The sequence below is a fragment of the Chroicocephalus ridibundus genome, chromosome 17, assembly GCF_963924245.1.
Source record: "Chroicocephalus ridibundus chromosome 17, bChrRid1.1, whole genome shotgun sequence".
In the NCBI taxonomy this organism is placed as follows: Eukaryota; Metazoa; Chordata; class Aves; order Charadriiformes; family Laridae; genus Chroicocephalus; species Chroicocephalus ridibundus.
The window spans coordinates 1,433,267-1,501,181 of NC_086300.1; the positions used below are offsets into that span (position 1 = coordinate 1,433,267).

Consider the following 67,915-nt stretch of genomic DNA (forward strand, 5'->3'; position numbering starts at 1 on the left):
TCTATTGGAGACGGGGGTCTCAAAGCGCAATCGGGTTTGACGCGCGGGTCCCAGCGCTGCCGGTCTCAGCAGACAGCCGTGCCCAGGCTGGGTCTTCGTGTTTATTCCCCGTTTGTCCGCATGGGAGGTGTGGGGCCGGTCGCATCGCCGCTCCCTCTGCGCATGCTGTTCTTGGCAGCAGATCCACGGCTAGGCAGCTGCCAAGAAAAAATTGGGCCAGTACCTTGTTTTCAAAGGTTTACTGGGTGTTGCAAGCATGCTGTAATGTCACATCTTGTGGTCAAAGAGTTTTAAGCAATTTTAAGCCCTGCTTCCACCTGTTTTCCAAGCTTCATTCCCAAAATAGAAATTAAAAAAATAAAATCATGAGAATGCCAAGCTCACCCTTTTGCTCATAAAAATGTAAATGGGAAGTTGTGTCTTCTGAGACCTGTTTAGGCTCTTTTGGTGCTCTGGGGATGAAACAGCCCTCTTCCAACCAGATGAAGAGGGATGTTTTTCCCAAATTCGGTTCCATCCCTAGACACAAACAACCCCGTGTAAGAGAAACAGACCTCAAAATGAGCCGTTCTCACAAAATAGTAGCTGTGGGGAGATTTCTTCCATCAGCACCTATTAACCCCGTGTTTGTGCCTGTTGTCTCAGATCAGCCGTAGAGAGAGAGTCCTATTGGAGCCCAACTGTCATTTATTTCTGTAGGGCTTTTCGTAGAGAATAATTTTATAAGAAACCGAAAGAAATAATCTGGCACATCCTTTGTGTCCCAAGACAAGATTTATTTTTAAATTGGGTTCAGACCTCCTTACTGGCATTAGCTGGCGGGTTATAATCTGTAAAGCAAAAATAGGTGGATCTTCTGCGGCTTATTTGCTGTAGCTTGAGACGTTGGGAGGACGCGGGTTAACACACAGGCGCCGTGTTTTGCAACTGATTTCCTTGTGTGTGTTGCCACTTCAGAGCTTGCTTCTGTTTATTTTCAATACACCAGGAGAGATCGGGCAAAATCTGTAGATAAAATTCAGCCGGTTTTCGGGGAGAGGGAGAGGAGAGGTGGGGAGAAACCACCGAAGAGCTTTTGCCGCTTATCGTTGATAAGTGTTTGATAGGATTGATAGCTGCTCAGAAATCCTTTCACTTCTGTCCATTTTTTTAAAGTCCTGCTATAAAAGGTAATTAAAGTATACTAATTGAATTAAGATCCCATCTGTCGGAGTTCAGCAAGCCAACGAGTCCCTTAATTAAGATATCATGTTTGCTATAACAGAGGCTGCAAACACAGAGCTGGCCACCGAGGGTGTAAGCAAATATCTGCCTGCCCATGACGGAGCGCCAGAGCATCCAGTGGGCTGAGGAGATCGAAACAGAGTCTGCAAGGTAAGACGCGCCCGCTCGTGGGATGACAATAAAGGCAAGAATAGTTCTGCTTCCTCTGGTAGCTGAGAAAAAGGCCAATTTGAGGCGGGTGCAAACATTTTTAAGGACTCGGAGGTAGACAGCAGCAGTAATAACTGAAAGACTCTGGATTGGGCCTCTCAGCATCCGATCGCCGTCTCGGTGGGACGAGGTCTAATATTGGAGGCAAGAACAGAGAACATCGTAGTTAAAATTGGCGTCTTCAGGCTACAGTTGCCAAAGGTTTATAAAGCGCCAGCGTATCCTCAAACTGATTTGCAGGCACAGGGGGCTCCTGGGCTGCTCCACCGCGGGCTGTCTTCGCTCCGTTATTTAACCATCAGTCCCACATGCGTGCGTAGAGTCCATGGAGGAATCTCCGTTTAGATGCCGTGTCTTCGCTGGTTTTGTTGTTCGATTGTAGTTTTATGAACAACTCGTAAAACGTAAGAGCCCCTGTGCCTGAAGTTAAGGATTTCCCTTTAATTTGGGCTGCTGTGCCCGTGGCACTGAACAGGCTCCTTCCCAGGGGACGGTTTCAGCCAAGGAACCTGCTGAAATTCTCGTTTAGTTTATAATTGTCTTTCTGTGTTTCTGCCAGTAGCTTCACTCTCATGAAGCTGCGTTGGGATGCTTTAAAATTCTGGAGGAAAAACCTGCGCATGGGTGTAGGTGCCTCTTTGCAACCGGGGCACGAGTCTGTGTCCGCAGTGATGAGAGCGTGTCCCCGGGGCGCGTGGTCGGGACGGAGCCGTGACACGGCGGTGGGCAGAGGCAGTAGGTGACTGCGGAGGGTGACGGCAGCGACGGAGCCAGCTGCATCCCACCCGTGGCAACTTGCTCCTGGGCATCCGTTGCCCCCTGGTCTGCTTTGGAGCAAGACGACTGGATTTTTTGCTGCTTGTCAAGGAGTTTTCCTTGACGTAGGGCTTGGGAGGTAGTGTAGGAGGTCGTGTGTGTCCCTGTTGAGTGCATGGGGAGATTTCAGGAGGAGCACATGCCATCGGGGACCACCCCATGGTCTTCCCGGTGCTGTGGGGGGGACCAGAGCAGGCGTGAGGCCGGGGGTCTTCCAGAAGGATTGGGAGAAGGGGGGGGAGTGGGAGAGCCACCGATTTTGGATAAAGTCCTAGAGACATGTGCCAAAGATGGAGGCGTGCGTCCTTGACAGCGCGCTGCTTTGAGTTAGATGGCAGCAGATAATTTTTTTCCCCCCTTATGGGAAAATTTCCCAATGAGGAGGCTAGATGAAAGCGGGCGCTTCTTGATGCAGTTTGAAAGCGGAGAGACATCTGCCACAGATCAGAAAAGCCTGGCAGGTGGAAAAACACACCAGCCCTCCCTTCTCCCTGCCTTTATCCTGTACGTGGCACAGCTCTATTCCCCGTGTGTCGCAGCCGCCGCGCTGACACGGGCTCCGCACCGCGAAGAGCAGCGGCACCAGAAGCCAGAGCTCTGCCGTCCCAGAGCCTGGGGGGAGCATGGGCCGACCTCCCCCCCTCCATCCCGGCCGCCTTCTGCCTTCCCCCTAAAATACCGCACGAAGCTACAGGAGCCGGGAGGATTCTGCAGCTCGAGAGCAACACGAGTGAAAACTGAATTATTTAGCATATTTTTTAGTGCAAGCAGGTGTGGGGTTTGAAGCGGTTTGAGTTGGGAATTCTCTGCAGAGGAGTTAGGGTCTGGTGGGATTTGAAAGAGCTGGACAAGTTTTCCATTCCTGTCCTCCCCTTGCTGCCTCTTGACAGCCTTGCCTTGGTTTTTTTTTCAGGTCTGAATTCTCGTTCTCTTTTGCGTTTTCCATCCCCCGTGACTTCCCCCTCGCCTTTTATTTCGCCGCTTCACCTGCTGAAGCGCCCGTGGATGCCGCCGTAACAATCTGTCGCGCGCTGACAGCGTGCTTGATGCCACGGACCGGCGCGCCAGGCGAGGTGGCCGCTGGTCCCGGGGGACGTGGCCACCTCCCGCAGACACAGGCAGAGCCGCGCGGGCCGTCACAGAGCAGCCAGATGCCGGTTCAGCTGGAGCCGGAGCCGCCGAGGCTCGCTGAAAGGCTTGGCAGGAGGCGAGGGCTGGCCTTGGAGGCGGTTTTGTTAGGGTTCGCTTTGTGCCTGGGTGGGTTTTGGTGTGTTTGTTCAGTTTATTTTAATATTTTTATTTATTTATTTATTCATTTATCTATTTAGAAAGCAGGTGGTTCACAAAGCCGCGTGAGCGCTGCAGCGGCGTGCCCTTCGTCCTGAAGGGAGAGGACGGGGATGGACACACAGAGGTGGCTCAAGCAGCTCCACTGTGAACCGCGTCCGAGTGGGTTTGGACCAACGTTCCCCTAAAATCTCTTCCTCCCCCCGTCCGCTTTGTTCAGGTCTTTGGGGCCGTCTGTGCGTGAGCATCAGACAGACGCTGTTCTCCCCCACGACCTGCTCGGCTCCGTCTTGCCCGGATCTTCCCCGCAGCCTTCGGTGCTGGTTCATCCCCGACTCTGCTGGCGGGGAGGGCTCAGGGCTGTGACACCAACCGGCCCAGCTCCGCCCGTCCCCGGGGGCACGGGGAAGGGCCCTTTGGGGCAAAAAAATGCGAATTCAACCCTGCTCCTGTGCACACACACGCAGCGAGAGCTGCGACTGCAGACACCCTCGCACCCCAACACTCTTGGATAATTTTGTGCAACCCAAGTAAGCCTGAATTATCCGTACAGCACTTAAATGGGAATATTTCTGCTTAAAAAACAAAAAAAAAAATCACTGTTCTTGTGCTCTGCTCTTTGTTTGCAATCTAACAAGAGACGAGGGGAAACCCTCAGCGCCGTCTGGATGGTGACAGAGATGCTCCGGCACGGCAAAGAGCAAACCACGCCGTGAGCGGTGGCCTCCGGGGGGACTGGAGGAGAAGGGGTTACTGCAACACGTCTCCCTCCTCCTCTTTGGGCACAAGCCTTTAGGGAAACAAGACATTTGGGCAACAGATGGGTGCTCTGGTAGGTCTGGAAACCTCTCAGGCAAAAGTAAATCCTTCCTTCCCACCAGGAGGTTCAGGCCTTGTTCTGCAGAACAGCGTGTACGAGCCCAGCTCCCCGAAGGGAGCAGATTGCCCTATTCCTCCGGCGCTTGGCTGGCTGCCCTCCTGCCACGGGTGCGAGGCAGCCCGAGTGCTCAACCCTCGAGCCCCGTCCCTCCGGCCGCACCGGGGCCGGATGCTCTCAGGTAGGTGAGGATTTAGGTGGGGGGGATGCCAAGGGGCGTTTTTCTCACCCACCCCCTCGTCACCGCTCCCTCTCGGGCGAGAAGAAGCCGCCGATGGGCGAGCGGTTGTCGTGTTGCGATGTGCGACGTTGCAGCTTCTTTCTGGGAGAGCAGTGCACTCTGCCATTAATTGGAGGGAAAACAATCAGAGACCTGCTGCTTTTGGAGTTTGTTGAAAGCGCAGGAAGATGGGGAAACGGTGGTGTTTATGAAACGGCAGCTGGTGCTAAGCTCTGGCAGGGGAGCGGGAGGAGGAGGAGGGAAGCGGTTGTATTTGGGTTCTGGGTCTAATTGGCAAAACTGTAATAATTCTTAGATCAAATACATGATGCGTTCAGCCCACTTGCATTTTTAGTCTACTGCGTGTAATAACAAGTCATAACACTGGGGATTTCATGAATAATCATTTCTGCTTGCCTCCCCTTTCAGCGGAGGATTTCCAGAGCGCTTGAGGATGGTGCAGTCTCACGCCATCCCCAGAAGGCAAATGAGTATAATCTTTATAAGGGAGATAAGGCAGACTAGACAAAGGCCTGGAATAACTTGGTTAAGTTTATCAGAAAAAGCCAATAGCACGACCAGGATTTATGCCCGGGAATTAAGACTCTCAAACCCGCTTGGAGAAGCGCGATGTCTGTCCTTAGCACAGCTTGCGTTGGCACCACCGGACGTGCTCTGCGAAGGGGAGCGACTCTTCCCTTAGCGAAGGAAAGAAGATGCAGAGAGAGACTTCAAGAGGACTCGAAAGGCGCAGAATTTAAGTCTGACACCCCCGGGGATGCGGGGGGCTGGAGGGGGACCCCAGGCACCTATGCCGCCCCCGCTCTGCCGCCGGACCCCCTGAGACCCCGGGCACGAGCTGCCTCTCTGTGCTCAGCATGACGCTGGCCTGGCACCAGCCACAGCAACAAAATCTGATCCAAAGTTGCTTTTACGCACCCGGAGGAGCAGGAGAACCGGCAACGTTAATGCATCCAGGAGCTACCTATGGCTATTGAAATGGGGGGACTACAAGCATAAAGGCTTGGCTGACTCACTGGACCTCATTAAAGTCTAATAATCTCTGTAAAGATGCAGCATTGCGCGTACACGGCGGCCCTCGCAAGGGCTCTATTAGCCGTTTGATAGTTTGGGCATGAAACCGTAAAACGTGTTTCTTTGTGTTGGGAAGGCACGTAGGGCAGGGTTCCCTCCGCGGGGCTGAACCTCGGCACTTTGGTTTAGGAACAAAAGGGCCGGGCGCGTCCCGATAAGGGATGTTACGGGAGCCCCGACGTCGCCGGAGCCCCGGGGAGCCGCGCTCGAGCACGGGGGGGGGCACAAAAACCGGGAGCGACAGAAATGTAGTTGCTTTGAGCTCCCAATGCCCTCCAAGCAGCGCGTTATACACTCACCCGCCTGCAGGAACTTTGGTATCGCCAGCCTAAAAACTTGGTAAAGTAAAACCTGAGCTGGACCATAAAGCGAGCTTGGTGTAGGAATCATGAAATCTAGCACAAAGTGAGGTTTCCGTTAGTATTGTGACATCTGAGCCTCTAGAAATCCCCTTTCCTTGGTTTTGGTTGGTTTGTTTGTTTTTTGTGATGAAGCCAATTGTTTTTCTGGAAGCTGAAGTTCTTGAGTCACCAAGTGGCTCTAAGAGACACCGCTCTGGGAACTCCTCCAAATATTGCCAAATTCTGGTGAAAATCTCAAAGCCTGGCAGCTCCGCAGTGTTAAGAAGTTCTCACGTCAAGTAGGGCTCTTGGGACAATAACCTTTTGTTGCTCATGAGTTTGTACTGAAGCTTTTCACGAGCAAACTTCCTTCTTGATCGAGATCTTGGCATCTGGTTGGAACCCGCTAAAAATGTTTATGTTTGGAAAAAAAAAACCCTGCCTGATCCCTGAGTTGAGGAAAATTGATGCCTTGAAGCTGTCGTAGCGGTGAGAAGGGTCCGGTCGTGCCATCCTGGCGTTCAGTCGTACCTTCCTGTGAGACTTGTACCTTCCCGAAGCCCTGGCGTAATGCATTAGCACATTTTGGAGGTGATAGCTGGCCATCAGAGTCTCATTTGAATCTGCGGCCACTGCTGGGTTTTTGGGTATGGTAAATAGGAAACGGTAGAAAAACAGCGTCTGATTGGCTGGAAGATGACGAAGGGAGAAGAAGTCCCAGAGCCCCACAGAGAGACGGATTTAGGTTTATTTGAGGTTGATTAATCTGAGTTATTTTTTTACGCTCTAGGGCAAAATTAACAGAGTTAAGACTTACTCAAATCTGAAACAGCATTTTAAAGAAGAAGGTGGAAGTCTCATCCGTGGCTCCTTACAGCCGGAGGAGGCAGAAGCGACGGGAGCCACCACCCCGGGATGGAGAGCGGGGTCGGGGCTGGGGGGAGCCGGGGCGGTTGTGTCCCTGCAGCAGATCCATCCTGGGTTGGCTTTTTTCTGACGCGTCCCAGTGCTGGGGAACGGGGATCGACTGGTCCCCACCAGCTCTAATGAGTGCAATTAGTGGCCGGGGGCTGCGGACTGACTTTGGTGGGAGGGCGGAGCCTTCTGGAAGCCAGTTCCTAAATGTGCAGAAGTGCAGGTTAGCTGGGCTGGGAGACTCATGAAATTTAAATTAGGAGAATTTTGTGGGGAAGAGGAAAAAGTATTAACAAACTAAAGAGAGCTAATTACTGGAGATGGAGAAGGTTCACTCTGTAGTTGTAGATGACAGCGGTAAGTAGTTCCCATCAGGGCTTTTCCTGCTTTGGAGACAAAGAGATCGGCCGTCCACCCAGTTATCGGAGATGATAAGGGGCTGCATTTTATAAATGGAGATAGGCTCTAATTGCAGAAATGCCTGCGAACACTTCTGTGGCACTTCGCTGAACCCTGGTGTCGCGGTGGATTTTTGAAGTCTGCTTTCCGCAGTCATTACGCGCCGCTTCATTTGTAATGAAGTTTGCGACCCGTGGAATTTCATTTGGATAAATTTCAGCTCCCCCCACCCCCAAATCTGTTTTATGTCCATCTACTAATGGGGAAAGGAATTAAACCTCGTTTCCCTGTGTAATATTGCAGCGGAGGCAGTCGCAGGGATTGAACTCCTCCGCTCAAGAAGCAGAAACGGCTCCAGCTCCGTGGGCAACCTCCACCACCCAACACAGCGCGAGCAACACCCCACAGAGCGAATGTTCGGGAGCTGTAGACCAAACCCGTCCAAGTACACCTTGACTCGGTCTCTAACGAGGGAAATTTTCCCGATGGAGCCCGTGCGAAGGCTCCCCCTTGCACCTCATGCCAGCGGGGGTGCCGGGGGCGGGGGTTAAGGGCAGGAGGATTCAGGGTGTGGGCATTTCTTTTCTCTTGTATTGTTTGCCCTCCAGCTCAGCAAAATCCTCCCTTTTTTTTCTGAGCGCAGGTTGTGACTCCGCTAGCAGGAATCCTCTTCTCCCGAGCCCGAATAATGGCCCGTCCTGGTCTCCTAGTAACTGCGGCTGCCACATCACTTTTGACAATGGTGCATCCTTTGAGCCTGGTTCCCTGCGCCCGCTGTCTGCTCTGTTTCTTCCAATGGCAATTGTCTGAAATTTCTCCAAATGAGCAACTTTTGTGTGCGGGGGTTTTGTTTGGTTTGTCAGCGCCGGCAGAGTCTTTTTGTGCTCTTCCCTTAAAGCAAGCGTGAACCCTTGGGGAGCGAACGTTTGTGAGAGAGCTCGTGGTAGGATTCCCCCCCCTCCCCCCCCAAATATCAAATATTGCTCCTGTTATTTTCTGCAACCGGGCTCTCAAAGCATTTTAAACTTTCTGTTCTGGGAGTAAAAGTCTTCTCATTGATTATTGCGCTAAAAGGCTTTCTTTGCTCGATGTGTTTTGGAACTGGCCTCTGTCTAGATGTAAAAGTGCACGTAATGAAACTTCGCCAGCAGCCGGCAAAACCTCCCCCCAGGCTGCAGGGAAGGAATTTGGCTTGTGGAAGCGGAAGCACAAAACCCGCTCTGGTGGCAACACCCGCCTGGTAACGCTGCCGGGGGGTGGTGGTGTGAGGGGGCTTTTGGAGCTGCCCTGGTGCTCTGGATACGGGGAATTTTGGGGCAAAATGGAGGGCTGGGGGTGGAAAGCTGGGGTTTGGGGGTTTTCTTTAGGAGGGAATGTGTTGGCATAAGCGGGAGCTTAAAGTTTGGATGCGTGGGGAAGGGGAGGAGGTTGGGAATACCCCTCGGTGGTGCAGAATGAGCCCATCAATGGAGCTGGTGAGGGGTCTGGAGCAGGAGTCTTGTGAGGAGCGGCTGAGGGAGCTGGGGGGGTTCAGCCTGGAGGAGGCTGAGGGGAGACCTTCTCGCTCTCTACAGAGGAGGGGGCAGCCAGGGGGGGTCGGGCTCTTCTCCCAAGGAACAGGCGATGGGACAAGAGGAAACGGCCTCAAGTTGCCCCAGGGGAGGTTTAGGATGGGTATGAGGAAAAAATTTTACACTGAAAGGGTCAGCAAGCATTGGAAGAGGCTGCCAGGGCAGTGGTGGAGGCACCATCCCTGGAGGGATTTAAAAGCCGGGCAGACACGGTACTGAGGGACGTGGTTAGTGATGGCTTTTGCCAGAGTTGGGTCGATGGTTGGACTCGATGATCGGAAAGGTCCCCTCCAACCCAAGCAATTCTGTGGTTCTGTGACTCTAATAGCAACTGCGTGTCTGGGCGAAAGTCCGAGTCCCGGCAGACCCCAAACCTGGACCCCCCACCCGCTTATTAGAAGGTTCAAGTTCGGATGCGTCTGAACGGAGCCAAATTCGGGCCCGGGGCGAGGCGGTGCCCTGTGCCTCATCCACGACCAGTTTGTTTCCCTTCTCCCCCGAGGAGACTGAGCGTGTTCCCAGTAAAAACACTTGACCTGCCCCAGTGCCACCGTGAGAACTTTTATTCTCTCTCCCAAGGACAGCATTGTTGTGGTTTTGGTTTGGTTTTAGGTTTGCTTGGGTTTTTTTCCCTTCAAAGTAAATTGAATGCTACAGTCAGAGCTGCACTTCACACACATGTACGGACATGGGCACGCACCTTTGCACCGAGGAACGGCAGCGCTCGGAGCTGAATGCGGCTGGGGGGGGCGGGCGCCGGGGAGCCGGCAGTGCGACGAAGCACGGAGGAGATGGAGGGGAAACGCATGAATCACAGCGTGTCAGGGGAAACACATGAATCATATATTGTGTCAGCAGATTGGACAGATTCCACCAGGATTTCTCTACCTGCGGATCCACAGTTTCAAGTCCCCAAAACCCCCCGTGCCCGGTGTGAGCCGTGGTGGGGTGACTACCCCGGGAAGGTCCCTCCCACCCATCCCGGCTCCCCCTTTCCGTCCCGGTAGCCCTTTGCTTCCCGAAGTGGGAAAACCCAGCTCCAGCTCCCACCGCTGCAGAACTTGGACGCGGGGGAGGCGATGTGGCTGCCCATGGACTCTTATGCCCATGGAGGGCATCAGGTGCCTTTTTCCGCCCACCCCGTGGTCTTCCCCGGGCTCCAGGCTGTGTAATCCTGCTTCTGGAGCCCTCTTTGCCGGGTCACCAACCTTTTTGGACCATGTGGCCCAGATCCAGGCAAAGCCATTATTGCGCTGAGAAACCCCAGTCCTGGTTGTGGCTTTGTGTCCTGTTTTCTGGATCCCAGATTCAGACCCTGCCTCCTCGTACCAGTCTCCAAAGACCACGGATCCAGGCCAGGTTTAGCGATGCTGGTACCCCATAGCCTACAATTCCTCCTCTTGACATCGGAGCTTTTGGGGAAAATGGAATAATCCTCCTCTTCCTTCCTTGCTTCTGGTTTCTAGGGACCGCCGCGCTCCCGCCCCCGCTTACAAAACCGTCCCCGTCCCTCCCCCCCGCCCCCCCAGCACCCGCTCGTCACCGGGGCATCCTGCGATGGGCAGAGCTCGTCATCCCGAGGGGTAGTAGGGTACGTCGCTGTGGTAGTTGTAGTCAGGACACACTTTCTGCACCAGCCTGTAGTCTATGCTGTAGAAGGTGATGTAGATGCAGATGACTTTGAAGGGCTTCGAGCAGACCCAGGAGACGTGACTTTGGGTGTGCTCGTGGTAGCAGGTCTTAGAGGGATCATAAGTGCAGAGCGTGGTCTTCTTGGCACGATCCACTTTCTCGTACTCCACGCGGCAGTTGAAGATTTTGGATTCTTTGGCCTCGATGAAGATCTGTTGCTCCAGGTCGAACTCCACTGCCTTGGTGGGGGGGACGAGGCTGACGGAGATGTTCCCTTGCCCAGTTGAGTTGTGTCGGAAGAAGACGTTGACTGTGCCGTTGCCGTGATCAACCACCTTCCCGGTGATCAGGAGGTTCAACTTCACTGTCTTGATGTTGGAATAGAAATCTCCCCAGCCAAAAATTTTTTTAAGCTTGCCTGAAGGTGGCCCCAAATCCCTCTGTCCTCTGGGGTGTGGAGCGTGGTCCTGCTCGGACAGGTTGTCCAGGATATCCCATAACTCCTGCGAGCTGCTCACCAGCTCCAGGAGGGTCATGTTCTGCAGTAAGGTTGGAGTTAACAGGGACTTTGGAGAGAGCAGCCCTCTCGTCTTCTGCACTTGAGCTCTCTCCTGGGTCTTGGGTTCACGTTGCTCTGCGCCTGTCCCTGGTTCTTCTTGGCCACAGATCACCTGAACACAGCGATAGTGGAGGGTGAGAGATGGGTGATGGGTGCCCTCCCTTGCCCAGTCTCACTCTCCAGAGTCACCCCACTTCTCCAGACATGACCCAGCCATCCTCTTTCCCACCCTTGCTTTCCTTATTTCCCTTTTCTCTTGCCGTTCCTTGCTACTTCTCTCTGTATTCCGCGTTTCCCTTCTGACAAGCAATTTTTCCCTGCTCTTGTTCTCATGGCTGCTCAGGGAATGGGTGGAAGGAGCCGGGACGGGTGCGTTTTGCTCACTGACGGTGCAGCTTGGCATCGGCACCTCTCAGGGCAGAGCACTTGCACCCAGGGCATCTCTGCAGATGCTGGGGAGAGGGTGCTATGGGGGGGATGCCCACCTCCCGGCCTTCGCATGGGTTTCGCTGCTGACAGCACGGCCCACGGACCCCTCTTCTGACCTCCAAACTGTGTCGGGTGGCGAGAGGGAGCTGGGAGCAGCGGGGCAGCACGAGGGACAGCAGAGCACAGAGGTGAGATCTGACCCCTGGGAGATGCCCTTTGGCAGCCACGGACGGGCTCCGCTGCAAACTCTCCTCCTGCCGGCACACGGGCTCTGCCTGCAACCAGCCCCGGACCCCAAAGTAACCGCAGAGGCGGGCTGTGGACCCCAAAATAAGCACCGATGGGGGCTGGGGGGGCTGCCTGGCAGCCAGGCTGTGGGCACCCAGCGGGCTGGGAGGGTGCCCGGGCGGGAGGCGGATGCTGCAGCCCCGTCGCCCTCGGTGCTGGGCTGCCGGGTCCCCGGGGTGCCGGGGGCTCACCTGGCGGGGAGGGGAGCCGAGGCGGGGGTCGGCCTGCGGGGCTGTGCCGGGGCTCTGCCCCAGCCGGGGGTGCGGGGGAGCTGCCCCCAGCAGCGCTGCCAGGACTCTCCTGCCGGGGAGGGGGGGCTGCAGATTTTTAGGGTACCTTTAGCACCAGCCCTGCCTGCGAGCCCCCGCTGCCCACTGCAAAATAACAGAAGTTTTGGGACGCTTGTTTTTCCGCGGGGGGGTGGGGAAGGATTTGGGGGGGGGGGGTAAATTGGTGGGGGAAACGGTCCTGGCCGTCAGCCCCCACTGTCCCTTTGGCTACGCGACCCCCCAGCCCGCCCTTCCCCATCCCCGGCGCTCACCAGCAGAGAGATGCTCCCCTGGATGAGGAGGACGACGCAGCTCCGAGGGAGATGCATTTTCCAGCCGGTGCCGCCCGCCTTCGCCGTGCCGGGGATTCGGAGAGGGTTTGGGTGGGCTTTGCCTTGCCTTTTTTTTTTTCTTCCCTTTCCCTCCCGTCTTTTTAAGCGAGGGACGTCAGCGAAGGGAAGGGGGTGTCCCCCTTTATAAGCCGGTTCCTAGGGCTCCCCCCCGGCCCATGGTGGCTCCGGTAGCTCCCACCCGGCTGTGCCGGACCAGGAGGCGGCTTCACCTGCTGCCTGCTCCCTGCCTGCTCCCTGCCTGCTCCCTGCCTGCTCCCCCTGCCTGCTCCCTGCCTGCTCCCCCTGCCTGCTCCCCGCCTGCTCCCCCTGCCTGCTCCCCCTGCCTGCTCCCCCTGCCTGCTCCCCGCCTGCTCCCCCTGCCTGCTCCCCCTGCCTGCTCCCCCTGCCTGCTCCCCCTGCCTGCTCCCTGCCTGCTCCTCGCTGCCGTGTTGGAGACTCGATGAAACTCCGCTCCATCCCTCCTCGCTCCCTCCCCTGCCAGGTGCTGGGGGCCGAGCGGCACCGCCGGCTGTAACCCTTTGCTGCCCGCAGCCCAGGAAAACCGGCCCGCGGGGTGAGGGGGGGTTCCCCGGGGATGGGGGGACCCTGGGGGGCTCAGCGGGCTCTGGCAGGGGGTGTGGGGGCACCCAAGGAGGGGGGTGGGGAGCCGTCGTGCAAAGGCGTCCCCATCGCTCCCCGGAGAGGAGCATCCCGGGATGGTGCCGGAGAACGGGCACAAGGGGAGCCAGCTGGGGAGGGGACAGGCGGGGGGACACACCGGGGTCACTGCCCCTGTCCTCGGAAACCGCTTTATCCCGCAGCAGGGGAACAGGCAGGACTGGGGCATTACCCTCTGCCCCGGCGCTCGGCTCTTCCCCACCCGGTTCCCCCCAGTCCCACCAGCAGGAAAAGGCAAAAGGCTGCTTCTGCCACCAGCTCCCCCCCATGAAGGCTGTGGGTATGGGGAAGGGGGGCATCCTACGGGGCCGAGCGGCTCTGCCCGTCGGGAGGTGGTGGACAAGGCGAGGGGAGACTCTTTGGGCCTGGATTTATCGGGCAGGTTTTGGTTTTGTTTCTCCAATACCGGCTGCTGCAGCGCCGATTCCTCCCCCACCGCGCGGCCGTGCAGTCTCCTTTCCCCCCCACCTTAAAATCGTGCAAAATAGAATTGTAATTGTGTCTTTTGGTTTTGGGGTCTGTGTGTGGCCCCTTCTACCTCCTCAAAATGGATGTGGAGCATTTCCCTCCTCCCTGGAGGGTCCGGCGTCTCCTTTGCAAGAGGTACAGGCTGGGCAGGGAGTTTATTTTGAATTTATTTGTGATTTTGTGTTTATGGACATGCGCGTGTTAGTCTGGGCAATGGTGTTCTCCCCTTCCCTCTGCATGGCAGAGCCGGGGGGTGGCGAATGGGAGCCGTGTCGGGGCTCTGCCCCTCCTCGACTTGGGAAATGGTAAAAGGAACAAGGAAATGCGGATCCTGTTCCCCCAAGCCAGGCAGTTTGATTTTTATACGAGCCCAGAAGTAAAGCGACGGCAGGCAGCACTGCGCTTAGAAAGGGATCAGAAGCCACTGGTTTGCTGTTACGGAAAGACAGATTTGCTTGTGGTGGGTTTTGTCCCACTGAAGGCAACAGTTGTCCTTTCCCATCTCGCAGTACCGAGAATTAACCTGCCAGGGACAGGACTAGAATTAAACCCGGTATTTTCTCAACCCCTGGGTGACGATTCCTCTTCTTTCATCACTTCACCTTCCTCCCTGTATCCTTTTTTGTGTTCCCTCTTTTCCTGAGCTGCTTTGGAAAGCCAGGTCTTGCAGCGATGCTAAAGATGAGCAAACTACGGGGGAAAGGGCGCGTTGTGAGACGCAGGATGCGCTCGCCGAACGCCCTGCTAGCACTCCCATCTGCACAGCAAACGGCTCCAGCTTTTGACTGCGGTGGCGGTGCTGGGATCTGGACGGGGAGGCTTCTCTTGCGGTTTCGGGGAGGGGGGGAAGGTGGGTGACAAACGGGGGGGGGGGGGGGGGGAGGGCTGCTGCCCGCTGCCTGCGTCCAAGGTGCTGCCTGTTGCCTCCTGGGTTTGCTGGCAATCTGAATCAGGTTGGAAACACCATCCCGGACAGATGCCACGGGAGTTAAGTGGGGGTTGAATCGCTTTTTACTCGCTGTTGAGCCACCTGCTCGGTGTTGATGGCATTTGCTCCTCTGGAGAGGTGGCATTTTGGGGCACAGGAAGACAAGACACCTCTTAATGCCAATGGAGGGCAAGGAGCCCGGTTGCCCCGGCCGAGCTGTGCCAAAGGGAGCAAAGGGGTGATGAATCCCTCAAAAAAATCTTCCTGGTAGCCAGGGCTATTAAACTCCAGAATATTAATCCAAGAGTGGTGCAGGAAGGACCCTGGGGCCTCCTAAAACCAGGAGGAACACAGTGTTGGAGGATATACGGCGGCACTAATGCTGTCCTGGCCCCAGCGGCATGCTGGGTACCTTTAATAGGCTGCACGTCTCTAACTACTGTGATTTCGATAAAAGATCTTCATAAAACTTCCAAATGCATGTGCCATCACCTGCTTTTCAATCACTCCGAGCATTGCATCCCTTGCACAGCCTTCCCGGGGTGTGGGCTCGGGTCCACGCCGCCCCCCTGGCCATCCTGGATGCATCCCACCTATTCCCATGCTGGCTCTGGGTGGTGAGATGCTTTTGGGAGCAGCTCGGCGGCTCCAATTGGGCTCCTTGCAACTCAGGGAGGCTGAGCTGAGGTCAGGGTGGCTCAGGATGAGGAGGAAGAATAAGGGATAAAAATGATTTAATGTGACTTTCTGGGTTTCCTGGTGTTTGGAGGGAGCTGGGGACTGGAGTGGCATAAAGAAGGACTGATTTAGGAGCTGCTCTGGCTCATCTTGTGCTGCGATGGCTCCCCCCGGAGCTACTTAAATAGCCCGTGCGTGGTGAGCATGGGGCTGCGCTTCCACCTTCCCGGGGCGGCGGTGGGGATGTGACCCCCAGCCCAGCCCGAGGACATGTCCCAGTCCACAGGGTCCACCTGAGGGGCCCGTTCAGGGAAAGGGGGCTCCTGCACCTCCCCTGCGGAAACGGGGCCTCGACGGCAGAAATCAAACCATCCAGGTGAGTCCTGAGCCAGCATTCAGGGACAGGTTTCCTTTTAAACACTGGCAAATACGTTCCCGGTGCTGTAAAATTGGATGGGATTGGGGTGGGAGGAGGTAATGGAAAGGCTGGGTGCTGCCTTCAGTGTATCTAAAGAAAATCCTTGTCCCTGCTGCTTTTTCCGCAGGGGGGTCCCAGGCCAGGATGGTGGCAGGGTTGGCAGGGACGTCCCGGCCTCAGGGTGAGTTGGTGCCGGGGTTTTGGCTCCGGCTTTGCTCGGCTGCTCCGAAGCCGCAGCTCCAGCTGGTGGGTGCCAAAGTGAATTTTGCAAGTTTATTCTGCGTGGTTTTGCCAATAGAGGAATATCTGGTGCCCAGAATTGCTGCTCCTTCATTGTCCTGTGGGGGTGACGCTCCTGGGGTGGAATTACAGAGGGGTGACGGGGCTTTTCCATCTTCCTTTGTGCAGCTCCCAGCACGATGATCCAGCCACCCCAGTTGCTGTAAAAATACACTCTCAGATTGTGCAAATTAAAAAAAAAAATTAAAAAAAAAAAATCAAATGTTACCCACCTGTCCTATTTCTAGAGCTTTGGAAAACCTCTTTTTTTGACCACGTCCAGGGGATCCGGCTCTCTGGGGGGGATGTTCTTGCCGTGGCGGCGAGCGGGGGCTGAGTTTGGGGGCAGGAGGACGCAGCCCCTCGCCCGCTGCTCATCCCGCCCGGGGGCAGCTGAGGTTTTTTCTTCAGGTGTGATTTATCTGCCAGATGAAGGGGTGAAGCCTCGGCGGCGCTGCCAGGCCCCTTCTCCTGCGCTGCTCAGCCCGGATCCGCGTTTTTCCTGGGATTCTGTTGCCCTCTAGCGGGACCCCGCGCCGGGAAGGTGGGCTCAGCCCGGGGTGCCGGGGAACCACGGGATGCGGAGCGCCGGGAGGGGGGGCAACGGGGCGGGGAGAGGCTCTGGCGGGCACCCGCCGCCCGCCAAGGCAGCTTTCTGTTAACGCGTTTTATTTTGGGGAGCTTTTAATTCTTTTTTTTTTTTTTTTACAAGGCGTTATCGACCTCAGCAGAATGAAGGCTAGGAGGAGACCAGAAAGACAAAAAAAAAGCCTGGAAAGGGGAATATATTTTTAAGCAGAAAGGTCGCGGTGACCTGAGGTGCAGGTGTGTGATGGAGGGGGGCGAGGGCTGGCTGTTGGCAGCATCGCCGGCAGCAGCAGCGAGGAAGGGGGCTCTGCAGCGAGCCGTGGCCCTGGTGCCACGCCACAAGCGTCCACGCATGCAGGAGGCACATGCCGTGGGGGCCCGGGGGCTTTTGCAGGGTGCCAGGCAGGTGTCTTGGAGGCTCGTCGCCAAAGGGAAAGGGCTCGGTCCTCTCCTGCCGTGGAGGAGGAGGAGGGAGGCGGCGTGACAGCACTGCCCGGAGGGTCCCGTGCCCCCATAAACTCCCGACATTGCTCTCGCAAAGCTGGAGCGGCCGCGTGTCAAGCAGCGCTGTCAGGAATGTGAGCGCCCAAGACCGAAAAAAACCCGGCCCTGAGATTCAAGATGCTCTGGGAGAGACAGCAGCGAGCGGGAGGTCAGGGAGAGCGGCTTACGCAGAGACTCGAGAGAAGCAGGAGAGCACAGAGAGGGTGGGAAGCCAAGCCTTCAAACACCTGACAGCTGTAAGGGGAGGGAGATCATTAATTCAGGTGTTGATTAGGAGGGATACAGAGCCTAAGATGCTGCTATCCCCGGTGCAGCCTTTTCCCCTTCCAGTTACTCTGGGAAAGAAGCTGCCACCCTCGGTTTTATTTTGCAGCCCGACACCCCAAGGTTACTTGGCCGCGGCGGTGAGATTTCAGCTCGGCTCCACCGAGCCACGGTTCAGTGCTCCGTCTCCCGCTGGATGCGCTCTGCCTTCCTCGGCTGGGCTGATGCCGAGGGATGTGCTCGCACAGGAGCAGGTGGGTGCTGTTGGCACCCAGAAATATGTGAAACGTGGTTAATTCATTCTTTCCTCTCACAGAGTCTTTCATTAGCAGGTAGCAAAAGATTGCTCCAGGCTGGTAGATACAGTTATTCCAGATTGACTGGAATTTAGGGCCCCAGTGGCAAAGCTGGGGGGAGAAGGCAGGTTCCTGGGTGCCAGTCGGCTGCATCTTGCTTCATCCTCTGCTGCGTGCACAAGACAAGCAGATTCCCCCCCCAAATTATCACTCTGTGTGCATGCATCTGCTGGTGTTCATGGGTGTTCACGTCCATAATGCAGGTCCATTTTTTTTTTTTAGTAATAAATGTATGTGAAAGAGATGTTCGTGCTCTGGGGCCCCAGCACTGTCCTGGGACAAGTTCTCCCAAACCCCTCATCCAAATCCAGCTGCCAGATGGGAGGTTTGGAGCTGATGGCACCATCCCTGGATATCCTCAGCCCTTCTCCAGATCCAGCTGGACCCTCCCAGCCAGGTAGGATCCGTCGTGTCGGGGCTTGTAAACTGGGTACCTCCAGAGTGCGGTTTGGTTTTGCCTTTGGAACACATCAGGCTACTTTGTTGGATGCTAAAATATAAAATAATGTTGCTCCTGGGAAAATTAAATCCCGCTTCTTGCGCTGCCCCAGCTCTCCGCCCTGTTCCCAGCCATGCACACAGATATTTCCCCTCCCTTTTCCAGTAACAAAGAATAATAATTTCTAAAAGGTGACACCTAATCGCAGCATGTTCTCCAAGTGCCGAGACCTCTTGGCTTAGGCTGCGGGAGCCTGTTTGGATTTTTAAGTGGGAAAACAAATTAAAAGGTTCCTCCCCGCTTCCGTTTTCTCCCGTGGACACCTGCAGGCAGCGGGGCTTTTCCTAAGGAACTGGGGGAAATGGTTTGGCAAGGCAAACCTGGGGGGTCAGGTCAAGCTGGAGCCCCATATCTCGTGGGGCGGACGCTCTCGGGGGTGCAGGGCCGCAGTGGGGGCTGTGAGGTGGGGTGCACCCCGGTGGGGAGCAGGAGGGTGGGCTGGGGAAGGGCTGGGGGGAAATCCTGCCCTTGCGGGGGGCGGGCGGAGGCGGCCGCAGCCGAGGGAGCCCTTCTGCCCTGCGACTGCAGAGGGTGGCGGGAGCCGCTCTGGGCATCGCCGGCTTTCCTGGGTGCCCCCACCGCTGCCGGGGGCTGCCAACCCCAAAACCTCCTGCCCCAAACCACCTTCCGCATCCCGGCGTTGTTTATGGCAGCTGAAAACCAAGCGGCTTCAGAAACCCTGAAAACACCGCTCTGCAAGCAAAAGTCATGTTCACCCTGGGAGAGCTGGGGACCTGGCAGGGACGAGCGTGTCCCGTTTTGCCGCACTCTGGAGGGTTTGGATGATTTTTCATCCCTGGCTCCTCGGGGTTTTTCTGCGTTGGCTCATTTGATTTTCTCAGGCCGAATGGGAGAGAAAAGAAATGTCTTGCTTCTGCTCGGGGGGGTTTGGCAGGAGGGTCCCCGTTGGCCTGGGGGTGCTGGGAGAGGGGGGTTGTGGCTGCTGCCCCCGAGGATGCTCAGCCCCAGCCCGAGGGGCCTGGCGGGTCCCCCCCGGCCGGGGACGGGTGGCTCCGGTTTCCCTTCCCACCCTCCGAGGCTGAATATCATTTCATAAAAATAACCCAAGAGGCAACTGGAGTCTCTGTGGGAAAAGAAACAATCCTGGGGAAAACAGGGCTGTGCCAGAGGAGTGTTTGTGCAGAGCCGAGGCTCGGAGCCGTCGGCAGCCCTTCCCTGCGCTTTGGGTGTCGAGTGCAGGATCTGTCCCAAAGCAAGGCTTTAATTTTACCTGCAAATCCTCCCGTAGGACAGCAGAGTGTGTGCAAGCAGCCGGTACAACCCCGGTGCCTTGAAACCACAAACCTCAGGGGGAAAAAAAAAGTCATTTATCCTGCCCGTTGAGGCGGCGCGGGGCGTTCCGCGGGATGGATCGCTGGTGGAGGTGACGGTTCACATCTCACGCCGCGTCTCCTTCCTCCGGAGCGGGATGGAGATAAACGGCGCGTTTCTGCTGGGCTCAGCAAACAGCAATGCCAGTGGCTTTCCAGGGCTGATCTGAAATGATAAATTGGAGATGAAAAGGGTTCACGTCCCAGTAACGTTTCACCGGGTCGTGTCCCACATTTACGTGGTGGTCCTATCCCTGGGAAAAGGCAATATAAACACAGCTATTGGCACAAAAAGCTGCATGGCTTGCAGCCGGCAGGGTTTCTTGCCCCGGCTCTCGGTGTGGGGCAGCGTTGAATGAAATTAAAATGATCAGTAAAAATGCTGCGATGCCTCTGGCTGGGACTGAGTTGTTTGCATGCCTTTGAAAGGATGGGGGGTGGGGGAAAGATGCTGGCGTGCAAAATGCCCTCTGTGCTATTTTAGTCTGGAGACAGAAGAGGCCGAAATCTTTGCAGTTTGCTGCTCGAGCTGCGAGGAGAGGAAAAACCTCTTAGCAGCAAATCTCGGAGGCTCAAAGCTCAGCTTTGGCCCCAAAAGAGCGGCTGTCTGCGGCCCTGCTGCGCTAGGACGGGCTGCTTTGCCCCCCCCTCGCCTCTCGTAGCTGCTGGAGTCAAGGGATTTATGCCGGGATCTCGCCTCGCGTCCTGTCTGTGCTGTAAGCACCTGGCGTTGGCCGGGAGAGGTTTGGGAGGAGGGCTGGTGCGTACCCGACAGCGGAGGAAGGAGATGCCCCCGCCAGGCCCCTTGAATGAACACAGCTTTGCTAGAAAAATCTTAATTTCTCAGGCACGTTTTGGAGGGAGGTGGTTGAACTTCTCAAGTACCCCTTCCCAAGCCCGTGCAGGTGGGGATTCTCATTTTTCTCACCTCCTAAAACTCAGTTTCCCCCCCCAAGCTCATCTCTAGACAAGAGCTGCTTCAGCCAAACCTTGCCCCTCGGCCCCGGCCCCCTCCGCCTCTTCCCGTGGTTGTGCGTTCCTGCCCCTGCTTCCCTGGGCTGGCTGCGGAGGGGGGATAAGCCCAGGCTGGGAGCCACGGAATAATACTAATGATTAATATTTCTTAATGCTAGCGCGGGCTGGACAAGTGGTGGGGTTTTTCCCCCATTGAAAATTTTGCCTTATTGTCGTAAAAAAGGGGATAAGGAAGCAGGGAGGGTGTTTTGGGATGAGAACTGGTGGAAAGGTGGGGAAAAAGGGGTTGTTGTTTGTTTTTTTTTCCTGAAAAATTTGAGGGAGGGGGGGAAAAACCTGCTCTTTTTCTTCTTGCCTTTTTTTTTCTTTCTTTTCTTTTTTTTCCTTCTTTTAAAGAAGAATCCTACCTTGCCCATCGCTGCCATGGCGGGGGGGGGGGTGGGTATCCCACCCGGGGCTGTCGGCTCTGCCGGCATCACGGGGGTGCACGGAGCCGAGCCACCCTCCCCGTTCCCCCCCCGGGGCTCCCCGCTGCTGTTCCGCACCCACCGCCCTCTTTCCCGGGCACTCGCTGGGGCTTCAAATGACTTTGCGGAGCTGATTCCACGGAAATGCAGCCGTAGGGGCTGACGGTCCTGGGGGTGGCTGGGCACTCTCGCGGGCTGGGCTAATGCCACCCTGGCAGGGTTTGAGGAGCCCACGACGATTTCTTGTCATTTAGACAATTATTCTATCGCCCGGTGACCCAAAGGGGAAGGGGAATTGAGAAAAATTCCGAGGGTTGAAATGTAAACAGATTTAACGGAATAGGACTAAATGATTAACATTAATAATACGAAAGGACCGATATTGACCCTGACACCAACATAAAAATACAAGCCCATGTGAAAATACAGCGCCCAGCCCATCCTACCGTAGGAAGCCGTGCGCTCCCCGCGGGGACAGCAAATGTGGGATGAGGAAGGGAAGGGCTCAGGGCTCCGGCACTGGGGCAAGGAGTTCTCAGGATCACAGCCGTTACAGGAGAGAGAAAACTCCTCAGCAAACCTTCTAATTGATGTCGAATGTGCCGTTCGTGGTGTGAAATAACCCTGTTGGCAGCTTGGGCCGAGTGCCCGGCTCTCGCTCCTCCTCGTCCCCACACCTGGGGAGCTTGAAAACACCGAGACCTTGAAACCAGCACCCCAGAGCTGGCTGTAAAGTGAATATTTTCACAAATTCGGACACTAGAGCCTTCTAAAAATGCAGTTCTCCCAAGCGTTAGAAGAGACCTTACCGAAAAGTAAAATTACTGAACGTCGCTCGAACCAGGACACGCCCCAAAATTTCCTCATAATAATTGAAAATGTGGGTTTTTTCACAAGCCCGTGCGGCGGGAGGGGGGCGAAGGGCCAGCAGGCGAGGGGGAGGGCAGGCGCTCGGCCGTGCGTCTCCAGCGCTTGCACTCCATCCGCCGCCTGGGCCGGGGCCAAGCGGGGGCGGCCGGTGCTGGCCGAGCGCAGCCCCCCCGTCCCGGCCGGCTGGGAACCGAGCCCCTTTCCGTCCCGGGGATCGGGTTGCCCGGAGCAAGGCGCCTGGGCCAGGTGCTTCGGGCTTATTTTGGGGCAGATGCGGGGGATATTTGGCCGTTGAGCGGGATGTGGGCTGGGGGGGACGTGCCGGAGGAGGGGGGTAAATGGGGCAGGTGCCTTCACAAAAGGAGGTGAGCGTGCATCGCGTTGCTCGTGTGTTTTTAAGCGACGTCTCTGTGCGCTGTGGGGCTGGAGCAGCATCAGCCCCACTCCTGCCCTCACCTCTGTGTTTGGGGGGGGTCCCCGTGGGGCGATGTGCGTCTGAGACCCGGCGTTTTCCCGGGGGCTTTGCCTTCTCAGCTCCTTCTTTCCATCCTGGCACCGATCTTCGTGCCCCGTCCATCTCAGCGGTGACGGCAAGGCTGATCTGAGCCTCTCCAGCCCTTTGCCATCGCTGAGCTGTGACCTGGCTTTGGCGGGGGGGGGCTCATAATTACTGGGGGGCTCAGCCCAGAGCCAAAGCGTTTGGAGTCCCAAGGCAGGGTCCTGCAGGCGCACCGGGCTGAGAGCAGCCAACGGGTCCGTGCCTTCAACCCAGACCCCCGAGCTGAGGCGTAGCCCAGGGCTGCGCTTGGCTTCTCCCCTGAAATAAGGAACTGGGGAAAAAAAATAAATAATGTGGAACCCCAAGTGAAAATACCGCGTGCGCCCCATCGCCCCCCGGCTCCGCTCACCCCTTGACCCTCCAGCTGCCTTCTCCCCGCCGAAAAGCGACAAATCCAGACAAAAAGCTGCAAATCTGCCCCTCGACACCTGCACTTCCAGCCCAGCCTTGTCCCCGAGGAGGGGACGGGGTCGCACGGGCAGCAGGTCCCGGCTCCCGGGGGGGCACGGGGAGGGACGGGGCTGTGATTGATGAGCGTTCTTCCCTGCCCTCCGGGGCCGCTTCACTTGTTCAACGGCTTTGGGGGAATTTCTGCCTTTCTTTAGGCTCTGCTTTTCAGTTCACTGGGTTTTAAGCATTCCCGCTTTGCTTGAGAAGGCTGGAGGGTCAGTGGGGGGATAAAGCAGCTTTTAACCAGCGAAAAGGCTGCAACACTCTTCTCAGCGTTGCTTTTTCGGTGTGACAGCCCCATTTCACTCCTCAATTGGCCCGTTTGCTCTCTCCGAACCCTTTCCCACAGCCAGAGCCGGTGCTCGCCGTCGCAGGAGGGAGCGGAGCGCGGCGCATTGTGCGAGCTCGTGTTGACAAGCTCGGGCTCTGCAGGGAATAACCCAGCTGGATTTGCTCTTGGAAAACCGTGCTTCGGATAATGATGCGGCTTTCCTAATTACTCCGATGGCCGGATCCCAGACAGCGTAGAGCAGCTCGTGGATCAGGGCCAGTTTGGAACAGCTGAGGCTCGGGGTCCATTGATGCCCGAATTCCCGGGACGGAGCGGCGAGCGGGCTCTGTCCCATCGCCTCGAGCTCTAGCGGCAGCAAAGGGAGCGATTCATGGGAGCCGGGGAGGGAGGAAGGGGGATTTATTAGATCAGAAAGTCTCCCACTGAATGCAAGATTGTTTTTTTCCCTCCCAACAAGGCGAAGCCGAGCCTCAGTGGGTGTTGGGGGATGCTTCCTTAGGGGTGACGTCCCAGACTAGCAAGAGCCTTGGGAGAAGCACCCAGAAGTGGCGCGTGCAAAGGCCGGGGGGACTCTGTGGGGCTCCTTATGGTTCTTCTCTGGGCTGGGGGAGACCACGTCCCCGTCCTCCTTCCTGCTGGGGGAGGATTCACACGTGTCCTCCGTCCGTAAGCGAGTGGCCAAGGTCAGGGCACAGGTCCCCGCTGGTGACCACCGCTCACCGAGAGCCGCGGTGGGAGCCCGTGCCTCCCCGGGAGAGGGAGCCCGAGGCTTCTTCCCTCTGCCAGCGCCTGTTTATGCATTTTATCCAATTACCGCTTAATGCAAAATGCATAAGGAGCCCTTGGAGCGGGGACAGAAACCCATGGCTTGGCTTTGCCGTCCCCGGCAGCAGAGCCCACCCTTTAGGACAATTTCCAGCCTCGGTTGAATGACTTCATGAGAAGATTTCTCTATCCCTTTTTTTTTTTTTTATTTATTTAGTTCCATCCAGTTGCTGGTTAATTTTTGCTCTGATTTAGGAACAAAAAACCATGTCTGGAGGCTGAATTTGCTTCACTTTGGCGTCCCACCGCTGCGTCTCGGCTAAGCTTTTGCTGCTGGATTAAGAGCTTTGGCACCAGGGAACTGGGGCCGCTTTCAAGAGGTCTCGAGCTGAGCCCACCTCAGTCACCGAGGGTCACGGGGGGGCTCTTTGAAAGCGTCAGCCCCCGCCGGCATCGCGGTTCCTGACGAACCTGGCAGGGCCCGGTGCTCACTTGACCCGAGACAGGAAAGGAGCAGCGTGTATAACCGAGCCCTGTTGTGGCTTTTGAGGTTTTAGCAAGTTAAAGCAACAAATTGTCCATTTAAGTGAAACCTACACTGCGGGCCGGCCCCCAGGGGAGCCCCAGATCCCGGGCCAAAGTCCGAGAGAGCAGCGGGAGAAAAATCAATCTTTATTATAGGAAATCAAGCAAACTCTAATGCTCTTTTTCCTTTCTTCCCCTGGCAAATCCCTTTTTTTTAGCTCAAATTTTCACATTCTTGTTTCTGAAGCGGACAAAGAGAGGGCGATGCATTTCCCTGCCCCCATGGCCAGGTTTCACCCCAAAGGAGGGGCTGAACAGGGACCTAAAATCTCCATTACGTTAATGGAGATGCACCCTGGAGATGATTAACCACAGACCTTTTGCAAGCCCGGGAAAGGATTTTTCCAACCTAATTGGATTTGCTTTCCCTATTTCTGCAGCTTGTGTGCTCCTTATTTTGCTATTTATAGAAAACATCTGTCGGAGTGTCGGCCAGCCCTGAGGTGGGAAATCGGGGCTTGGTGATTTCTTTGCTCTGCACCAAAACACCAGCTCTGCCGAAAGAAGCAGCGGCGACGCTGCGAACTCCTTTTGGGAGAAGAGCAGCAGGTTTCACAGGTGACGAGCGACCCACGGGACGCTTCTTACACCCAACGGCAGCAGGGGGACGGGGTGAAAACCGCGGTTGCATGAAAAAAGTCGGTAAATCCTGGCTGGACTAAAGCCTTCCAGGAAGGCAGGGCCTTCCTCCACCCCAGCCCCGACACATGGGCAGGGAAAAGCCAGGGATGGTTTTTCCAGGTACGAAGCAGACCCGCAGGATGGGAGGGTGTCGTAATGCTGACTAAGCCAGTTATTACAGCTGCGATTAACCCGGGTAATTAATCTCAGGGCTTGAACGTGGTAGAGGGCAGCGTTTTCCGAGCTGGCTGGGAGCCGTGGTGCTGCAACGGCTTTGGAGAGGTTAATTCTCCCCCTCCGCCCCCCGCCCCCACTTCTGCTCATCTTTTATGGTTTTGGGAGGCTTTTTCTCATCTTTTCTCCTTTCGGGGGGGCTGAGGCCGAAGGGGTTTGTGCCGCCGGTGGCAGCAGCACAGACAAACCCTCCCTCTCCTTCCCATGCCCGCCGGGGCTGGGGTGGGCTCCTGAGACGGGGTCGGGGGCCAGCTGTGCGCAGCCGACGGGACAACCCCGGCTGTGAGTCCCTGGATGCAGAAGTGCTTTGCCGGGTGGGAAAGGGGAGGGAACCGAGCCAGGGCGGCGGATTAATTGTGTAAGATCATGCAGGGAATCTATGGCAGCTGGAAATCAGACGCATCCTCCCCAGCGCTCCATTAACCCCAGAGCATCCCTCTTCCCCCCTGGCACCTTTCTGCAAGCTTTGCCCTGTGCGTAACAGCCAGTAGGAAAGAGCCGAGCTCCCAAACACCCTCTATCCTGGTGCTTTTGAATTGCAAGAAATACTATGAATCAGAAAAGGTGACGTGCAATATTTTTCTTTGCCGTCTTGGTGGCTTTTATTTGTGATAACGTGAAGAAGCGCTTCATTCCCGGGCTGCGGGGACGCGTGGTGCCGGCACACGATGCCGTCGGGATGTTTTTATTTGTATCATGAGGCGCTGCTGGCAAAAGGCGTTCCTGGTTTGGGAACAGAGGGTTGGCTACTGATAGCAACGTGATTTACAGGGAGGCTTAGGCCAGCCAGCTCCAGGAGTGCTTTTACGTGACGGCCTAATGGTTATTAATTTGTCTGGAATTTACTGTAATGCTATTAATCCTGATAGGCTTGTTGGGTATTTAATGCAAATATTTTAAGTGCTTCTGTGGGATATTTTTTTTCCCCTGGAACGGCGCGTTCAGCTGCACAGCCCACATGCGAGTGGGAGCTCCTGTTTCGAGGGAAACTTCCATGAATTTTGCAGCGGGTGTAACTCAGCCGCGCTCTTCCCCATCCCCTCGGGCAGCGCTCCCCAGGCCTGTCCGGCATCCTCATCCTCTCTGCCCTCAGGTTTCAAATTCCTCTTCTCTTTTCCAGCTCTGAACGTCTTCCAGCTCCTCTTCTTTGCCAGAGCCACCCCGTTGCCCGTGTCCCCGGCTGGCGCTGCCGAACCCGCTCCCGTGGGTGAAACCCTTCATTTCTCCCTCGCTTTGATTCCCCGCTTCACGTTGCTGGCGAGCGGAGCTGCGGCCATGTGTTTCTGTTTAGGTGGCCTGACGGATTGAGGTTTCCAGCTTTCTTGGTGGGAAACAGGGCTCCAAAAAGCCTGGAAACGTGTGAAGGTTGCAATCGGATTCCGGCTGCCTTCCCCGCTCCCCCTCCTCTCTGTCCCTGCAGGGAGAGCACAGCTGATGCCAAAGGGGGGGAGGGAAAAAAAACACCACCCGAACCACCCCCAGTGAAACTGGAAATACGTGTAGGACTTTATCCAAAGAGCGATTAAATAAATCACAGGCCGGGGCTGTGAGAGCGGCAGGTTCCTTTGGAGGGATGAACTCCCAAGTCCGTGGCTGGAGCGAGCTGGCTGGAGGGGGGGTAACACGGCCAAATTTGGGGCGTGAGAAGGCTGATATTAGCTTAAATATGGGGGACGCACGTGTTTCCCGTGAAAGGGCAACGGGTCCCCGACTCAAGCCCCCTCCGGAGGGGTTTAAGCCCGGGGCGAGCAGAGCTGCCTGGAGGCTTCACCGCCCCGTCGCGGAGGGAACGGCCGAGGTGCGTCCCTGGGCGCACGGGGCTCCTTCCCCGCCGTCCCCACGGGGCTCGCGGCGTCCCCGGGGGGGCTCATGCCTCTGTCCCCTGCTCCGGGCGAGTGGGCTGGGGCTGGGGGAGACAAAGAGTCCTTTGAGGGGTTTGGAGATGTGAGTCAAGGGCTGGCCGTGCCCCTGCGCCGAGGGGCGAGGGCCGGGGCGAGCCGTCCGCCTCAATTGATGGCTTTATCCTTTATTTTCTGTCTTTGCTCGGTCTGGAGCTCCTCAGCGGGAAGCCAAGCCAGACGCCTGCCGTTTTGGCCGGCTGAGGGTCGCCACCCCTCCTTGCTGGGGATCGTGGTCACCGCTGGCAGCTCCCCCGTGTGCCCCCCCTGTGTGGGGGGGGCTCGGTGGGCGGCTCGGCTCGGCCGCGGGGCTCTTGCGTGGCTCGTCCCTCGGCATGTGTCTGGCTGGAGCCAGGGTTTTGAGCCTCCCTTGGCTGGAGGAAGGCGAGCGGGTCGCCTCTCCTGACCTTCTCGCCGAGCCAAATATCAGGGCTTGGCTCCCGCGGTGGCTGAGCACATGCAACCGTTTCCTTCCCAGGCGCAAAAGCCTTTCTGGGAATGAGGGGGAGAGAGAGAGGTGCTTTCCACTCTTCCCTTCCCCAGGGCGTTTGGGAATACGTGGGTCTGGAAATACCCCCCAAGGCGAGTGCCCCCGCAGCGGGTGCAGCCGGGTGATGCCGACCGCGTGGGACAGATCCCTCCCCACGCTTCTGCCGTGGCAGTTTCATGGAACCCCCCCAGGGGACGGGGGGACGGGGAGAAGGGGGGGTTGCAAAGTGGGATGTCTTGGTGTTTACAGGGTTGAAGGCGCCACCAGCCCGGGATAACGACCACGAGGTTCCTCTTGATATCATTGTAGAAGAGAAGCGTCCAGGGACAGCCCTGCCTTTTTGCTAAATGATTCCGGACGGGAGCTGAGTGTTTGCCGGGAAAAGGGTGGATGGAGAACACGCTGGTCCCCAGGCTCTGCTGACAGAGCCGGCTTGTCCCCAGCTGCCTGGCAGCCACGCGTCGGTCTCACAGAACCCGAGAACGGTCCCTCTCCTCGTGGCCCGTTCGGAGAGCGATGGGAGAGAGCGAAGGCGAGCACCGTGCTGCCCGCGAGATGCTGAGCTGCTCCGCGGGGCGGTGGGGACAAAACCCAGCGGGATGGCAGAGGTAGAGGAGGGATTTTGGTTCCGGAGGAGAAGAAGGAAGCATGGTCCTGCTCCGGCCCCGCTGACGTGGAGCGTGTGGCAGGAGCGCTGCGTTTGGCCACCATGTCCGGGTGGCTGCGGCTGCTCCCGGCCAGATGTTCTGTAATTTCAGGCCGTTCGGTTCCCAGCGTCTGCTCCTGCCATCAGCCTGGCCCCCGAGCCTCGCTCTCCGCGGGCGGCAGATTCCCCTCCTGCCTTCGCCGAGGGGGCCAAAAATAATACGCGTCGGTGGCGAAACGCCCGGGTCTCCCCTGAGCCCCCCTGAGCCTCCCAGCTCGTGGTGGGCTGTGGGGGGTTGGGAGCCCAGCGCCTTGGGAGCAGGAGGGAGAAGCAAAACAAGAGGGCTGGGGAAGGCAGGCAGGAGGCAGGGCTGCTGGAAAGGTGCAGCAAGGGGTTAGGGAATAATTAAGGGTAATAATTAAGGGTATTTATAGGATTGCCCATCCCTCCGTGTTCAGCATCTCGCCCGCACAGGCAGGCTGTCCCCGGGCAGGGACCCCAGGGCTCGGCGAGGTTAAACACCGAGGGTTCGTGCCTTTTGGTCTCCAAGAGAAAGTCGGTGTCAAAAGCAGAATCTGCAGTGCCAGGGCAGGAGAAACGGTCTTAGAAAAATAAATAGTGCGGGTCACATGAGTTACTGGCTCTTTCTGGAGGAACCGAGTGTTTACACGAGTTGCCTGGAGCCTTGGCTGTGCTTCTCGCTTGCAGAAAGGGTCCTGGAGGAGAAGCTGAGCCTGAGCTCGAGTTGATTAAGATGAGGCTGTCGTTTGGGAGGCCTGGCTCTGCCCTTGGCTCCGGGGCTGCCATGTTTCCCTCCAGCACACGGTGCTGGCTGCGGTCAGAGAGCAGGCTCGGGACAGGACGGGCTGTGGGGCTGCTCGGCTGATGACTTTGCCCTGTTAATTGGGTGCCTCCGGGTGCTCTCTGCTTCCAGAGACCCTGTGAGGGCTGCCGGTGCCTGGATCCAGCGTGAAGTCACGCCTGGAGACGGGACGGGCATCCCGAGGGATGCCTGGATGCCCCGGCTCTGGGTGGTCCTTGCCCGAAGCTGGGGCTGTCGGTGGGGCAGGCTGCAGCATCGGTGGCCGGGAGCACTGCCAGCGCCTTCTCTGTTCCTTAATTAGCAGCATTACTCGCACATTTGGGCGTCCCTGGCGTCGGGAGAAGGATGTAATTCATTCCTTCTGCTTATTCTTCCTTTTGAAGTCATAATCCTCCCGCTCTGACATCACAGCCGTTACCGACGCAGCTAATTGCGATGCCACGCGGGCAGGTGGGAGCAGAGGAGCCGGGGGACCTCGCTGGGGTGTCACAGCCCCCCCAGCTGTCCCCGTGACGGGGGGAGCCGCAAACCTGATACCGGGACAGAATCGATTGGGCTCAATGCCCTCTTGGTGCGAGGCCGGCAGCGCCGGGGGAGCAGCATCTCCTCGGCCTCTCCACAGCACGCTCTGGCCCGGGGCTGGGGAATGAAAACCAGGGGGAAAGAGCTCCCGCGGGGTGCCGGGCCCTTGGTTTCAGGAGCTGAGCTCTGCGGTTTGACCTGCTTTGCAAAGACAGCCCAAAGGTGTTAAGTGCTTGTAATCCCAGTATAAACATGACCCTGCCGGTGCGCAATCACTGGCTGCTTTGATGCTTTCTGAAGCCCTTTACGAAAGCCACTTCTGCTCCGTGCAGGTTGAGATCTGGAAACGAAAAAAACCCTTCAACATCATTAAATTTTTCCAGGATATGATGTGAAAGATCTCACCCTGACACAGGTCATGCTTGTCTTTTTTGCTTTTTTGCTATGAACTTATCACTCATTCAGCAGTTCTCAGTCTTCTTTTATCCCTTTTTATCCCCTTTTATCCCCTGTTAGAATAAACCTCGTGTATTCCAGGTGCTGGAGCGGCAGCGGAGGCTGGATCTGCCGAGGGGTTGGGTTCCCACCGCCTTCCCGCACAGGGGCCCTTATCGGCCGCTGCAAAACAAACAAACAAACAAAATAATGAAGGAAACCAAAGCCCCGGGGGCAAAGAGGGAAGGGATGGGGAGGGGGCTGCGCCGGCAGAATATAGATTTCTTTCTCGCATCTCCTAAAGATCTTCGGTTGGCCGGTGGTAGCAAACGATCCCGCGGGGACTCTCGTCTTTCCGGAGGTTGCCATCGCTGCGTGGGATCCACGGGCGCTTCTGGTTGTTGCATCGCTCCAGGAGGCTGAAGCAAAAGGGCACGTCCCAGACACGTGTGCGAGCGTGGCTCGGTGGCCTCGCGCCCCCGGCAGCCACCCGGGCAGCTTTCCCTTTGCCGGCTTCATCCCGGAGCTGTTTTGCTGTTTTTTTCTTGTTTATCGATGGAAGCAGAGGTCTGGGTTGCTTCCTTTAATCTCTCTTATTGCTCTGCTCCCCGCCGGGGGCAGGCAGATTTATTGCCGAGCCGGTATTCTGGTTTTGCCTCCTAACATCTGCGTTAACTCTTCCCTGGGCCAGCAGGAGCAGCGTGGCTGGCCCCAGGCCGGCTCTCTGGAGCTCCAGCCCGGGCAAATGCTTCTGGCCCCAGCTCGGCGGTGAGCGGATGCTGCTGCTGAGTATTTTGCCATATTGCAACGCTGGGTGGGATGTCCGTGTCGCTGGACAGGAGAGATGTGCTCCTCCTCCTCCGAGGATGTATAGATATGACTTTCCCACGTTGTTGTCCCATCCACCCCGTCCCCGTATTGACTCGCCACCCCCCCAGGCTGGGGCTTCTGCCAAGCAGAAAGGCGATATTCCTGTTAGCAAGCCATGGTTGCCCCTCCGAGAGCACGGATGGACGGAGCAGATCAGCTCCGGTTTGCTCTCCAGAAGCCTGGATGTAGCTGCTGGGGCCAAAGGCCGTGTCAGCGTCTCCCCCGGGAGCTCTCGGTTGGGCGGGTGGTATTTGGTGCTATTTCTTGTGCAGGCACCGAAGGTGTTTCCGTGGGTTTGGGAAGGCAGTTTGCCCGCTAGCAAAGCCCAGGCTTCCAAATGGAAACCCTGGGCTGCTCCCCAGTGGTGTTGTTTTATTGGTTTTGAAGACTTAAGCTCTTTGCTGGAAATATCGGGGCATCTTTAAGGATCCCCGTGAGTCCCGCCTGGGGTAATACGCTCATTTTTACTGGGTTTCTCCTTCTGCTGTGGTGGGAGGAGGAAAGCTTTCTCTTTACGCTGCTCTTAGGTGACTGGTGTGATAATTGGGTCTAAATTGATTCGAACCATTTCCCGTAAGTCTCTAGGGAATAAATTTCCCAGATCAATGGATGCCACTAGCAGTGGCTGGGAATCCTGCAGCCCTAAGCAGGGCTGAGAGGAGCGTTTTATTGACTCTGCAACAGCTTCCACTTGTACCAATTAATCTTGGCTTGAGTGAGGACCCCGTTTTCCTGGGGGCTGATGCTCTGGGCATGGATCCCCGTGATCTAAAGGGTAGGATTACACCAAGATTTTGGTACACGGTGGATGCAGGAGCTGCTGTAGCCTCTCTGTCCCCAGCACATGGCGGCTGGCGGCAAAAAGAGGTTTGGTTTTGGGCAGATAGAAGGGATGACATACTGTCTGCACACAAGGAGCTTGTCCCCTGCCTCCTGACTCTCCAATTGAAGGTAAAAACCAGTAAAATCTCCTTTACCATCTATAGCATCTCCTACCGCTGTCTGTCTGTATATATATCTCCTATAGCTGTCAGCTCTAGTATCTCCCATAGCATCTGCTGAGCCCAGGTCCAGCTCAGAGTGCAATGAAGCCTTTTTTTGGTACCTTTGTGGCATTTCCACGCGTCCTACCCCGCACCCCGGAACACCTCCCAGACCTTCCCCCGAGATCCCCTCTCCCTTTGGCTTTGCTTCCTGCTTTTCCGCAGTCCCATGGGCAGGTTTGGGGAGTTTGCTCCCCCCGACCGCGGTACCGGGGTCTGGCAGGCTGCGAACCAGCGCTGAGCTTTCCCAGGGATGTTTCCTGCCACCTCCAAGGTCCCAGTTTAAATCATTTAGAAACCAGAGATGCTTTTTGGGTGCAAAAAATGCGCTCCCGAGCACATCCCCGCTGCTCCGTTCCTGTGCCCGGCTGCTGCGAAACACAAGCCTTTTCCGAATTAACTGGGCCAGGGAGAGGATTTGGGGAAGTATCCCTCCTGGAAAGCCAGTGAATCCCATCACTTTTGCCGCTTTCAGACCCTGCCCTGCTCAATCCAAAGCTGCTCCCTCCACAGCTCAGACCCACGGCTGGAGATTTATCGGCCCTTGGATGCGGCTCTCTCCTGTTATGTGTCTTCCAGGGGCTATTTTACAATGATTTCTTGCCTTCACCTTCTCACCAGCTCTGCGGATGGTGTTTACTAAGTGTATTTTAATGTATTCACCTTTCACCTCCCGACTAGACGCGTATTGATCCGATATAGATCCCTGGGAAAGGCTGCGAAGGGGACGGGGAGCTGCAGCCGCCCTGGGCTGGGGACGGGGGACGGTGGCAGCTGGGGACAAGCCCGTGGCAGGGCTCAGCATGGAGAAGACAGCCAGTTCCTACACCCATCCATGCCAAGAAACGTGTCCACGAGCCTGAAAATAGAGATAATGGCAGTGGTGCTGTTGGGGGTGATGCTGGTGGCAGAAATCTGGGAGAGGAGGTGGGTGCTTGGCTTCCACCGCGGCTCTGCGGTGTCCGTCGGGGCAGGGAGGGATGTTTATCCACGGAATGACTTCTGATCCTGGCACAGCCCAGCGCTGGTGCCTGGCGCAAGCAAATCCCTCGGGATGCTGCATTGGTCCAACTGCCGCGCGGATCCCTTTCCTCACGGGATGCTGCACCATTCCCCTCGTTCCCCAGGCATAAATCCTGGGGGAAAATGCACGCAGGGAGCTGGTTTATCCAAGGTTTTCCTGGGACCAGGATCACTGTGTGAGGAGGAGCTCCCAGAGGAGTTTTCTTTATTCCTCGGTCAGATTTTAGGGGTGATTTTTGGGCAGAGTTTGTGAATTGGTGCAGAAATGCTGATGCGCGGTGCAGGCGAGGCTGTTGCTGCCGGGCAAGAAACACGTGGAACCATAAACCATAAACTGGGGAAAGGGGCTGTGCTAATCTTGGACCTGAAATTGGGAGCAATGGGAGGTAAGAGGTAAAAGCTGAGATGTCCCAGCTGTTGCCTGCCATGCCTTGCTAATGTCACAGGGAAAAGGCATTTCTGCAGGGCCCGGGGAGTGATTTCATGTCTGGGCTCCTCCTGGGGCAGGTGGAGGGGACCGGGATGGGATCTTTCCAGCAGATTTTTGCCTCTGGGTCCCCTCCGGCCCTCCCTCGTGTCTGCCCAGACCCCACAGCTGGGCTGCAGCCCCCTGGCCCTTCCCACAGCTCGCCGGGGCCAGGGAAAACTCCTGGCCCCGTTTCTGAGCGGCCTCAGCCCTTCCCGAGGCTCCCACGGCCCCAGCGCCGACGGACCCCCCTTACTGCAGGGAGCCGGCGGGGAACGCGGAGGGCGAGCGGGCTGCCCATCCAAAAACCAGCGTGATAATCCCTCTAAAATAAACAGGAGGCAGAAACCCAGCAGCGTTCGGCGGGAGCTGGAAGGAGCACGACCTCCTCCAAAAGAGCATCCATGCGGGAAAGCATCCATGAAGCAAGCCCAAAGCTCCCATGGGATTGCCTGACCCAGCCCCGAGCGGGCAGCACCACTTGTCCCCAGCTCAGTTTTTCCCCCCTTGATCCAGATTTTCTCTCTCCGAGGGGGCAGAGGAGGTGGAAAGCGAAACCCCGAGGTGGTCGGTGCAAAGGCAGGGCTGGACTGCCTTAAAGGCCATCAAAAACGTTCCCTGTCCCATTTATTTTTTTGATAAACAGGAAGCTGGGTTTTCATTTCACCCCAAATCTTCGCAGAATGTGGCTGGTTTCACAGCAGCTTTTATTTATTTGTTTCTTCCTTTTGTTGGGAACCAGAGAGTCTGCAGCTGACGGAAAGCAGGGGAAGTGTCAGCTGCTAAAAACTGGAATTATAAGTATATGCAGTGACTTTCACTGAAAACCTAAAACCTCCTCCCGGGGGGAAGGCGGGGGGAGCAGGGGTGGAAAACGGGATAATGTTTCCTCCCGTTCCCACTTGTGCCGGTGCTGGACTTTGTTTGAGAAGAGGTGATGATTTACCCGGGGTGATCCGGGGGCCGGGGGCCCGAGGGCTGATTTATGGAGCAGTAAAACTGAACGGTCTTGTCTTCATCATCGGTTGGCGTTGGTTTTTTTCCCCCAGAAAAGCTCATAGACGTTATCTTCCTTCCGGTAAAAATCCCAACCGAGCAGAAAAGCCCCCCCAGCTACTTAGAGCCACATCTTCCCTGCAAAATACCACCCGGAACCCCGATTCCCGCGGTCCGCACAGACCTGGCCGGGGTCGTGCTGCCAAAACCCACCGCCCATTCCCAGATCCCCGGGGATCCCGCACTGGGGATTGGGTGGGCTGGCACCTGCTTGCAACAGGGGATGGTTAATGGATCCGCATCCACCCCCCCGGGACTCCCCGCAGCCCTCCGTCCAGCCGGGGCTGCCGGGAGGGAGCCAGGTGTAGCCAGAGTTTAATTTGTTTTAAATTAATGTGGGAGGTGTGCGGGAGGCTGGAAGGTGAAAGAAATATTTTCTGGGGAAAAAACGGCCTTCTCGGCTTCTTTGGGAAGCATTGGCTGCATCCCGGGGTCGGGGGGGAAGGGAGAGGTCTGCGAGTTCACTTCAATTAGGGGTAATACAGCTGTTTCCCTTTCCCCTCCGTCCTTGGGAAGCGTGGCATGGAGGCGGTAATGGGTTTAACCTGCTGCTCGCTCAGGGGAGCCTTCTCCCGTCCCAAATAGCCGAAGGGAGCTGGAGGTCAGCGGAGCAGCGAGAGCAGGAGCAGGGGGGAGCCCTGGGGACACGGGCAGGTACCTGGTTATATGGGTCCCGCGGTGCTTCTGTTAGCAAAGAGGGGAGGAAACTACAAAAAACCAACACGAACCCCCACGCAAAATCTTCCACAAACTCTGCAAGTGCAGCAATGTCTTTGGGATGAGGTCCCGCCATTGGATTTTCCTGGGATAAGACCCCGCTGCTGGGGAGGGGGACGCATGTTGCCGTTTAACCCGCTAAGGCTCTTGGAGACGCGGCTTTGGGGAAGGTTGGGGATCCCAAACCCCTCGGCGTCTGTAGGCAGAGGCTTTGCCTGGGAAGCGAGGGGAGATGGAGGGAGCAGCGTGTTTTGAGGGTGCCACAAAGGTGTTGGGCAGGGGGACGTTCCCAGGCTCTTCCATGCTCCGGAGAAAAAGCAGGAGTTGGCAAAGAGCGGCTTTTGCTCAGCTGCAAAGCTCAGGCCGGCGGGGAAAGCACGTGGGGTGACGCGGTGTTTGATCGGTGCCGAAAGGCTGTCGGGGACAGACAAACTGCCGGCTGGCGCTTTGCTGCGGCCCCGGAGCATCGCGATTCGCTTCCCGCCTGCTCCATCCCTGGTGCCCCGGAGCAGCCCCGCGGCTGGGGCTGAACCCTTCCCATCTGCTCCCCCTCCTCGCAAATGGGGGGGTGATCCCGCTGCCGACGGGGCGACGCTGCCGGCAGAACGGCCATGCCAGCCCCTCGGAGGCATCGGCCGTTTGGGGACGGAGAGCTGGAGGGACAGCCTGGGCGGCAGATGCCCGCGGGTCCCGGAGGCAGCCGGTGTTAAGCTTTTCCCAGACGCGTCGTCTCGCAGTGCACACAGTGCCGATGCTTCCCCCGCCCCAGCATCGCCCCCTCCTTGCACGCGACGGCGAGGCCCTGCGGGGACACGGTGCCGTCACATCCCCCTGTACATCAAGCAGCCGGAGACATTTTAATTAACCGGCGTGAAACGAAAATCACGGAATTGCCTCCTGGCGCTGAATGGGAGAGGCAGCGCTGGGAGCAAGCCGTCGTTTCCCCACCACCCCTGGAAATGCCCGAGCGGGTCCGGATCACGGTCCCCACGGTCCCCATTGCATCCTGCGGCGCTTCCCAGCAGCATCCCAGAGGGTCCGGGGACGGGGGTTTGTGTCACTTGAGCCATTTCTTAGGGCAGGAGAAGCGTGGCAGCAGGCATGGGGAAACAGCAAAGCGCTGGCCCTGTCTGGAAAGGATTTCCGTGGGAGAGGGGTCACGTCACGCACGTTTGGTGCACACGTGTTACCCTCGCTCCTGCTCCGTGCTCCGGCCATTCATAGCTGGGATGAGTCAGAGGGGCCAGGGAGAGATTTCTCAATTCAGATAAAAATGTTGAGGTCGTTTTGCAAGTCCCTGCTTTTGTGGCTGCGGCAAATGCTGCGGGAGAAACACAAAACCATGTGAAACTCGTTGAGGTTTCAGCTTTGTTATGAGCACGAAACTCGGACCAGATTTCTGCGGGGGCCGTTGCCGCTCTCGCCGCAGCCCGGGAGCCAGAATCAAACACGATTTTGTTCCCTTTTCTATTTATTCACCACAAACTCCTTGAATGCCTTCTATTTTTGGTGCCTTTCCTTTAGCCAAAGAGCAAAGGGAGTCACCTGACGGATGAAATATTTTCTTGATAAGACACTTTTTTCCCCTTGTTTTGCTCCCCGAGGCTCCCTAGGCCGGTCCGTCCCGGCCAGCTGCCGGTCCTCGCGGAACTATTTGCTATAACTAAACGTTACGCAGCTGTTTCTCACTAGGGCATTCTTCAGAGGTGGATTATTTGTCATTCCCCAGCTTAATAATAATAATCCGCTAATGCACTTTTGTCATCCAATGAAGGAACAAAATGCTCCCATGTGTTTTTACAGCAACGGTGCTTTTCCACGCGTGCAGATGGGGTTCAGGCTCTCCCCGCGCCCTGGCCCGACTGAACGCACTGAACAACCCCCGCGGCGCCAAGTATTAAGGCTTATAATATGACAGGGTGGGTCAGAATTGTATTAAAACCACGGGCTAACAAGCGTATAAAAGAGATGTGAAAAGGAAGGGAAAAGTGAACGTTTCCGACATGCCGGTGGCTGTGGGGATCCCCTCCTCCCCCCGACTTGTGCTTCCTGGGAATCTTGCGCAAATATTTGTTTTCAGTTCTGCGCTGGATCAGACGCTGTCCCACGAAGGGGGGAGTTTGCGGTTCCCCCAGTGCACGCTCGATGTTTTGCAGCCGGCGGGCTGCGGGCAGATGTCCTTGTCCAGATCCAGATGTGCTGCGCGAAGCTCTCGCTTCACCCCCACCACCACCGCTTCCAGCTCCGGGGCTTTGCCGGAGCATCTCTGGGGAACATCCCGGCATCTCCGGGGAGCAAGGCGGGTTTGCCTTGCCTCCCAGTTGCCTCTCTGGGACAACTCTCAGTGGGTTGTCGGGTCTCCGATGAAAAGGGACCGCTCTGCCATGGTCCCTTCCCATCCTCAGGCAGGAGTGGCCCAACCCCGGTGCCAGCTGCTGGCAGCAGAAATGAGGCATTTTTGCCCTTTTTTTGTGTTTTTTTCCACTGTTGCCAGGTCCCTGGAGCCAGGCAGGGGCTGAGGATGAGGGTTTGCCCCACACCTTGGCGTGAGGATGGACCTCCAGCCGCCGCCAGCCCCTGAACTGCATCAACCGCAGCATCGTATAGTTACAGCCTGGCCAAAATCCTCCTCGCCTCCGGGAGGGAGCGCGGGGGGCGGCGGAGCATCGTCCCAGCCATCCCTGCCGGCCAGAGCCAGCCTCCCCCAGCCCCGGCTGCCGTCCCGGTGCTCGGGATGGTGCCGTAGAGCCCTGGCAGGGTGGCGGGGGGGAGTGGGAATGGCTGAGCCCCCGGTGAGCTGGCAGGGTTCCTCGGGGACATCGGGTCCTCGGCTGCATCATCTTCCCAGCCAGCATTTCAGAGCCAACACTCAGTGGTTTGTCTGCGGTTCCCGGGTCAGCGGCTTTGCCGGGATGGAGGAGGCACTGGCCAGGGGCTGGGGAAGGGATTTGGAAGCCCTACCTTGAGCTCCTGCTCCGCCGGAGGAAGTGGGAGCCGGTCCCATGTGTTGGGGTGATGCAAACACACGTGTTAAAGTTTCGGGGACGTGGCTGGGAGTGGGGGGAGGTGCGGGGCTCACGGCAGCACCTTGGGCGGTGGCTGCTGAAGCTGTCCCTGCGTCGCAAAGCTTCAAATGAGGGGTCAGATTCACCGACATGGAAACTGCTGGGAGCCGGAGGCAGCGTGTGAACGCAGCGCAGAGCAAGCGTCGATGCCAAAGTGTGGGTGACTCGCGGCGCCTCAAGGAAATGAAAAAGCACTTTCTCCTGTTCTTGCTTACCCAAAACAAGAGCGCTCAGCCTCAGCTGGCTCGGTACGCCGGGGCAATCAGCGTTTCGAGCAGGCTTGGACTTTGATTTGTTTCTTACGGCTTCCTGTCCTGATGAGAAAGGAAAAGTTATTTTGGGAACCTCATGAATGAAACCCAAGAGGTGACCGAGGCATCAGCAGGGCGGGCAGGAGCGGCGGGGGCAGCCAGACACAATATTTCTCCTACCCGCAGGAGAGATGCTCTGGAGGCTCTTTGCCTTTGATTCCCTCTCCCCACCGCTTCTCGCCGCAGTGAAGAGCAATTATCCTTTCCATAAAAGGCTCCTTATTTTAGGGGACTTCCAGTAACTTCAAAGAAGGGGCAGGTTTCTCTCGGGAACAAAGTCATCGTTTCAGTGGGTTGTCAGGTCTCCGATGAAAGGCACGGTCTAACACTCGCTGCTGGGGGCTGGCCCTCTGCTCTGTCCCCGTACCCCTGGTTTCGTTCAAAGCCCGTGTCCCCGGAGGAAGATGCTTTCTGTGCACTAATCCCATGCCGCGGGACCCCGTCCCCAACCGGGCTGAGACCCGGAGCACCGAAACCCACCTTACGCGGAGCCATGGGGATGCTCACAGCCACGCAGGGATCTGCAGCATCTCCCAGTCCTCTGCCGTGGAAGGGGCCAGTGGGGAAAGCACGGAAATGCCCGGCTTTCCAGCTCCCTCGTCCCAGACAAATATTGCTTCTCCTTCTGAGGAAAAGGCAGCGTTACCCGAGCTGAGTTTGGCCGGGGCTCGGGATGTCAGTGAGCAGCGCTCGGTTGGACCGATGCTTTTTTTCCCTCCCCAGCCCCTGTTCTGAGCCTCCAACTGTTATGAAATAACCTTTCCCAAAAGCCAAGAAATGCTGTCGTGGCCGGGGGAGGCTTTTCATCCCTCCCTGGCAGAGCGCAGGGGCCAAGCGGCACTTTTGGGCTTGTTTCTTGCAAACAGGAGATGCTTCCCAGGCGCTGTGGGACTGCGAGGGGCAGGCTGAGCTCGGGGCTCCAGGGTACCAACTCGGGGGGAGATGGCCGTGGAGGAATTAACCTGTGTTTTAGCACGGCAGCAAACTCTCTGGGATGCAGCCTGCTTTCCCAGGGCACTCCCATTGCCGGGATGGCTTGGCAAAGCCGCTGAGCCCATTGTGGGATGCAACATCCCATTTCGTCCCCCACATCCAAAGGGGCAGCACGGCTTGGGGAAGTGGGAGAAAAGCTGTGCGAGGACCAGGCGAAGGGCAACTGGTTTTGCTGGAGCCGGAGCCCCCGGGGATGCGATACCCCGTCGGGCGACGGGAGGGAGCGGGTTGAGTTGCAAAGCGGCAGAAGGCACCAGAGGAACCTTCCGGTTTGGGATGCTGAAGGGCTGAGCCTTGTCTACCCGCTGGCTCTGATCTTATCTCGCCAGGCAGCCTGCTCGGGGCAGGGGTTATCGCTGCTCTCCAGGCTGGTGGGGAGAGATGAAAGCGCCCTGGGACGGGCTGTGTCCCCGTGTGGGGACCCCCAGCCCCCTGCCGCCAGCACCTTTGTCCGTGGGGTAACCGCAGCCGGCAGCGGGGGCAGCCGGCGAGGGAAGAAGCGGGAAGGAGAGGGCGAGATGGGTGTAATTTGGTAACCCAATCTCCCCACTTTTCATCCGGACAAAAGGAGTGATTACAGCCGCCCAGGCTGGGATTACAGCAGGGAGGTGCGGAAAGGCCGGTGACCCCCCTCGCCCCCCCCTTCCCCTTCCCCTTGCATCCCCCTCCTTGGGTCCAAAATGCCTCCGCTCCCAGTGCGGAGCCCAGCAAGACCCGTAAGCCCCGCGTACAGCAGGGGTAAACGGAACATGGACTCGCTTCGCAGCTTCGACCCACCAGTTCCTCTGAGCCAAAACCCCCAGTCTCCGGGTTCAGCCATTGCTGCTCCCCCACCTCCAGAGTTTGGTCTCTGTCCTCGGATTTCAGAGCCAAACACCCTGTATTTTCCTAACATCCATTTTTCTCCCCTATCAGCGTCTTCCCTCTCAATCCATCACTTTGCATTCACCCCACAGCAGCGGCCAAGCACAGCGACCCCGGGGTGACGGGCCATCAGGGAATGGGGGGCTGGGAGGGGAGATGGGGATGAGCGGGAAATCTTGGCAGAAGCCCACGGACCCTCGTCGAGGGTTTCTGGCAGCCTTAACGATGCTCCAATCTGCTAATTGTCTGCACGCAGCCCCGGCTGAGCGCTGGCTTCCAGCTTGTGCCTCGCTCAGCCCAGACTCACGGTTGGGCGTGGGAAAGGTGGGGGGTCCAGTGCGTCCCCACGCCGTGGTCCGGGGGGAGCATGGGGCTGGCGAGCAAAGCAACCCCTGCGTGGGGGCACCACGGGCATCTGCCCCATCGCCCTCCCCGGCAGCCAGGCCCGTCTTAGCAGAGCCACGGTGACGGCCGCGCAGCAGCCGCCTTGTCCCAGTGTGTCCCGTCACCCAGCTGGAATTCCCCCGGCTGTGATTTAACCACTTGCTACTTGTTTGGGCCCAAAAGGCATGGAGGTGATGACCCTCGCAGCAGATTTCCATAGCGTGGTGTGCTCCCTGGCTCCATATACAGCCCCGAGACCTTCTGTCCCCCCTTAAAAGCAGAGATTTTTGCCCCTTGGTTTTCCCCCCCACCCTTCTCCAGCTCAAGGGGGGACCCCAGGACCCATCCCAGGTTTTGCAGCAACCTGAGCCACAGTCGCCCCCCCTTTGGCTGAGCAGAAGGGGAAGGGTCATATAACCACGGGGCTGGTGGGGGAGCCCCTCGGGGCTGGCGATGGAGCCCAGCTGGCCCCGCTGGTTGCCCGGCCCGGGCAGGGGGCCAGTGGGGGGACGGGAAGGAGAAGGGGAGAGGGAGGAGGTGGTATGGTCAGGGGCTGCTTGCTGGAGGGGATTAAAGGCTCAATCTTGAGTCAAGAGAAGGAAATTAGAATGAAATCAGCTTCTAGCGCCTGCTGGCAATCGGGGCAGGATTTATAGCTGGGGAATGGTGGGTTGGGGCATCTCGTGGCTTCCCCCGAGGGCTGACAAAGGGGGTCGTGGTCCCTCCTTGCTCCTCTCCCGCTGCTGCGGAGGGTGGGGACCAAGGAGGGGCCCAGGCTGGGGGCGACCCCCAGCTGTGGGGACCGATGGGCTCCCTGCAGTCCCTGGACCAAAATATCCTCGGCGATGGCTGGAGCTGGTGGAAGGGGCAGGAGATGGATGGAGAAGGGTGTCAGTGCTGAGCTGTGCTGGGTACGGCCGTCCGCAGCCCGGCGGGCTCTGGGTACAGCTGTTGTAGAGGGGACGGCGATGCCCCGATGCCCTGGGGCAGCACCCATGGGTGCTGGGGGGGAGGCTGGTGGGTGCTCAGGGCTGAACCCCAGGGGCTGAGCATGCGTGGGAGCAACGAGATAAAACACATCACCTGCTGCTCCCTTCTCGTCGCTTCTCTGACGTTCCCACTGTCCATCTTACCAAGCCCAGCACCAGCTCCCCCCTCTTCTCCGCTCCCTCCCCCCCGAATCCCGCATTTCCAAACCTTTCCTGACCCCCTCCATCACTTCTCCCAGCCTCCATCCTCCTCTTCCTCCTCCCTTCAGTTTTTCCTGCCTGCAGCCTTTCAGCTCGGCATCCCACCACCCTGCCAGAGGCTCATCCTCCCCGTCACCCGCGGGGCTGGAGCATCGCCGTGCCCCCACCCCGGCACCCGGGGTGCCCCGCGGTTCTGCCGCCCCTCCCCGACCACGCTGCTCCCCACACCGCAGCGGGGTGGAAATGGGGCGCCTGGCAGGAACCGCCTGTAAAACGAAGAAAGTTAATCATGGAGATAATTGAAACCAGCGGCTGCGGCTGGAGAGCGAGCGGCTTTTTCTGAGCTGAGGGGAGGAAGGAAGGGGGTGGGAAGCTGGGGCTGGTGGGGGGGGAGGTGGTGGGGGTCTTTGGGGTTTTGTGTTTGTGTGTTTTAAGCCAGGGAACAAATCCATATGGTTGCACGGGCAATTCCCAGGAACTTTTAGCCGGGGCTCAATCATAAATGTTTCAATCCTTTCACTTCAAGTGTAAAATTGAGGCTCTTTGGAAGGAAATGGGTTGGTTGGCGGCTCTTTCCTGGGGCTGTGCAGGCAGCCCTGCCCGGGGGGGTCCCGGAGGTGTGTGGCTGGGATCGACCCCCCCAGGGCTGCGTCTACGGGGGGCAAATCCGTTTCTCAGCCAGCCCTGGAGAGCAGGACTGAGCACTTTGCCCAGCCCGCGTCCCCCTGGGTGCTTCAACCTGGGCTCCCATAGAGACCAGGGCTGGGGGGTGGCAGCACATCACCCCCCGTCCCCGTCCGTGTCCTGGGCATGGTACAGGACCGTGGCACCCGTCAACTTCACCTCACTTCTCATTTCCCTTCCAGCAGCACTGGGAGCACCTTGCAGGAGCAGCAAACTGGGGGGAGGAAGGTAAGGCAGAGCCCAGAGCCTGGCCAGGGGGTGACAAGGGGGTGGCCCCTCTCTCGGGGGGGGCTGCGGGTGCCAGGGTCTCGTGCCGGGCTCAGATGGGCATCGTCAGGGCCCCGTCACTTTGTCCCCCTCCTCACTTGTCTTCCCACAACCTCATTCCACTAATCCTGCTTAACCGCCCCCAGCCCAGGCGGTGGGTACTTTAGATTTGCACCAAGTTTTAGCCCAAAAATGGCATTTTGATGCCTCTGGCCTCGGGTCACTGGAATGGGCGAGGGGCAGCAAGGATGCCTGTGCCCGGCGTGGTCCAGGCGTGCGGGGGGGGATGCTGCTTCCCTCCAGCTATTTTGGAAAACCCCGGCTTGGGCTTGGGCTCGGGCTGGTGGTGCTGGTGGTGCTGGTGGTGCTGGTGGTGCTGGTGGTAGTTATCCACCCCCAGAGCTCCAACTGTTCTACGCCTCTGGATTTTCGACCTTGCAGTTGTGTGCGCGTTGCCTTGGGTATTTTCCAGGGTTGAGACGAAGCATCTCTCCAGAAAGCCCTGATTATCCCAGGCTGAAAAGCAGGTCTGAAGCAATTAAGAGATGGAACAAAACCCTTCCAGCTACGGAGCTGCGTAAGGAAAACGGGCGAGGCGGGGGGAGAATTTGTGTGGGATGGATTTGAGCTTAAAGACAGGCTGGCCCTGCAGGGCGGGAGACTTTCCTCCCCGCTCAGGAGCTGAGCAAAATCCCCCCTGGCCTCACATCGGTTATTTCTTTTCACTCTTCAAGCTTGATGAATATTAGCGAGAATTGGGTTTTGTCACGAGGCTGCCGTGGCGGTGACCCACAGGGACACGAAGCGACGCGGAGAGCTGCGAAGATGCGGCGGCACCAGGATTTTGCTGGGTTTCGGAGGCCGGGCTGCACAAATGGGTCCTTCCCCAGCAAGTGCCCACCGAGGGAGGGGGACAGGGACGTGCCCGGGGGTGGGGAGGGAGGCCACGCGCGAGGGTCAGCGCCGGTGCACGGGAGTTGGCCCCTGTTTGCTGCCTTCCCACGGTTCGCCTGGCGCCCGGCCCGGCCTCCCTAGTTGGAAAACCAGAAATCTGTATTTCTAAGGACTTCATCTGGCAGTTCTGCAAAGGGGAGCGCAGCCCCCGGTCCTGGCTGACGGTCGCCAGAGTTTTGCTCCGCTCCCTTTGTTTGGAAGAGTCTCATTTCGTGTCTAATGAAAATTTTATTCCGAATTTTTTTGTTTTGTTTCTAAAACAAAGAGACATTTCCAACACCCAGCAGCTGGGGATAAAAAAAGAATCAAATATTTATTTTAAAACGAGTAATAAACTAACCTGGGAGCTTGTATGTGGGGAGGATTTATATTCTCTCTGTTTTTCAGATGGGGAAAATGAGTCACCGAGTAATGGCCAAGGGGAGCTGATGAACTGGGATGAATTGCATGGGGTTTTTCACCTTTTGAGGAATTAAAACCTCTTTGCCGTCCCTCCAGCCCGGGTCTCAGCCTGGTTTTGCACCCAAGGGGTGCGGTGTTCCCAGGACAGGGTTTACACGCTCACCCCGGGAGCAAGGGACCCTGGAAGCCTCCTCTGAAGCAGCAATGGCCTGGCTGAAGCTCATCCTCAGTTTGCCTGGGAATTAAGATCTCCTTCATCAGCCCCATCCTCCCTTGGAAACAGGATAAAGTCAATTCTTCCAGACCCTTTGGAGGCTTTTTGCCTGCTCTCGGTGATTTTGTCTTCAGCCGCGTTTGGAAGGAAACCAACCCGACCACTTTCTCCCAGTCTCTGTAAATCATTCCCCCACCCCTTCCACTTTCATACTCAAGTTAAGGAAATAATTAAAAGACCAGGAAAATGAGCTGTTGGCAAGTTTCCTATGAAATTGCTCAGCGCTGGGGTGCTGTGCAGAGTTTGAAGCCCTTCACAGGAGCAGGGTAGACTTTCAGGGAGCTGCTGTGATGCCTCCGTCAGAGGGATTTGGCCACTTCTGTGGCTCTCCGTTCCCTTCCCAGTGCTCCGAGATGGCAGTTTGCTGTCTCTTTGCCAGAACAAAAGCACTGCTCAACACCCAGGTGGCTTCTTTTCAGCTTCAGATGAAGCCAGCCTTCGCACAGGAGCCTGCCATGTCGGTGGAGTTGCCAGCCAGCGGCAGTTTCCATCTCAGAGGGATGCTTTGAGGGAAACCAGAGTGTTTTTCCCCATTTACCCCATGGCTCGCCTGGCTGGGGGGTTACTTTGGGGTTCCCCAGGGGGCTCCATTGTACCCTCACCCTTGTCTTGCTGGGCTGGAGATGGGTTTTCTCAGCTTATTTGGGCAACATCTCACACCCCCGGGGCCAGACCCTCTGCGCTGGGACTTGCTGAGATGGTCCATCAGCAGCAATAGGAACTGCGTGCGGCCGGGGGGGACACCACTGCCTTGCCCTGGCGGCTGTAGCCCCTCTCACGTTGTCTCCCTTGCTAAACCCCCAAACACATCCACCTGGGGCTGGTTAACCTCTCCCTGCTCCCTCCAGGAAGGCCACATCCATTAAGTAAAGCCCCATCAGCACCTCGCTTGGTTTGCGCCCAGCTGCGGCAAAGCAGAAGCATCTGGGGGAAATTTGGGGAAGAAGAAGAAGAGGAGGAGGAGGAAGAAGAAGGGCAGGGCTTTCCCTTCCCTCTGCTTTTCCTTTCCTGCTGTCCCTGCTGGCGGTGGCAGTGCTGTCCCTCCTTCCCAGGTGAGACACGGTACCTCTTGGACGCGCTGAGTTAGGGGTGGTTTGGAGCGAGGTGGCTGCGGGGGTTGGTCTGGGCTCTGTCACTGCCCAGACACCCGTGTCCCGTGCTAGGACACCGTGTCCCGCTCCTCCGTGTCCCCTACCCCATGTGGGGTTGTGGGGACACCCTCAGACACAGGGACTTTCCCCACCTCTGCCCAGCCTTGCCGGGCACTGGGGGGTGTTGATTTTGCCCCTTCCTCACCCGCTCACGTTTTTGGGCCAAGTTTATCCTGGGCCGGGTTGATCCTGCTCCCGGCACGGCCCTGGTTTCTGCTGGAGCTTTGGGTGCTGCAGCAGCACCCACAATCGCTCAAGGCTTGGACCACGCACGTGTGTCCCTGACCTGGGTCGACAGAGGTGTGACGATGGGTTAAACCAGCACCTTCTGACACCGGCTCGGCCCCGTCTCTCCCGGTCTGGGCTGTGGGGCTGGAAAACCCTCAGGTGAGGATCTAAGAGCAGGTGAAAAGCGAAAAGCTGGCGCACAGCTCTCCTGGGGGCCGTTAGCCCCCACCTCGACTCCCCTGGGCACAGGGGGGCTCTCACGGCACGCGGCAGCCTCGGGGAAGGGTCGTGCCCGGCGCTGGCACATGGCCATCGCCCCGGCGCTCCCGGCTTTGCCGCCGAGCTGCTTCCCATTATTTGGGAATGCGGCTTTCACCGGCATATGGGAGGCAGATTTTGCCCAGAGGTGCAAAGGGGGGGCATGGGGCTGCTGACGGCGGCGCTGACCCCCGTGCACTGCGCGGGGCAGGTACCGCGGGGGCCGTTCGCAGCTCGGGGCTGGAAAATGAAACATCTCCAAAACCCCCCCTCCCTGTGGCTGGCTGCACCCCCAAATCCAGGCTAAATTGCCGGGGAAACCTGCAAGAACACTTGCTCGGCTCGCTCCTGCAGGCAGACAGATGGACGGGGAAGAAATATAGGTGAGATTAGCGTTTGTCAGCTGCAGCTGGGCGCCCTGCGCTGGCGTTTCACTTGCAAAGCCCCGCTGCTATTCTGGAAGCTCAGCTTTCTTTTCCCATCTTTGTCCCTCCGCAAAGGGAAGGTCCCAGCTCCCCGTAGGAGCCAGGAGTTGGATCAAAAGCATCTTGGTGCATCCTGGGGTTTTAATATGGGGTTTTTTTGCCTTTTTCTCCGGCACTGGTGAGGCTATCCGACACCTCACGCTGGGGATGGCAAGTGGTTTAGCAAAGCGGTGGTTCTTCGCTGGGGGTGACAGTGGCCGGAGCGGGCGTGTGGGTCCCGCGCGGGTCTGTCCCTGTGTTCCCAGGTCGGTGGCTGTCCTCCCCCGCCCCCCGAGCCAGCCCCCAGCCCCTGCAGAGCTCCTCACAGCAGATGCGAGATTAAGCAGGGGGCCGCTCTCTCCCTCCCCAGGCACCCATAAAGAAGGGGAAGGAAGTTTTCCAGGGCCTTTCCCCCAGCCCTGCTCACCAGCCGATGCGAACATCAGGCTCCTTTCCAGATCTTATTGTTCCTTTTTTTTTTTTTTTTTTTTTTATTCCCTCCCCTCCTGCACTCACCATAAATCAGGTTGTTCTCCCCAAGGGCCGTCTAATGCAGCTGATCCCACACATGAAGACCACCTCGCAAAGCTCCCTCCCTCCCTCTCCCCCAGCACGGCTTCAGCCTGGGATGCAGGGAGGGTGATGGGGGGGAGGATGCTCGTTGCCCACCCCCGCCATCTGCCAGATCCAGGCTCCTTCCCGGGGGCTGAGAGAGAAACCCATTCGCAGCCCGGCTCTGCTCCGCTTCCCCATTCCTGCCTCTTCCCCAGGGGAGGGTGGGGATTAAGAGGAAGCAGATTAAACCTAATGGATTGATTGCAATTATTTTCCCTTGTTTATTTGCAGTACCGTGTGGGAGCCTGAAAAAAATGAAAGGGAACGCTCTTTATGTGCGTGCAGTCCTGGTCCTCATTACGTTTCCTGCTAGAGAGCGACCCGGGCCAGCCAAAAATAAAACCGGCTACATTTGAGCATCCTATTTCAAGCTCTTATAAACTGCGATGTGTGAATACTTCCGTGCGCGAACCCACACGCGATCCTGTGCGGAGCAGCTCCGACACCAGCCCCGCGAGGTCCCAGCTGCCCTCGCCCACGTGTCCCGCGTTGGCTGGGGACACACACCCCCCGGGGAGCCGTCGGGAGCTCCCAGGGACAAGAGCCAGCCTCTTGTTTGGGGGAAGATCTCCCTGTCACCACGCCTGGGAGGCTTCCCCCCCGCCCCCCGATTTGGCTGCCCGAGGGCCATGTGAGTATTTCACATCAGAATCGTGCCCTGTATCCCTTTCCCTGCCCGGAGCTGAGCCCTCCAAGCTCTTCCCGGACTTGTTGCAAAAATTTCCCCCACCTGAATAAGTCTCCCCAGGTCCAGGGGGTTTGTGTAGGATCCCGGGAGGCTGATCCTGCACCGTGGGGTGCCGAGGGCAGCATTGCTGATGGCACCGGGGCGCAGCAACAGGCGCCTTGTGCCCAAAGCAGCAGAATGCTTCAAAATTAGTGGATTCGAGCCTTTTAATGCTCTTTTACAGCAACTGAGGTAACTCGGAGGGGTGCGAGGAGGAATCTGCCTCCTTTTTCTGGGTTTTTTCCCCCAACATCCAAGATCTCTCCTGGAACGCACCGGTTGTGCCGGGGAGCGGGGCAGGAGCAGGGCTGGCAGCGCTGGGGGATGCTCGGAGCTGCCCGGCACCGCCGTAAGCAGCTGTAAAAAGCTGGATAAGTCGTGTGAAGCTCCCGGCGCCGCGTTCCTGGCTGAGGTCCGAGTCTCCTCCGCTCGCTCCCAAGAAATCCTCCTCCACCAGATAAGGTCAGACTTTACATTCCTGTTGTTTATAAGGTTAAAATAGGAGGACGGGGGAAAAAAGAAGGAAAAAAAAAAAAAAAAAAAAAAAAAAAAAACCAAAACCCACCCTCGAAGGCTTTGGGGCCACCTTCCCTACCATGGGTTCACAAACCTCGGCTCTTGGCTGGGGGGAAATAACCAAGCGTCACGCCGACGTGGAGATGCTCTTTATTGGCATCCGACGGATACACAAGGACAGTTACCCACCCGGCCGGCGCGGCGACCCGCCACCCCCCCGTGCATCGCCCCCCCACCTCATGCTGCTCACACCCCCCCACAAACCCCCCAATTCCTTCTACGACGGCTATTTCTTCACCGTAAAACTTCCTAATAAATCGGCACTGGTATTACAGAGGGGTGAGTGGAGAAACACACATTCTTTGTACAACAGAAACATTAGAAAAGGACACAAAACGTACCGACGAGCACTAACTTTGGCTTGGTTTTCCCTCCCTGGTTTTTTTTCTTTTTATTATTATTTTTATTTTTTTCCTGCAACCAGGGATTTGAGGCATCCCCCGGCTTCTCTTTGGATGCTGAGTTTGTCTCCGTTTCCTCAGCCCTGAGGAAATCCCTTTACCATGGCAATTGAAACCTGAGACCGTGGCAATATTGTCCTGAAGAAAAGCAATTTCCAGCTGGCCAGGTACGGCCAGGTCGGCTTGTCAGACTGAATCGGGCAGTTTGTTTTGCTTTTGATCTGGGCACTTCGTTCCAGTGGCCCTCAGTTCGTATTTGAGTCGCTTCACCAAAAAAAAGGGACTGATGGAAACAACCTGGCGATAAACAACGTGTAAATTCATCCAAAAAACTTCCCTTGTGGATGGCTTGCTCTGGAAGGAGCTGGCGCCCCAGACAGGGGCTCACAAGCCGCAGTCACCCGCTGCAAGTGGGGTTGCATATTTGGGGCAGTTTCCATGGATTTTAGTGATGGGAGAGAGTCGGGATGCAGATGTGGCAGTCGGACCCCTGTCGAGGCCAAGTGTTCCTAACCAACGGCATTGGCATGAGCAGCCGGCGGCCAAAGTTGTTCCTCGAAAGGGATCTTTGCTCTTTTGTTGCACAAGGGCAGGAGGCATCAAATATCCCATCCTGGAGATCCGGATTCAGCCTGTCCTGCTTTATCATCCAAAGCACAGGGGGCAAAATTCCCAAAAGCTTTTGAAGGACCTGGGCGCTCGAATCCTATTGACGCAGGCTCCGATCCCTTGGGAAGCGCCGAGCTCTCCCTCCCGACGCTCGGTAGCTCTGCTGGGAACGGCCAATCCTTCCACGTTCCCAAGTTTCTCTTGGACCTGCTGCAGTGATTTTGGGGGTGTGCATGTCTCCCTGCCTCCAAATTGAGTCTTTAAGGCCAGAAACGGGGTGGGACCGAAGGCTTGGACTGCAAAACGCAAGCTCGCCTTGCAGGCAGAAGGGCTGCGGGGAAGAGCAGAGGGGCCGGGGCGGGCACCGTCACCCCATGTCACACGTAGAAACATCAAGCAGTTAGTAAAACGACACAGTATTATTTACAAATCTTGCTTATCTCCTTAGAGAGGGGAGGAAAAATCACCTTCTGCCTTCGGGAAAGGGTTTCTGGCTGAACCCAGAGGCGAAGGGGAGGTGGACCTGGCGCCGGTGCTGTGCACAGCTCACCGCGCAGTCCTTCCTCTGCAAAACGTCCGCGGTGCTCCAGGCAAGCGAGATGTCAAAGCTGTGCCTGTGCTGGGGACATCCCCCGGGACCACGGCGGCAGCTCGCTGGGGGAACGAGGTGCTCGCCCGCCCGGCGGCTCCTTGCCAGCATCACCCGTGAGTGAGCCGGGTGCTGGGAGCTGATACGCCAAGAAAATGCACTTTGGAGACGTGGAGGCGGTGAGTGATGTCCCCTCCCCGGGGCTGCGGTGGGGTCCAGGCAGAGGGAGGTGCTGGGGCCACCCGGGGATGCCCCGGGGAGGCAGTCGGTGCTCAGAGGGTTGGCAGCACCCACTGCGTGCCCAGACGGAGGCGAAGGGCCCGTGGGGAGCGGGCAGGGGTGTTTCTGAGCCCCCCTTCGCAGTGCTGGAGGAGAAGGAGCCCTTACAAGCAGGGGTCAGGACCCCCAGCCCCGGCCGGGTCTGCGGGCGAGCAGGGACAGTGCAATCGCGGCAGGGTGGCTTTGCTCCGGGGTGGGTGCAGCACAGGGACACCGGGGCTGGCGCCGGGGGAAGGATGAGCAGAGCCCTTTCGTCGTGTCCCCGCTGTGGGCAGGCACTTTTTCAGCCCTTTAGACCTTCGGTGTCCTCCCGTGGAGCTGCGGCGCCGGGGAGGTGGTGGCACCCAGACACACGGTCCCCAACGTTCGGGTGGTCCCGGCCGCTCCTCACCGAGACCAAAGGCTGGCAGCGCTGCGGAGCGTGCGTGGGGGCTGCGTCCCCCCAGTTTCACAGTGTAGGTTGGGCTGCTGGAAGCCAAGTCCTTTCCCCCAGCCCACCCCCTCCGTGGTGCAGCCCAGCCGTGGGACCAGCCCCTTCCCCAGATCCCACTACAGCAGCTCCGGTTCTCTCCGTGCCCATCCCAGCCCTGCCCTTCGCCTGCGGTTTTGGGGGGAAGCAGCTGGATTTCAGGGCATCGGAGGGGAGCAGGAGATAGCAGCGGGGTGGGCCAAGGAGGAAGATTGGGAGGAAGAGGAGAAATGGAGCCCCAAGGAGGAAGGAGAAGGGGCTGGGAGGGGAGAGAGGAGAGGGCTGAGAGCGCGGTGCTCGTTCCTGCATCCCTCCAGCCTCGACGGGCTGCAGAGGATGCTCCGGCGGCAAACAGGCTTCGGGCCTTGAGCGAGACCGAGCCCTGCACCCATCCCACTTACGGGCTGCCGGGGGGAGGTGGGGCTGGGAGGGGGTGATACTGAAACCAGGAGCTCAGTGCATACAGGACTGTAAATCGAGGGGGCCCGGGGAGCCCCCGCTTCCTTCTCACCCTCCCCTCCAGGGCTCTCGGTGCCAGGGAGGGGAGAGGTGAGGGGGCGAAGAGGGAAGGGGACCCCGCGGGGCCGCCCCGGGCCACCCTTCAGACGGGGGAGGTGGCGGTGGACTCGCTGTACAAGCTCTTGGCGATGTCCCCGTGCTGGATGTTGCGCAGGGCGGCGAGCAGGGTGTCCAGGGTGGCCGTCTCCTTGGAGGACCAGTGGGCCAGGAGAGCCCGGGCGGGCGATTCCTCCCGGGTGAAGGAGTCTATGAGGTCCTCTTTGTAGCCCAGCTCCCTGGCCAGTTGCCTCCACGTCTCCTCCGCGGAGCTGCCCAGCAGCTTCTCCACCTCCTCCTGCTTGCTGGGCGGCAGGTTGGCGTAGAGGTTCCCGTCTCCCTTGGGTGCTGGGGTGGACGAAGCGGCGTTAAGCCCATCCCCGGGGTGCCCCTGCCCACCCTGCAGCCCCTGGTTGCCCTACCTGGCCCCTGGGTGCTCTGGCCGGGCGGCTGCTGGTCGTGCAGGCTCTGGCTGTCCACCGAGATGCCACTGTCGCTGTGCAGCTTCTCCCCCTCCGGCGAAGGTGTCTGGTTCACTGGGCGGTTGTTGGCCCCTTGCTTGTTCTGTTTGCAGTTGTTCCACCTGCAGGGAGAAGAGCGGGGAGGTGACAGCCGGCGGTGACACCCCCCAAGGCTGGGAGGAGGTTTGTTGCTTTGTCCCCCTTTCCTGGGGGACCGCTTTTCCCCGGGAGAAGCATTTCTCCTGCAGCCTCAACCTCTCCAGCGTGGTGGCCGGATTGGTTTAAACTGGCACTTCTAGCTGCCCAGTGGGTGCCGAGCTCCTGAGATTTATCATGGAATCACAGAACCGTTTGGGTGGGAAGGGACCCCAAAGGCCACCCAGTGCCACCCCCTGCCCTGGGCAGGGACACCTCCCACCAGCCCAGGTTGCTCCAAGCCCCGTCCAACCTGCCCTTGAACCCCTCCAGGGATGGGGCAGCCACAGCTTCTCTGGGCGACCTGGGCCAGGGGCTCACCCCCCTCACAGCAAAGAATTTCTGCCTCACATCTCAGCTAAATCTCCCCTTGTTCAGCGTAAAACCCTTCCCCCTCGTCCCATGGCTCCCCTCCCTGCTCCAGAGTCCCTCCCCAGCTTTCCTGGAGCCCCTTTAGGGACTGGAAGGGGCTCCAAGGTCTCCACGGAGCCTTCTCTTCCCCAGGCGGAACCCCCCCAGCTCTCTCAGCCTGTCCCCACAGCAGAGGGGCTCCAGCCCTCCCAGCATCTCCGGGGCCTCCTCTGGCCCCGCTCCAACAGCTCCGTGTCCTTCTGCTGTTGGTGCCCCAGAGCTGGAGGCAGCACCGCAGGGGGGTCTCCCAGAGCGGAGCAGAGGGGCAGAATCCCCCCCCTTGCCCTACGCTGCTGGGGGTGCAGCCCGGGGTGTGGGGGGTTTCTGGGCTGCGAGGGACGGGTCAGGGCTCCCTTCTGCACGGAGCTGCCGCAGAAAAGCGTCTGTGCTGCCTGGGCTCGCAGGGGGTGCCCGGGCCCACGGGGGTCCCGGTGCTGCCTGTGGGTCCCCCCCACTCTCAGGGTGCCTCCAGCCCGGGGTGCCTGGGCAGCGGCCGAGCCGGCCCTGGCTCGCCCAGGTCCAGGTGCAAGCCCAGCGCCGGGATGAGCCGCTGAGCGTGATCGGCCGCGACGGCGCCTGCGGCGTGCCGGAATGAGCAGGGGCCGGGCAGGGGGGGCCGTGCAATGAGGACTGGGTGGGGTGCGTGGTGTATACCCCCACCCTGCTGCCATCTGCCTCTTTCACCTCCTCAAGCTTTCTCATGCGTTTTTGGAAATCCAGCTCCTACCCACCCAGCCTGGTGCCCTTCCCTCCATTGCTGGTGACAGCTCCGGCTGCAGGACCTCCGCGGCGGGGGGACATAGCCTGTTTCCCACTACCCAAATCCTCTGCCATGCCCCCGTGGCACTGCCAGGGTCCCCCACCTTTTGAAAGCGATGTAGGCCACCAGCCCCACCACCACGGCCGCCAGGATGGAGCAGTAGACGGGGATGAGGTTGTCGGCGGTGCCGCGGCTCACGACGGGCTGCGAGCTGCCCATGACGGTGGTGCCGGTGTCTGCCAGGGTGCTGGGCATCACCTCGGTGTTGAAGGGGTCCCTGGTGACAGGCTCGGGGCTGTCGGAGCCCACCAGGGATGGCGTGTGTGTTGTCCAGCGAGGGTGGAGGTCTGCCGGGCAGGAGGGGAAAAGAAATGAGAATAATTAGCCGTGCAGCCGGCCATGCCTCGTAACGGGCTGTGGTGGGTGAACTGGTGAAAGGACAACGATCTCTAGAAGGACCTTCTTCCAATGGATACGGGGCCTGCGGAGGTGCCAGCTCTGCCCCATCCTGTTGTCCCCAGGCTTGTCTTTGCAAACCGCCTTGTCCCCAGACAGCACTGTCCTCCCTGGTCCCCAGGACAAGCTGAAGCCGTCCCCTGTCCCGAATGGCTGGTGGTGTCTGGTCACGGATGGGGACACGGCTTCATGAGCTCTTCTTTCACACCACTGGGTTTGCTCGAGTCCTGCAGCTCTTCCCCTGACGTCCAAGCTGCAGACTGAGCCCCGAGCTCCCACCGCTGGCACCGAAGCCCCAGCTGCCTCCCGTCCACCGCACGTCTGCACCGGGCCTGTGTGAGGCAACCAGCTCCTCCACAGCTCGCCCGGAGCCGGGCTCATCCGCTGCCAGGGCCACCAGTGCCTGGATTTGCCCCTTTCCCGGCCCCGGCTGGGAGTCACCCTGCTCCTGCCGCACCCAGGCACGTCCCACAGAGCGAGTGGATCCGTCTGGTCTTGCCCAGGGAAAACGCTCTCACCTGTGGCTCTCCCACCCCTTCCCCTGGGTGCCGGCTCCCTCCCAACCGCCCCCCCAAGCCCAGGGCTGCCCCTGCCGGCACCGAGACCCGCGGGGAAGTGCCACCTCCGCCAGCCCGGTGAGGACGGAGCGGGTGCCACGGCGGGGAGCTGGCACCTAGCCCGGACGGACAGACCCCCTTGACCTTTGGGAGCGGCGCTTCGGTGGCCGGCAGGGCTTTTTCCGGCGGGGCCCCGCTGCCACTAACAAAGCTGGCCCTGTGCTCCTTGACTTATGGCTCCATTTACTCGACCCTTTCAAGAGAGCTGCGCTGGCTGCCCCCGCGCTGTGAATCAGCGGCAGCCGGGACAAAGCTCTTTTCTCCCCGGCCAGGCTCGGGGCAGGGAATCGCGCTGCTGCTGCCAAGGAGCCACCGGGGCGTCCCCAGCCGAAGCAGCCCGGTCGCTCCCTGGGGGCTCTGCAGGACAGCGGGGTGCAGGCTGGCACGGCGGGGGGCTGCCGCTGGTGAATGATGCCTTCCCCCTTCCCCTGGGCACCGAACCCTCCTGGGCTGCGGGGCTGGCTGTTCCCCTGCCCCTCAGGGCAGTTAATTCCCATCAGAAACCCATCGGCTGCCACCGTCCCTCCTGATGAAGGCTCGGGCGCTGGCGAGTGTGGCATCCGAGACTGGTGAACCTCTCGGCTTCGCTCGCCGTTCCTGGACGCTCAACACCACCCGGCAGAGTCCCTGCGCCCGCAGCAGCGTCCTGCCAAGGGAGCCCCTGGGAAGGGCTGGGCAGACCCTGGGGCCGGGCATTTGCGAGGGAGTCGAGGGCTCGCGGCAAGCGCTGCCTCGGCAGGGAGCTGCGCGCTGAAACGCCCAAGGGCTGGGGGTCTCAGCTGGACACCGGGGTCCTCTCCTCTCCCCTGAGCCCAGGGACGTGCCCCTGCTGTGGTGCAAAGGGAAACTAAGACAGGCAGAGCTACAGGAGACCCGGCGAACCCTCCGCAACCGCTCTCCCCGGAAAAGGCGGCGTTACCTCTGCATTCGGCGTCCGAGACGGCCGTGCACTCCTTCACCAACACCTCGTTCTCCTCGCAGGTGGTGCAGGGCAGGCAGGGGTCCACGAAGTTGGCTTCACTGGAGAAGGTGCCCTCGGGACACTCCTCGCAGACCGTGTCCTGCGAGTCCTGGCAGGGGAACATGAGGCCGAAGCCCACCTCGCACACCCGGCACTCCTTGCAGCTCCCGCTCGGCTCGTCCTGGTAGTAGCCGTAGGCGCAGCGGCACACGGCGTCGTCCGACTCCACGCAGGGCGCGGACATGCTCTTCAGCCCCACGCACTGCGTGCAGGGCTTGCACGGCTCCGTGGCGCTCACCGTGTCCGAGTAGGTGACGCCTGGCAGGGGACAGAGGGGGAGGTGAGAGGGGTCCCAGCATGGCGCCCCCATCCCTGTGGCCACTTTGCTCCCCGGCGCTGGCTTCGTCCCCTCACCAAATGGTGCCGGGCCAGGAAGATGGGCTTGTGCAGCAGCTGCTGGCTGGGACCATCTCCTCTTTCACCATTTTCTCCCTCCTCTGAGCCAAAGGGAGAGGTGCGTGTGCCCCCCAACACCACCGCGCATCCCCCAGCTCCACTCCCCATTAACAGCTACACCCTTTCTGCAGCAGTTCCCAGTGGGGATCCGGCCTCTGAGCTCCTGCAGCCTGGGCAGCTGGATGCTGTCCCCAACGTGCCCGTCCCTGCCGTTATGTCCCATCCCTGGAGAGGTTCAAGGCCAGGCTGGCCAGGGCTTTGAGCAGCCTGGGCTGGTGGGAGGTGTCCCTGCCCAGGCAGGGGTGGCACTGGGTGATCTTCAAGGTCCCTTCCCACCAAAACCATTCTGTGATCCCACTAGTTGGTGCCCGTGTCCCTGGGTGAGCATCCCTGCCCCCAGGCAAGCACCATCCCCGCTTTCGACCTCTGGATGGTTCCCCTGGGCGTCCTACAGCCATCACAGCTCCCCAGCATCCCAAATGCTTTCTCCTCCACATCCTGCCCGGGGGGTCCCTCGGGCCATCGCCACCCTGTGCCCTCTCCCCGTGTCCCCGATGTGGGGTGTGATGTGAACAGGAGGTTACAACACTAATTGCTGACTCTCCTCTGACCCCGGGGCTTCTTGCTCTCCAGTTTCATCCCGCAGGACTGACTCTGCCGGGGAAATCAATCCTCCTCCCGCAGCCCGGTGAGCCACCCCCGCGCCCCCTCCCTCCCCTGCCCGCTCCCAGAGGTGTTTGAAGATATTTTTAGCCCTGGAAGACGGGTCAGCTCCCGTCCTGGAGGGCACAGCTGCTGTCCCTGCGTCGGCTGCCTCCTGTCGATCCCCCCAGAGCCCACACTGTCGCAACGCCCCGTCTTCCCTCGTCCGAAACGCCGGGGTAAAGTCCAGCCTCCTTGATGGAGAAGGTGTCGGGAGATGAAGCGCATCCCTCTGCTAGCCCTGCTCCTCGGGAAGGGCACCCAGCCACGTGCTGATCTGTAATTACCTGCCTGTCTCCCGGGGATGGTCGTGGGAGACAGCAGCTCCCACCCTCAGTGGCCTCCAACTTCCCTGGGCGGCCAACGAGAGACCAAGCCATGGACAGGCTCAGGGCAGAGCTGTTCTGGTGCTTGATTTTTGGCTGCTTTCAAGACAGACGGGAAGGAAGAGCCCCGAGACCATGGTGATGGGCAGGGTTAGCATCGTTGGCGCAGGAGGAGTGGGATGGAGGTGCTGTCCCAGCCTCAGCGACTGCTTCCCCACTGGGGCTCAGCTGCAGCAAACCCTGAGCAGCGACAGCCGTGACATTTCCAGCCCCCCGAGTATCCCCGCACCATGTCTGGGTGTCCTGCTCCTCTCTGGGGGCTGGTCCCGTGCCCTCCCTGGAACTGCAGGACCCCTGGGATGAACCCGCTCCGCCGCTGCTGGCCCCGAGCCACCGCCTTGGCTCTGCCCCGGTGTGGGCTAGTAGCCCACTGCCCATCAGAGCCAGAACAGCACTGGGTCGGCCGCTGGCGTGCACGGCTCCCATTAACCTGGGCTCATCCTTTGCATTATTCTGAATTATTGATAGGCACCATTAGAGCGGGGAAGTGGCCAGGAAAGGCATACGGCTGAGTGGGCACATTTTCAGTGGCAGCGAGGTATCCGAGCTGAGCAATTACAGCTGAGATTCAACCAGGGCCCCCTCCCTCCCGCCCGCAGCGATGGAGGCTGGCGAGGGGGATAAATAAATCATGAGGCAGCAATCAGGGGTGGCTGGCAAGGAGGGGGAAGAAGGAAAATTATAATAAAAAAAGCACAAGTGGCCATTTGGGCTAATGCAGGGATCGGCACCCCAGCCCGACCCGCACGGGCTTTGGCAGGGCTGGTGCTTTGGTTGTAGGGAATGTTTTGCAAAACAATTTGGCTGGTGAATCGGGAAGATGTCCAAGGCTCGGAGACAGCCCGGGGTGGAGGTGGGGATCCCGGGGCCCAGGGCCGTGCCCGCATTCCTGCCCGCCGGCTCACGTTTGGCAGCGAGGATGCTCTGCCGGGACCGGGGCTGCCTGCACCTGCCCAGCCCTGCCGCGGCGGGGGCCAGAAGGACCCTCTCCCCACCCCAGCATAGGCCAGCAGGTCTCCTTCTCCTCCCCAGAACCTCAAAATCCCGCTCTGGGCTCAGAGGAGAGCTGGGGGGCATTTGCCCCCTCCCAGCACCTGCACTCACGGGTCGCCCCCTCCCAGCTGAGGAGCTCCTGGGGATTAGTCCGTGCTGCCATTAATGAGTGCATGAAAGGCTACAGCTGGGGCAGGGCTGGGGGTATAAAGCAGGAGGGTTTGCAGGGGCTTTGTTCTGGTTGTGGCTCCTTGGTTTGTCTGCTGTCCCCTCTTTGGGGCTGGGTCACCCCCTCGGTGCTCCTTCTGATGAAGGTTGCCTGATCCTGCCCTGGGGTGTCTGCCACATGCCGTGCAGCTGGGTAAGGAGGGGATCCTGCGTTGTAGGCACTGCCACGCAAGGGGTGGCAGGGCTGTGAGCTGGTGGGGGGGGGAAACTGGGGCATGGAGGGGGGCAGCTGCCTGGGGGTCAGGAGCACTCAGCCTTGCTGGCCCAGCAGCAGCAGAGCGGAGCGGGGCACAAAGTGCTGCCCTGGGGCTTTGCTCTCAGCCCGTGTGCGGGGCTGGGAGGTTGCGGTGGCTGCTCCTGGCTGCTCTCGTTCCCACAGGGGTGGAGGAAGGGGCCAGACCCTTTTGTCCTGCTGCTTTCCAGCTCAGCTCCCTGATCCAGCACCGGAGCTGCTGCCTGATGTTAATACCCTGCAAAAATGCAAATGCCTGGCCTGGGGCAGCGTGGGGTTGGGAAGGACGAGCTGGGATGCAAACCAGCGCAGCGGCACTTGCACCCTGGCTGATGCGTGGGCTTCCAGCACCCAGGTCATGGCCCTGGTCTCTCCATAAGCCCCATGTCCTCCAGGGAGAGTGGGATGTCCCCCCAGCCCCCAGAAAGAAATCAGGGAGACAAGCCATCTGCCAGGCTGGAAGTGCAGGGGGTTACGGGAAACAGGCTCATCGGAGCATCCCCAGGGATGGGAAGGGATTTACGGCCCCACATGCCCGGCAGCTGGAGCCTGACACCCTGGGCAAGTTCCCTGCAGGAAGGGCTCATGGGGAAGGATGGTGGGTGCCCTGGCACCTCGGAGCAAGATGGGTCTGAGCCCGACGCAGCCCAGGAGGGAGCGATGCCGGTGGGGTTATCCTGCGCAACATCCCTGAGGTTGCAGCTGGGGGGATCCAGCCCCTGCAGCCAGGCGCTGGGAGGGTGAGCGCCGTGCATCGATTTTGCAAGAAAGCAGAAGTATTTTTAGCGCTGCCCTGACACTGCTCCGTCCCCTGCTCCGCGCTGGCGCTGCTCTGCTTATACGGCTTCTTCCCCCCGGACTTCGCCTCCTCTTGCTCCCCAGCAGCCGCGCTCCGTCCCTTCCCCCTCTCACACCACCTCCCCGCAGCGATCCGGGCTTGGCTGGCACAGCTTTTCCTACAAATAGTCGTCCTTAGGCCTTCAAAGGGTTTGCAGCAGTAAATTTGAAGGGCAGATTGCTTATGCTTATCGTGGCATTGTTTAAACTGTAACAGTTGGGCCACTTCATCTGTAAGCATTTAAGCAGGTCTCCAGCACACATCTCCGACCGACGTTTATGAAGCATTTGACATAGGCAATGCGCCTGGGGCTGGCCAGGAGAAAACTGCTCCCCTCTCTCCTGGCGACCTACGTGGTTTGCTGCTTCCCTCAAACTCACTTTCATTTTGCAGTCTTTACACGGTTTAAAAAAAAAAATTAAAAATACAGGTAGCCCATTGGGAGACATCCTTGTGGCTGGATCAGAGACCGATGTGCAGTCGGCGTCGGGAGGGGAATTTTTCGGAGGCAAACGCTGGCCACAAGCCAGTAGCCAGGGAGCCATCAGGAGGGGAACGGTGCAGGAAGGGGGGGGTCTGCAAAGGTGCCTGGCACCGATGGGTCCCAAAACAGGGAGAGCTGCTGCACCCACGGCTGGGATTTGTCGGGCAGATGCTCTGGGGAAGGGCTGGCAGGAACCCGGGTGTCGGTGTGGAGATGGCTGCCCCGGGAAGGCTGCGTGGGGTGATGCTGTGCCCGGGCAACACTTCCAGGAGGGAAAGAGCGTGCACATGGGGACGCCCAAGTGCCTACTAATGCTCATGGTCCCCAAAACCCTCCCCAGACCCCGTGCCGGCCCCTTTGTGGCGCTTCAGGGGGGAGCGGGTACTCACTGTCCAGGCAGGGCTCGCAGACGGTCTGGTTGGCCCCGCAGGGCTGCACCACCCCCTCTCCCAGGTTGCAGGCTTTGCAGCACTCCCCGCTCGTCGTGTACATCTTGGTGAAGCACTTGTCCTTGGAGCCCCAGGCGGGTCCCTGGGAGAGAAAACGGAGCCGGGAGGTGACCCTCGATACGGGACCCAACCCGCCAGGGCAGGCGGACACATGTGGCGCACCCGGGTAAGGTCCTGCGTTGGGGTGGACGTTCCACATCGGGGCTAAAGGGGGCTCGAGTTAAATACACATCTTGGGAGAAATGACTTTCCTATGCAAAACTTGCTCATCAGGAAAATCCACATCTCCATGATCCGGGCTGGTGGGTATTCTGTGGGAGGCATGTGGGCTTTTCTGCAGAGTTACAGCATTGTTTGCCCTTGTCTGTCATCTGAGTTGTCTCTTCTAAGGATGCTGTGCTATCCTGAGGGGTCCAGCCCTTCCCACCCTGCAGGCTGGTGGCAGGGAGACCTGCCTGCACCATGGAGGGTTTGGAGAGCTGGGGTGGCAGCTCTGCACGTTGCTCTTGCTGCACATGGGGATCAGAAATCAGACCCCAGGATGGAAGTGAAGACTTTGGAAGGAGCACTGAGAGCTTCAGCAACATGACTGTCTAACGGAAGTAAGAGTATCTCCTTATAAAACCTGTCATCGCATATGGAAGCAATAAACCTGCCGCGAGTGGCGGGGTCAGAGCCACCCTGCACATGCACTTTGCAGCCTGGGGTGTGTTTGTGGGGCATCTGCTCCCCAAAACACCTCTTGGCCAGGGCGAGGAAGCCTCCTTGCCCAGATGTGGGGTTTCCAAGATGCTCAGGATGATCTGAGCTCCGCTGGTGCCCCGTTTGCTCCCTCTGCACGCAGGCAGGTGTGCTCCCGGGCTGGACCATGCCTTTGCCATCCAGCTAAGCCTGATTTTTTTTTTTTTTTTTTTTGGGGGGGGTGGGGGGGAGAAACTCGGCGAATGCTTGGAGAAGCTCTCCCTCCCCGTGCATCTGGATGCCTCGTCAGCCAGTTGGCCGCCTCCTTGCACAATGCGGCGTTATGAACTCGCTGTGCATCATCCGGCAGCATCCGGCCCGGCTGAGACAATGGAGCGCCAATTATAGGCATCTGAATGACAAAGTGCTCCAATTACCCTGCGCTTGAAAGCATGTGCTCTCCTCGCTGGCGCTGCCTCGCCAGCCCAGGCTGGCAGCCCGCTCCGGCACCCGGCCCCAGCTGCGCAGGCAGGGGGGTTTGCGGAGGGGGGGTGTCTTCCCAGCACCCCCAAATGACAGCTGGGGAACGGGCTTTGGGGTGAGGGAAGGGGCTTGCTCCGCAGGGGGACAGACCTGGCTCACCGGGCTTTGCAGCAAAACCGGCTGGAGCTCAGCCCGCTGCTCCATCCCCGGCTTCCAGCGCCTCCCCTGCTTGGGCGGGGGTCTGTCCCCCTCCCACCCGTGGCCGTGGCAGCAGCCGCCGCCGTGAGCGGGGCCGGGGGAGCGGCCGGAACGTGCCTGGCTATAAATAAGCGCTGGGAAGGCTGGGGCAGCGCAGCTGGGGCCGGCGGCCGCCAGCTCTCCCACGCCGCAGGCAGCTGTGAGCGGCCCCGGCTGCCCGCGGGGACGGGACCCGGCCGCCCGCTTCCTCCGTGCGACACCCCGGCCCCCGGCAGCTGACCCCAGGGACCCCTGCTGGCCGCACGTCCCCCTCCCCATAGGGCTGCCACGATGCCTCCTCCCTGCCACGTCCCCCCTCTGCGCCCCTAAATGCTATGGAAAACGCAGCTTCCAGTCCCAGGTGCTGCACCCCCCGGCTCTGCCCGCGTTTCCCTTTCAGTTCTGTGTCTTGAGCACTGAAACCCCCATAAAGATTAACACACTTGTGAGAGGGGCACATGGTCTGCATTAGCCCGCTGAAATGTGCATGTTATTAACACAACTCCTGTTGACAAAGCCACAGGTATTAACACCATAAAGCATTTTGACAGCTGGACCGAGGCGGGGGGGCACGGACGGAGGGTGCGAGCAACACCTCTGTAAGCTTTTAATTGCTTTTGGAGTTGTGTCAGTGGGTTTTTGTGTCCTAGCAGATGCCGCCGGTTGAGGAGATGGGCTCAGAGGAGGGCAGGCGAAGCAGGAGTTCGGCATGGCACCATTAGCTCCGGAGCCCTGGCAGAGAAAATCGCTTTGCACCGGAGTGGAGAAGGGAGGGGATGCTACAGCTGGAGATGGGCCCAGCGGCAAGCCTGGATCCGAACCGCCCGCGAGCCTGACGGACGGGCTCTGCCTTTCTTGGCGAAGCACCCTGCCTAGGAAAAGCCAAACCCCTGGCTCCGAGCAATCCCCAAACTTTGGGCAGCAGAGAAAGCCACGTCTGAGGTCTGCGGGTCCGGCCAACCCTCGGCACGGCGGGATCAGGAGGGCTCTGCCTCTTCCCACACGGAACTGCCGGCCAAGCAGCGCAGGTACAGAGCAACGAACACGGGGTGCCGGGGGTCGGGTGTCCCCGGGGCTGCGGCCACAGCTGGGGGTGCACACCTGGACCTGCCCGGGCGAGGGCTCAGCAGAGCAGCTGGGCTCCTGCCGTGCGCACCCCCAGCCCCCCCGGCTCAGTGGGTGAGATCCTGGGGGGCAGATGCAGCCCCGAGGCAGTGGGTGCCCCGGCTGGTGGCGGCTGGGCTCAGCCCTGGCCCGGGAGGCGGCTGCGGGGACGTGGGGGACACCGAAGCCCAGCCCCACTGCGGCAGGCGGGGGGCTGCCCCAGGTGGGTAATTCCCTGGGGTGAAATCGGTTGAATCCATACGGCTGGGACAGTCTTTGCCTTTCCTGCCACCGACCCGCCACCACGAGCATCCCTGGGGAGCTCGGCCAGCCCGGTGCCGTGCCCGGCCCTGTGGGAAGGAGCCCCTCCGGCACGGAGCCGCGCACCGCTCTCCTCCTCGCTCTCTGCGCGAAACCACTAAAGCGCCGGCTTTAACGTCCTGCCCGAAAGGTGTCCTGCTGCCTGACGAAACCTCTGGGACCCCCGTCAAATCCTCCCCCGCCAAAAGCCCTGTTTCTGCCCCAGGTAGGTGGGTCCATCCCCGTGTGCCCCCACCCCCGGCTCTCCTGCTCCGGGCGTTCCCCTCTCTCCTGGCCCCCCCGTGCCCTGAATTTCTGTCTCTGGCACCCGCTGAGGCTGTGCCCGTCCCGGGGGCTCACGCCGGGGGGAAAAGGGTCTCACCTCTCGCTCCGGGCAGCGAAGTCGGAGCTGGGAAGGTCTAAGGGAGATTTCTCGGGATGTGGGATGGCAGGAGATGAAGGCACTGGGGTGTGGGCGGCTTCTCCCCCCCCCCGCCCCCGCCATTGACTGAGGGCTCTGTCATCCTTTTTTCCTGGGTAAAAGGGATGACAGAGCTCGGTGCAGCGGGATCGGAGGGGCTGCACAAGCCGCCCCTGTGGGTCCCCCACCACCACCCGCCTCCCCGGGCGCCCTCCCTTTGCCGCCAGCGGTGTTCCGCCTGGCACCCCCGGCTCCCCCGCTGCTGCCCGGTGCCTCCGGGACCTCCCGCCCCGCATCCTCAGGGCTCTGCATCCCGGTACATGTGGGACCCTCCGTATCTGCAGCCTGCTACCCCCGGGGACCCTCCAAATCCCCCCGCGCGGTGCCTCCGGGACTCTCCATCCCACCCTCGCCCGGTGCCTCCGCTACCCCGGGGACCCCCTGCGCTCCGGCGGGACGCCGCACCCCCGCTCCCCCCGGCCGGTCCCGCACTCACCGCCGGCAGCAGGAGCAGCAGCAGCGGCAGGAGCCCGGCCATGGTGCGCGGGGGCGGCGGGGCCGGTCACCCCCCCGAGAGCCGGTGCGCGGCCGGGCTGCCCTCCCTCTGCCGCCCGCCGCCTCGGCGGCAGCCAGAAAAGGGCTGCAAGTCCCTCCTCCTCCTCCTCCTCCTCTCCGCCCCCGGAGCATCACAGCGAGCGGCCGAGCCAGCACCCTCCTCCGCCGGCACACAAAGCCCAGACCCCCCCGGGTTCCCCCCCGGCCCCCACCGCTCTCCCACGAAGCGCTTTTGGGGTGCGCTCCGTCCCCAGCCCCTCAATAATTCGCGCTCATCCATCCCTCTCCTTGCACCCTCCTTTGCTGTCCATCGGTCCACCTGTCTCCATCCCCTCAAACACCCACGTCCATCTGTCCGTCTGTCCCTGCACACCTCGCTCCAGCCCTCCGCCGGTCACCATCCCCGTGACGGGTTTGTTAATGGTATTGCAGCCCTCTGAGAGGCTCTGGGCAAGTCGGCACCTGTGGCTGGGATGGGGCGACCAGATCTCCTCTGTCTGCGTGAGACAAGGCACAACATCCCACGGGTGCCTGGATTTGTGACACCCCCAGGACGCAGACCCCAAGGTCTGTCACAACCGTCCGGGTGACAGGGAGGGGTCCCCAGCGGGGAGCAGGCGGGTGATGCTGCGGTGTCTGAAGCTGCCTCTTTGTAAATCCACCCTTGGCAGTAAAAAACAAACCCAAGCCATATTGACCCTATCTCCTCTGCCCCGGCGCTCCCAGCTTTTTTGCAGGATGTCTCTCCCTGGCGTCCCGCCCAGCCCAGACCCCACGGTGATGGAAGTTGGAAATGTCATGGCCTTTCCCCTGGCCTGGCAAGGACCCTGCCCTGGTGTGTCAGCGCCAGAAACGCTCTTTGTGGGGCTCACTGGAGAAATGAAGTGGGTTTTCTGGTGGCGCTGGAAAGGGAGGGTAGCTGGAAACGGCCCAGACAAGCTGTCGCTGGCCCCCGGGGTGGCTCCTGCGGCCGGGACGGAGGAGAGATGCCGTCTCTCCCTGACTTTGTCCACTGTACAGTGGATTTGGCCTCGTGCCCTGCCAATGCCAGGTGTTTCCTCACCCCTCCAGGCTCTGCAGGTGCTTTTGGGGGTCTCTGTAGTGATGTTTCATCCAGACTTTGCCACCACCGTGACCCTTTGAGCCCCACAGCTCCCGACGGCCCCGTGGCCTCTTCCCTTGAGTCACATCTTTCTCTCTGGGTGCAAAGTGCCTGGGGCTGAGCGCAGCTCAAATGGATTTCCTCCTGAAAAGCAAATTATCGACCTCCCGAGGCTCACGAGGTCAGCTGCTCCCGGCCGGGCAGCCGGGAAGGGGTTCAAGGAAAGTCCCTTGTTCGCAGCCTCACCTTTTAATAGGACAAAACCGAAGCCAAAGCTGCCGTTTGTTCTCCGGCACAGAGATGCGGGAACACATGTGCGAGCCACATGGTGACAGGTTTGCCGACCAGAAAGCCATGCCGGGGCCAGGTGGGGACGGGGCAGGGTGCGTGCGGGGCCATGGGACGCGGGATGCCCACCCGCAGGTCAGATGGGCAGGGAGGGAGGCGAGAAGCCAAACATCCCGCTCGCTTTTTAATGCACCGATGAATGGAAACGGGGCAAAGCTGCCTGTGGGCACAGCGGGGGGAGCAGCACCTCCTGCCATTAATCTGCCTTTGCCGCTCCACCACAGCAAGCGGCAAACCCAGCGGCTTTCCTTGGCCCCTTTGATAGATCCCTCCACTCCGCAGGGTGCTGGGCTGTGGCATCCCACCGCAGGACGCACTTGCCGGGGATGCAGGACTTGGGGCAAACGGTCCCCGAGCCCCTCTCCCTCCCTGCCACCCCCCGAGCACCAGAACTGCACAACAGCCCGATGCCACCGTGGTGAAATCCCGGTACCGGTGATGTAAAGCGGAGCCTGAGGCAGAGACGGCCGCTCAGCTGGGCTGCATCTGCATGAGGCTGGGCCGGCGGCCAGCGAAGGTAAGTGAAAACTTCTGCTCCCATCCCAGCCTTCCGCGGCTCCTTTGCTGACGGGACTCGCTAGCGCTTTTCATTAAATCCCCCGCACACTCTTTTTTTTTTTTTTTTTTTTTTTTCCTGTCCCAAAAAGGTTGCGGCCCTTTCCTGGCTCCATGAGATGACAAAGAGCCTCTTAAAAGTCTGCTGTCACCTCTTGGAATTAAAACCAAAGGCTCCAGGGGTTTATTTTCTGGGGGAGCATCCTTTAGGCTGCCGGTGGAAGACGGCACCCACTGCCGTATTACAACCCCTAAGGTCAACCAAAAGCTGCATCCCCCCGCAATCGGCTCCGTGTGCCAGAGTGTGGCCGGTCACACTCCTGGGGGCCCAAAACTTGGTCTCAGCAACGCTGCGGGTCCCGCTCTGCCCCGGCGGGACGATGCCGCGGGGGCTGGCGCGGCGCTGGCTGCCGGCAGAGCGGGGTCTGCCTTGCTGAGCACAGGCGGGGGGCGGTTTGGCTGCCAGCTGCCCCCTTGCCATAAGGAAAAGGGTTTTCTTGTTGGCTCCCCACCTCCCTTCAAGCTTGAGGGGGGACACATATCGTGAGGGTTCCCCACTGGAGGGGCAGCGTGGGGCTGTTGGCACCTGGGCAGCGTCGCTGCCTGGGAGAGAGACAGACGGTGTCCCTCCTCGCCCCTGCAAAGGGAAGGTTTAATTAGCTAGAGCCCAATTACAGCTTGGTGAAATATTGCCTTAAGCCCCTCTCAAGGACGGAGCAGGCAGCGTCCTTGGAGCAGCCGTTGCCGCCCCTCCTTATTTCTTCAGGCTCACCCAGGTCTTCCCCCAACCGCCTCCAAAGGCCGCAGGTGTCCGAGCAAACCCCGGCGACGCTTTTCCCCCTCCCACCCCCTGCGGGGACCCGCCGGAGCCCCCAGACCAGCACAAGTTAAACACCCAGTGCGAGCTCCAGCCTTCAAACTTTTTATTGATTTTACTAAAAAGCATAGGTAATTACTTTCCCGACAAAGACAGTAACACAGTAATGGAAAGTTATAAATAACGATGAATAAATAATACACATTGGGAAAATATCATCCCGGCTGTTCACAGCCAGGGCTGAGAGCATCAATAAAGGTCTGCAAGGAAAAGCCCGAGGAGGGGCAAAAGGGCCCCCGTGACCGTGGGCTGGGACTGGTTTTGGAGCTGGGAATGGGTCCTGGAGCGTGGCAGAGCCCGGCTGTGCTGGGGGGAAGGTGGGGGGGGACCTTGCACTGCCCACGTTGTGCTGGGAAAAGTCCCTTTCGAGGGGGAAAGGGAGGAAATTTGGGGTGGAAATGGGGCTGTGGGGTTTGTGCCGCTGACTTTAACTGAGGGGCTTCACTTTGCCGGGAGCCATTGGAGCTTTCCTTGATGGAGAGGAATTCATGGCAATAAGGCACCTTTTAGAAAATTCATGACTTTTTTTTCAATGGAAAAAGGTAGAGGAGGAGGAGAAATTGTTTCACGTGAGCTCTCGGTGGCCAGTTCATTTGCACCTTGGGCCGCTTGGTGAGAGCCAAACCCCGTGGAGAGCACAGGCAGCTCCCGCGGTCCTCGGGCCCCCGGTTCTCCTCGCGGTCGATGGGATTCGGGCACTGAAGAGCTCTGGAGGCTGAGCTCGGCTCTCGCACGGAGGGCACGGACCTGCTCCCCTCTCCCACCCGCCCTCGGCCCCTCCGCCAGCTCCGAACCCCCCATCTGCTCTGTGTGACGGAGGGACGGGAAGGTCAGCTCCATCTCGAACTGCAATTTAAAAACGGCCCAGCATCTTCCCCGGCTGAAGCGTAGTAAACGCCGAGCGGCTCCGGGCTCCTACGCCCACGGCAGAGTTTTACCATTCAGGGGAAAGCTGCGCTCTCGATTTAGACAGCCGGGGAGGGGCGGCCGATAAAACCTCCCCTTTTTCCCTTACTCAAGCCGTGTGCCTGCTCATCCTATCTGTGCCGTGC

At 59.1% G+C, this 67,915-nt stretch overlaps 2 protein-coding genes and 1 long non-coding RNA gene across 3 annotated transcripts; 1 reads left to right on the forward strand and 2 right to left on the reverse strand.

Annotated features, from left to right (window-relative positions):
* Positions 1-9,503: 9,503 nt before the first annotated feature.
* Positions 9,504-12,761, reverse strand: NXPH3 (neurexophilin 3). Its single transcript, XM_063354789.1, has 2 exons — positions 12,405-12,761; positions 9,504-11,258 (listed from the first exon to the last, which is right to left on the reverse strand). The coding sequence occupies exons 1-2, from the start codon at positions 12,459-12,461 to the stop codon at positions 10,527-10,529; spliced, it is 789 nt and encodes a 262-aa protein (XP_063210859.1). The 5' UTR covers positions 12,462-12,761; the 3' UTR covers positions 9,504-10,526.
* Positions 12,762-14,728: 1,967 nt separating this feature from the next.
* On the forward strand, positions 14,729-47,723 carry LOC134524617 (uncharacterized). The gene is made up of 5 exons (XR_010073608.1): positions 14,729-16,457; positions 16,626-16,738; positions 17,848-18,022; positions 42,936-45,702; positions 47,598-47,723. It is a non-coding gene; the product is annotated as an uncharacterized LOC134524617 (long non-coding RNA).
* A 1,183-nt stretch (positions 47,724-48,906) lies between these two features.
* On the reverse strand, positions 48,907-64,095 carry NGFR (nerve growth factor receptor). Its single transcript, XM_063354788.1, has 6 exons — positions 63,923-64,095; positions 60,141-60,282; positions 55,391-55,750; positions 53,502-53,745; positions 51,994-52,154; positions 48,907-51,919 (listed from the first exon to the last, which is right to left on the reverse strand). Exons 1-6 carry the CDS (start codon positions 63,962-63,964, stop codon positions 51,618-51,620), a joined length of 1,251 nt encoding a protein of 416 aa, XP_063210858.1. The 5' UTR covers positions 63,965-64,095; the 3' UTR covers positions 48,907-51,617.
* Positions 64,096-67,915: the final 3,820 nt, after the last annotated feature.

What these genes read in the sequence shown, in the direction of transcription:
- NXPH3 (XM_063354789.1), bottom strand. Translation starts at nt 12,461, where the DNA reads ATGCATCTCCCTCGGAGCTGCGTCGTCCTCCTCATCCAGGGGAGCATC. An exon ending in AGGGGAGCATCTCTCTGCTG is followed by an intron (nt 11,259 to 12,404) that starts GTGAGCGCCGGG and finishes CGCTGTGTTCAG; the next exon opens with GTGATCTGTGGCCAAGAAGA.
- NGFR (XM_063354788.1), bottom strand. Translation starts at nt 63,964, where the DNA reads ATGGCCGGGCTCCTGCCGCTGCTGCTGCTCCTGCTGCCGGCG. An exon ending in TGCTGCTCCTGCTGCCGGCG is followed by an intron (nt 60,283 to 63,922) that starts GTGAGTGCGGGA and finishes TTTCTCTCCCAG; the next exon opens with GGACCCGCCTGGGGCTCCAA. An exon ending in CCAGAGCACCCAGGGGCCAG is followed by an intron (nt 51,920 to 51,993) that starts GTAGGGCAACCA and finishes CGTCCACCCCAG; the next exon opens with CACCCAAGGGAGACGGGAAC.